Source organism: Canis lupus, chromosome 12 (assembly GCF_048164855.1).
Source record: "Canis lupus baileyi chromosome 12, mCanLup2.hap1, whole genome shotgun sequence".
NCBI lineage: Eukaryota > Metazoa > Chordata > Mammalia > Carnivora > Canidae > Canis > Canis lupus.
Window position 1 is genome coordinate 60,852,164 of NC_132849.1, and position 72,089 is coordinate 60,924,252.

At 40.8% G+C, this 72,089-nt stretch overlaps 1 long non-coding RNA gene across 1 annotated transcript; it reads left to right on the forward strand.

Annotated features, from left to right (window-relative positions):
- The first annotated feature begins 4,408 nt into the window (after nucleotides 1-4,408).
- On the forward strand, nucleotides 4,409-43,824 carry LOC140600766 (uncharacterized). Its single transcript, XR_012003936.1, has 3 exons — nucleotides 4,409-4,767; nucleotides 6,171-6,448; nucleotides 43,615-43,824. It is a non-coding gene; the product is annotated as an uncharacterized lncRNA (long non-coding RNA).
- The last annotated feature ends 28,265 nt before the right edge of the window (nucleotides 43,825-72,089 follow it).

The following is a 72,089-nucleotide window of genomic DNA, read 5'->3' on the forward strand; positions in this document are numbered from 1 at the left end:
ATGCAAATATTAACAGTGTCTCCTTCCATATTGTATGGATGAGATAAGATAATCCAAGGAAAGGAGTTAGTATAACACTGGACACTGTGAGCACCCAATCAATTATGGGTTGTTTGCACCCCTTCACTTCCCTCTATTCTGAGGTCATTCACGCCAAAGCCCATCAGACTTCCTAGGAGTTCCCCCTCCCTCTCCTCCATGTCTACTTGGTCATCAAGTGCATAACTTTTCACCTAAACTTCCTTGGCTTCTTCTTTGTTCCAATGGCAATGTCTCAATGACATCTTCATCATCATCAGTGGCGATTGGGACCATCCGAGCCCCATCCTTCCCCATCCAGGCTTTTTTCTGCCACCACACCTATGCTGACAATCGAAACATGAATGCTTCCTCGCCATACTCTGAGACATCAGGATAGATGAAATGTCACACTTTGTTATTCAGTAAACTTGTCCACAATCTGGTCACTGCCTACTTTTCTGGATAGAAAACCTGTTACTTTTGTCCACACACCCAGTAAATACATGACATCCTTTGACCCTGATGGTACCAGGTCTTATTTGACAACTCAGTGTGCAAAGCCTTCTGTGGACCCTCACAAGGCAGAGTTAGTGCCTTCCTCTCTATTATTTTAGGCCTCGTGAAACATTTTCTGAGTTATAAATAGAAAAGAGAGTCTCTGTATCTGTCACCATTTGGACTGTGAATTTCTTAGGAGTGGAGAAAAGGCTTATTTGCTCTTCTTCAGTGTCTACCATGTGCTTGGAACCCATTAGATGCTCCATGAACGCTGAATGGAAAAATGAGTAAATAAACTCTATCTCAAATATAATTAAAATTCATTCAGCACCAGCAGAGCAACACACTTAGCCAGCATGTAACTTTATGCTGAGACACACATTGACCACAGTCCTTGTTTCATGCTTCTCTTATAGAAATACCTTTACAGTCACCTGCCTTTCAGAAACTATGCCATGTATGTAAGCATTTCAAACCGATACTGATTTTATTCCTGTATTCTTGATCATTGAACAATAGACTACATGTGTCCACAGCACAGCTGGCAGGATCTCCAGCCTCTGTTGTAGGTGTCTTATTATGAAGGACTCATGGTCCTTGGCTCACCCTCTTCAAGGACTTCCACCTGCCTGAAACCAAACCACAGATTCATAATCTCTTCTATCTCTGACCTCTTTTAAGATTCTGGTCTTACCTCTTTGAAAAGCTGAAAAGAAAAATAGGTGGAATGAAGGATGAAATTCTAGAGATGACAAATAGCCTGCCCATGAAAATTTCATTGCCAGGAAAAATGTCCAAAGTGCTGCCCTCCGTCCTTCCCGGAGGACAGAGAAGGTAACCAGGTAGCATATGATAGGTACTGTTTTGACAAGTGATAGAAAAGATCAGGTTTTCTAACAACAATTCTGCAGAGCAGATTCTCATGTATCCTCTAAAAAGTGTTACAAGGGAATATTCTTTGGTGAAGCCTCAATAGCCTCAAGTTCACTTTCAGTGACGTGGTAGTGAAAATGCGGTCTAATTTTTAAAACTGCCCCAGGGATTCGGCACCTAAAGAACAATGGTGACTATATTCCAAGAGCTCTGTGGTGCAGGGGGCAGACCTTGGTGGTCACCATGATTAATGTGTCTAGCATGCTTCTGGGAACTCATTGGATCCTCTGTAATCCTTTTAATTTGATAAAGGCTTTTATTGAATCCCTTCCTAAAGTTGCAATGAGCTCCTCAGTTCACGGGTTGTCATCTTGTCATCTAAATGACGTCCACAGACACTCAGACTCTGGTGACTTTTCATTATAACTCACTAAAATCACCTGTTGGAGCCCAGCCATTTGTAGTGTGTTTCTAACACTGAGCCAATGCTCTCTCCAAGCACAGAGCTTCCTATTACTAAGAGCTTTTAGTTAAGGGATCAGGATGGCAGAAAGCTCCGGAGACCTTTTGGAGTCCACTGTTCACATTATCCATCATTCTCAGAAAGATGATTGTCACTGACAGGTGCATCAGAGGAATGAGAATTATACCTCGTCAATGTCACTTGTCTGGACCAGTCATCAGATGTAGCCGCTTGTTTTGAAGGATAATTACAATCGAGCATTTAGCTTGTATAGACAAGTAAATGGCGCTGCTGCAAAAACGATTATCCACTTTTGAGGACATTAGTAGTCAAAGACAAATACAGCAAATCCTCTTTCATCTGGCAGTCACTCATGTGGCTGTCTTAACTGTCTGGAACACTCAGGAGAACCTTGAGACAAGCTGAATTATCTTGTGAGGACATGAGCTATCTGAATCCACGTTAGTGCTTATAAACCTTACCCATAAAGGAATCTATCAGGCCAATGCTTTACCTATTTACCCTTACATTAAATGCTAGATTCTAACTAAGTTGTTCATTACGTTCTCAGTTTAGCTATCATAAGAAGAGATGGAGGGTAGAAGCAAGTGCGTTAGCAAAACTAGGATAGATAGTCTATAATGTGATTTTTAAGAGAGAAGATGCAAACTCTCCTAAGCATATGGCAAAAGGTTGCAAAGATGCGAGTCCATTTAAAGGGAAAGTGGTTGTGTACATCTTAGAGAGCTTTGGAACAATGCTGTGTTATTGTATAGTTCAACATACAGAATTACCTTCATCAATCGTGAGAAGGCTGAAACTGTGAGCAATGATAGTCTAATTTACAGAAGGAGCATATCCATGTTACAAAGTTTTCCGCAGACAATGTTTGAATTGTGAGAATAAATTTGGCCATTTAAAGAGACATCTGTTATTTGTAAATTTATATTTCAGAGTATTTCTGTATTTGAAAATACTGAATAAATGAGGCAGTCTACTAATAAGGTATATGAATTAATTCTCTTGACCCACGTATCTTGACCCGTCGATGATGTCATTTGTGAAATTCTAATCTTTTGTAGGAAGATATAGAAGTAACTGTAGCTAGGCCCAACCTTTGAAATATAATTAAGGATTGATTCTGCAGTATTTTTGGATACCTTGGATTTGTGAAAAAAAATCACATACAATATTTCTATATTGTTCTAGAACTGCAGAATCTCGCACCCAATTTCTCATGAAGTAGCAGATAAAAACGGAAGAATGAGTTTGTAGAGAAGGGGCATAAGTGCTGTTGAGCACGTTAGGTGGGGGCAGAGGGTAAGGGGTTGAGGGCGTGCACCTTGGGCTCAGACTACCTCCTGCAGAGCCCTGGCTTTCCCACTCACTAGGCGAGGCCTGAGCAGCTTGCCTATGTGCCCTTCACCTGAGTCTCCACATCTATAAACTCAGGTAGTGCTAATAGTACGTCCTTTCTTGGGCTAGTGTGAATATAAATGAACCAGTATGTGTATAGCACTCACCCTGGGGCTGACACATAGTGATAACACTCAATAACCCTTAGGTCTTGGGATGCCTGGGTGGCTCAGGGGGTTACATCTCTGACTTCAGCTCAGGTCATGATCTCAGGGTCGTGAGATGGAGCCCTGTGTCAGGCGCCATGCTCAGCAGGGGAGTCTGCTTGATGACTCTCTCCCTCTACCCATCCCCTCACTCATACTTATCTTTCTCATAAATAAATAAATAAATAAATAAATAAATAAATAAATAAATAATACATACATACATACATACATACATACAATCTTTTTAAAAAAATAAATAGCCATTAGTTCTTGAATTCTTAAAATAACCCACTTAGGTAGGTATGGTTCCCTAGTTGACAGATGAAGGCACGGACACTCAAAGAAATTCAAGAAATTCCCTAGGGTCACAATATTAGGGTTGGATCTTTATAAAGAGAGGTTAAAAGGAGTCTGCATTATACACATTTCTATATAACTATATTTCTATACAATTAATCTGGAGGACAGTTATCACATCTCTGCAAAAGCTTATTTTAAGGATTTGTCTTACCCCAAGAGAAAGAGAGGGCCTAAAATCAAAGAACATGTAGAGAAGGTATACATGGTATATTTTCATGAATGTTATCCAGAATCCATACAGAGGCTTGAACCATTTCTTATCCTCTGTCTACTAACCAGACTTTCATATCTTTGCAGTTACATATAGCGAGACTCACTGAGAAACCACCTGATATTTATTTTTGAAGTCACAGTGTATTGACTTAACTAAATGTGTTTTAAAAGCCCCCAAATGATGACATTGCTTGTCAATCCAAACTGTTAGCAGACAGCTGTTAGGTCTAATCTCTTCTTGGATCTGACTGCTTTCTGGACCCGGGGTTACAAATTCAACTGATTTCAGGGCAGAACTGGTAAGCTGGTAACCTAAATATGGTTCAGTAGCAAGGTGTAATAGGGATGGGTGGGGCCTGTTGCTAAGTACAGAGCCCTGCCCTGTGCAGGTCAAACCCCTACTGGTTTGGGCAGACTTGACCTTCAGGTGGTCACTTTTTAACCCAAGTCTAGGGAGCAACCTATAATCCCCCCTTGCCTATTATGGGATGCCTCTTCTGCTCCCAGCCCTGAAGAAGAAAAAAGAAAAGTGGGTGTTGCCTCGCCCTTCTTCCACTTAGCAAAGGATTCAGGCCCAGCAATCATTTATTTACATCTCCAAGGCACGAGGCCCTGAATTTGATCCAGAGAGGATTGCAAAGCTGAATTCAACAACAGCAACAGAAACAGGACAGCAAAACTGTCTCTATCCTGGAACAGGTTGGTTCTGCTTTCAGATGGGCCTCCAGGGCCCTGGGCAGCACGTGTTGAGTCTTGTCACACTGGCAAACAGAGGTGAGCAAATTCATGCAGGATGTACATGCGTTTTGAAGCAAGAGCACTTAGTATCTGGAGTGACCCTACTTTAGGCTCTGAGAGCTGGAGAGGGTTGCTGTAACTCAGGGATGTGGGATGCTTGAGAGGAGGTCGGAGCTGAGATTTCTGTTGCATGGAGAGTCACAACATGCTTCCTAAGTGTCTTCTCCTCCTGGCTCACTTCAGTGCCAAGTCCTCCTCATCATCGTAGGAGCCAGCTCAATCCTCACTCATAACATGGAGGTTGCTCACCCCAAGCACTGGATTTTAGACTTGTGTGGGGGATTGTGTTGTGATGTTCTGGGCCAACCCCTGCCCCTGCTGGGGCATGTCAGTACCTGCAGGGCCCATCCACACCCATAAGTAGTGCGGTGAAGGTCAGAGCTCCATTTCCAATCTCAGAGTTCTTTTCCTTTTGCAGTCTTCCTTATCTGAATTACTCATTGTGTTTCTGTACGTGCTGCATTTTGCTATGTAAATGTTTTAATTAAAAATTATTTTTCATAAGTAAACTGTAAGCTCACTGGGTAGTTAGGCTTCTGCTGTGCCTCTTCACCCAAGTACTTGCTTAATGGGTGCTCCCAAGTCAGTGTTGGAACTGGAGGTGATTTTGAATCCTCAGTGACCCGAGAGCAGTAATTCAAGGAAAAGTGACCTCCAAATCAATATGTGCACATGAAATATTAAGATTATTTCAATGTCCTTATCTGTAAATTAAAATGAAATAATGACCCAGAGGATATTAGGAGGCTTAAATATGGTGATATATGTAAATATACTCTGTAAATTATAGCTCATTGATGAGCGTAAGTAGGTATGATAAGGTGATGATATTTTAAAATGAATGACAGTTTTGAGCATCTCTTGGGTTCTTTATTATCTAACGTGGAGACGAGTATGCTAGGGCCACACAGCAGATAATATTATGAAAGTCTTTAAAAACAAAAGGAAGACCTCTTCTCTGAATTAATAATCTTCTAACAAAAATTTAGTAGGAGAAAACTATAAAGATCAATGTCTTATGGTGCTTCTGTGACATCCATTGCTCTATGCCACCTAAACTGTGCACTCTCACAGATGTACCTGCATTTGCATTGACACATCAAACATTCTGCTTTATGGGGCCAAATACATCATCTGACCTTGGATTTTATGACTCAAGACAATAAAATTCTATCATGGTAAATTTTTACTTTTAAAGTATCATAAATATTAGAAATCATAAGACTGGAAAAATTTGGTTGTAAATGAAATGCTTCTTTCTTTCTTGTCTCTCTAAATTAAAAAAAGTCATTAATGGCCTAATATTAGAGACATGGTAATATGTTATTAGCTTTATTCTTTTATCTGTAAAAAAATTGTGAAACAATTTTTCATCCCAGGTGAAGTGAAAGAGACTTCAAATTAGTGAAGATGGTGCTGATAATGAAGGCTCATCAGAGGCAACCTGTCATGCTTTCAACACCAGCAAAGCCTGGGTGCAAGAGGACTTTGAAGGAGCTGGCTCATACACACATAGGCGTTAGAGCCAGAAGTCCGTCCCCTGCCAGCATATGCACCCAACGTGATGCTTGACCACAAGTGTGGATACTAATGGGCAACACACTGAACCTCATTTTCAAATTTGTGGAAGGAAGTATTCACTGGCTCCCCAATTCAAGTGAGAACAAAGCCTTCTCTTCTTTAACATAAATAGTATAAGACAGAAATAGCTATTGGTTTCAAAACAGGGATGTTTGGGTGTAATGCAGTTATTGTAGCATGGGAACATGGAGTCGCCATGTTAAAGATTGTCTTGGTTGCTTTTATTGGCATCAAGATGGAGAAAAAAGGACTAAGCTTCCTAAAATCCCCTACCTGTAGGAATCCTCTGGTCATTTGCCACTCTGCAGATTCTGATTCGTAGACCTGGGTGGGTCTGGCTTTCTAACAAGCTCCCAGTTGATGCAGGAGCTGCTGGCCTGAGGTCCATTTTGGGAGAAGCAAGGACCGAAGCCTTGCTTTCCAGGATTTAGACTTGTCTTGTTTACATTTAGTGAGTGTGGCCCATGTCTCACACACCCCAGTCTTCCCTAGGACGGGTACTCTTCAGGATAACATATACCTGGTGTCATCCTTGTATTTAATGATTATGAAAGCGTGAATTATCCTTAAAGTAATTATGCTAATGCATTTAAATGGTATGCTTCTATGGTTAGGGAACTCTAATTTGGTATTTCCCATGCTTTGTTGATCATCAGAATCACCTGGGAGCCTTAAAAATCTGATGGGAATCCTCCCCAGCAAAGGAGGGTGGTAGGAGGGAAGGAGAAACTTTTTAATTAAGCCCTGCAGGTGGTTCCGATGTCTACACTCTAGAAGTTTATAAATATTTGCAGTAGGTAATTGATGAAACAAAATCATTTTTTTTTCACTTTCAGTATATGTGAAAGTATAACAAACTGCATCTTCAATGTAAGAACCTTGGGAATGTTGTTTTGTCATAAATTATAAGAGAGATCCAGTCAAAATACAGAAGGTATAAATATATCAGTGACGGCACCAAAATCCCAGTTTAAAAAAAATGCCCCGGGGATCCCTGGGTGGCTCAGTGGTTGAGCATCTGCCTTTGGCCCAGGGCGCGATCCTGGAGACCTGGGATCGAATCCCACGTCGGGCTCCCGGTGCATGGAGCCTGCTTCTCCCTCTGCCTGTGTCTCTGCCTCTCTCTCTCTCTCTGTGACTATCATAAATAAATAAAATTAAAAAAAAAAGCCCCATTAAAGTTGACTTATGGCCTGAAAAGGGGCAGGGGGAGTTGGAATGGCAGAGAAAATCATCCCACCCATGTTCCTCCATGTATGAGAGTCCATGCATCTCTGCCTCACTGAAGAGGCTCTTTTGGCCTCCAGACCTCAGGTCAAGGTGGCCGCCATCTTCCCAAGGGAGGAACTAAATCTCCACAGAGAATTATTATGATGTTTTTTCCCACAGAGAATTAACCAACAGCCAATCTACCAAATAGGCACAGTCTATAAACAGAAACTTTGTGCAATTCTCAATTATGATGAGGTTCAGGAAAATGAAATCAACTGGCAAATTTATTTCTGGCTCCTACATTAATATTCTTAATAAATGCTCATGATTCCTTATTTCTCTCTTTTTGCAGCCCAGGACAGGGAAACAACACTGTTTTAGATTCAGTCCTATTACTTCTGAAGCGTGTGGACTGGTTCAGCCAGACATTTAATTCATTTAAAGTCTCAGGGTCTTTACAGTTGGTTTTTCTGTGAAAATCAGGTTGCTGGAATTTGAAAACTGAGAAATGACAGATTATCATGAGTTCCAGTTTCCTGGGGCCGCTGGCCTTCGGACTCTTGTCTTCACACTTGCACTTCGTGCTTCAGCCGGTGGTTCCTTCTCTATACATGGCTCACCTTCTTTCACCTGCACACAGGGTGGAATTCACACTGATTTGGAGGATTTTTTTTTTTTTTTTTACACCTGACTCTTGCTATTCTGTTATTCCCAGCGACTCCTCCCCACCGCTCCCTCCTCTGCCCAAATGAATTTTTCTTGCTCCTGCTTCTGACACATACTGCCTATATTTTGGCCACTTCCTCATGCCTTATTTTTACATCTATTTTGCCTCATCCTCATAGTTATGAGCAACTTGACATCAGGAAGGAGATTTTAGTTACCCTCACAGTCCCTGGTACCGGTGGACACTCAGTGCAAGCCCATCAGTTTGAATCAATCTTCAAATCTGTCCAGAGAGCCTGTTAGTTAGGGTGGGAAGTGGGTGGGGGCGTGGGGGGGTGCTGCTTTCCATTCTCCCTGTTACACACACGGCATGAGTTTTCAGCCAGATGTTGAAAATCATCCTAATCTCATTTGTAAAAGATGTGTGTAAACCTCAAAATTAAAAAAAATAATAATAATAAATTAAGAAATGACAGTGCTACTTTTTGAAACGTCAGGTTTTATTTAGTTTAGAATTCGTGCTTCTCCATTGTAAATGGATCTCAGACATGAACGTAAGGTAAACTCTTTACGAAAAGGAATGATCGAATTCAATGATGCTTTGGGGGCTTAACACACTCTTACCTTTGCTGTTTTAAATTTTAGCCCTTTAAGAATAACTTTTCATGCCTAGGAGAAAGCATCTTGCAGTATTTGCGGTATTCTTTTGAGGCACAATGTGCTAATTCTCTGGGCTAATTTTTCAAAAAAAAAACTTCAAGCTTACAGAGGATGTGTTAATATGTTGAAAGAATCTCAGAAGGGAATTTTGAAGGTTTGTTTATACTTAAAATGCAGACTTCAGAAAAAACACTCATTTATTGGCCTATTTAATAAGCAGCATTGTCCTGGCATTATTTTTTTTTTCATTTATTTTTTGTTTTGTTAACAGTCCATTTGAGGTTTGGTATTGTTTTTGTGGAGTGTTTCTAATGTGAGTATAGCATGACGCATCTACGGAAGAAAGAAGTCTGTGAATTCACAGCCAGGAAGCTCAGATGGTTGTAGCCCAAACCATGTAGGATCCACACAATCCAGGCACCTGTCTCTCACTGCGGAATAGTGGGATTTGAAATTTAGGAACACAATAAAAAGATTAGATAAGAGAAGCTGAACTCACCTTACAGAATAACAAGCTCCAGGCACCTGTTGTATATTCCGATTCGGTGGTTTTGGGTACAAAAGAGGGTAACTTCTCTCAGCCTCGCATTAAATGACTCCATCTGGAATCTGCAAACATAGAGCCCACCTTTCTTCTGACTTCCCTCCTCCTTGGGAAAAGGAAAAGTTCTCATTCAATGCAGAAATTCAGGCATGGGTACTAATGCCCCAAAGAGAAAATTGAAAGCCAAGAAGACAGCTGAGAACCCTGCAATCTGATCCTCCTGCCAGAGGCTTGGCTTCAGTCTCACTCTCCACTTCAGGCAAGCTGAGCAGCAGGTGTCCCATCCTGTCCTGCAGGAAGGGCGACAGCAGCCCAGGGCCACACCACCTGGGACTCAGGTGGGCAGGAAGCTGTGCCTGGGGCAGGCTGGGAGATGGAGTCCAGTGCCCATCCTTCTGCTCTTGTTTTCTTGGGGAGGAGCATGTCCCTCCTACAGTCAGTCTCAACCCCCACTGGGCTGCTCTTGGATCTTACCCCCAGAAGCCCATTGTCTTCGGCTTTGCCGCCCTGGACAGCAGCGTGAAGAAGGGCTGGCTGTGGGCCTTGTCACTGGCCCTGTGCCGTGTTTGGAACCAGCTCCCCCACCCAATCTGGTGACCCCAGGGGCCCACGCAGGCTCAGCCTAGGGTGAGTTCACCCCCGGTGTCCTTCATTGTTTGCTGACTTTATTTGAGGAAGTTTATGTGAAATGCTCTAATAATTCCTGAATTTAGAGGAAAGGATTAGGATCTCTAGCTTCTTCATCTCAGGAAATTCTTTGCCCTTCTTGCAATTTTTAAACGTTATCCCCAGAAGCTCTCTGGCATTTGATTAAAGAGAGAGAGAGAACGAGAGAGAGAGAGAGAGAGAGAGAGAGAGAGAGAATACTGGAAGATAGGTGGAACTAGTAGCTTCCTATAGAGTCCAATCCTGGGACTTTTTAGCAGGAGAGAATGATCCACCTGCCTCAGGGGGGTGGGCGTGAAGATGGGTGTTCCGCTTTAAAAAATTCTGCTTCATGGATGTATTTTGTGTCTATTGGTATAGATGAAAACACACACATGCATAGTAGAAAGCAATTAGAAGGAAGTTTACTTAACCTTATAAAAAAAATGACAACAAACAAAATCCCCTTTGGGTTTAAGTTCACCAGGCACCTTTAGTTAGAATAATTACGCATGAATACGTTTCAGCATTACACGTATATCCAGCAACACCCTGTAGATTCTGTACATAGAAATTCCTGACAAAATGCCAGCCCACAAGATGCGTCTCTGCTTAGTCGTTATCCTCTGGTGAGCAACTTTCTCTCCCAGCTCAGCTTAACCACTTGTCTGCTTCCACAAATACCTGCTCTTCGTTTGGGACTCGGGGGTCTTCCTATGAGAAGGGGTAAATTTCGTGCCTTCCCATCGGGGCTTGAAAGGGACTTCCTAACTGAGGAGTGACTAAAAATTAGATTTCTAGGTTAGCAGGAAACCCCAAACTCTCTACTTAGTACTGCTGCCTGTTCTCCCTGAATATGCAATTCATGGCATTTCTGCTCCACTGTTTTGTGCGCAGTGACTTGGGCTCCACGAGGACCAAATATCACGTTATGCTAAACTGAAGCCGAAGCCAGACCGAAGTGTAAATATATAGTGACCTTTAGAAGGAGATAGTAAAAAAAGTAATAAAAAAAGAAATATCATGGTTTTAAAATAAACTACATATATGTGTACACATGTATTTTTATTTTTTTAAAGAGTATTTGTGAGGAAGCGACCTCACCCGGCCAGGAAATTTTGGACAGGCTATCTCTCAAGTTCCTTGTGGCATGGTGGTTCTTCAAAAAGAAAATCTCCAGATCTTGTTTTAGTCTCATAGTAGGTTTTTTCGGTTTTCATTGACCATAGGCATGTGCCTTTTGCTAATCATTAGTTTCATTTTTCTTGAGTAAATTTAAGCCTTTTTCACGTCCAGTTTTTTGTAGATATGAACTGACCTGACTTCGGTACAGCCTCCAGAGCGCCCAGGTGGATGGAAGGGAAGTCCTGGGTGACAGCTGCTGGTAGAGACCAGGGTGGCTTTCAGTCTGCCTTCCAGCTTATGACTCCCTCCCCTCAGTATCCCAACCCCCAACTTCAAAGACAATGGCTTAGAATAACTAGTCAACAGGACAAACTCCACATCCCATGGAAACAAACCAACCTTCACCGGGACTCAGCAGTTCTGGGCGCTCACAATCTGCTAACTGGGTTTTGCTGCAGGGGTCATGTGAATTATTTCTAGTGTTTTTAACTGACCAAGCTTTGTTTTATGGACTAGCATGTGGTCTATACTGGACGGGACTCCCCGTGCACTCAGGGGGAGTCTGTGTACTCTGCTGACATTCGGTGGAATCATTTACAGACGTCTGCTGGGTGGAACTAAATTAGAGGGTTGATGAAGCTTTTTATGACCTCGTGGATCTTCTCTCCTATTGTTCTATCCATTAGTGAAAGTGAGAAGCTGACGTCTCCAGCTGTTTTCTTTGAATTGTCTATTTATCCCTTCATTTCTGTCCATTTGTTCTCTATGCATTTTGGTGCTCTGATGTTAGATGGTATGATTATAACTGTCATATACCTCTGATGTATTGGCCCTTCTATCATTATACAATATTCACCTTTATTTCTAAAAACAATTTTTTGGTTTGTTTTAAAAATGCTGTCTGATAATAGTATAACTAGTCTAGCTTTTTCATGGTTTCTGTCTGCCTGATGTATCTTTCTTGATCCTTTTGCTTCCAACCTGTTGGTATCTTTGAACTGAACGTGTGTCTTTCATAGACAGTGTATGTATGGATCTTGCTTTCTTAAAAATTGTATCTGCAGATTTCTGCCTTGGCTTGGCCTGTCTAATCTGTTCATATTTAATGTTATTATTGACATAGCTGTATTTATGTCTGAAAGATTACGTTCGGTTTTCCACACATCATGACTTGTTTCTCTTTCTCCTCTACTTTTTTTTTTTTTTTTTTTGCATCAAGAGCATATTTTAAAATGCGGCAGTTTAATTTCTGTAATTTTTTTCACTGTATGTTTGAGTCTTTTCCCTAGGTTCTTCCCGCAGACAAATTAACTTTTCAGACACACCTTCAGATATATATGACACCAATTCCAAGAACTCTAGAAACATCACACCTGTATGCTTCTATTCTACTTCCCCTCTTGGAGTGACGTCCTTTGTTATAAATGTGTCCCATCTAAAGATATTACAAACTCAATACTACATTGCTCTAAGTTTTACTCTATGCAGTCTTTTTTTTTTTTTTAATAAACTGAGAAAGGAAAAGAGAGTGGGTGTACACTTGCGGCTTTTGTTATATTAACCTCATGATTTTTTTCCTGGATCCCTTCCTTTGTTCTGTGGATCCGACTTACCAACTGAGATCATTTCTTTAATCCAGTAGAATTCTATTCCCATCCATATCCTTTGTGTCATTATTGGAAAATATATTTCTGTGTTTTAGGCCAAACAGTACATTATATTCTATGTTTTATATAACTGCTTTTTATATCAGTAAGAGAAGAAGGCAGAAGCAATATGCATTTATGCTTTTTTAAAATAATCATATCATTACCTTTTTAAGTACTCTTTGTTCTATCAGGTGGGTTCAAATTAATGTCTGGGATCCTTTTTTTTTTTTTCTGCCTGAAGAACTGCTATTATTATTTCTTTTGGAAGAAGCTCTGTTAGGGACAAATTTCCTGTTTTTGGTGATCTCAGAGTGTCTTTATTGCACCTCCATTTTTATAAGGTAGTTTTACTGGATATGGAATTCTTGATTGATATGTTTATTGTTGAACACTTGGAAGGTGTTGCCCTACTGCATTCTAGCCTCCACTGCCTCTGATAAATCGGCTGTTATCTTATTTGGGTTCACTTGTAAGTGATAAGTCATTTTTTCTTTGGTCATTTGAACATTTCTCCTTGTTTTTGGCTTTCAGAATTTTTACTCTGATTTGCCTTGTGGGTCTCATTGCATTTATTCTACTTGGAGCGTGTGTAGCTTGCTGTGTGGTTAGTGAATGTTTTCAGTAAATTTGGAAAGTTTTCTGTCATTATTTCTTTGAATATTTTTCTGCTCCTTCACTCCTCCGCTTCTGGGAAATACATTGCATGTTTGGTGCATTTAATGTCCCACATTTTTCTGAGGATGCTTGTTTTTCTTCATTCCTTTTTCATTCTGTTATTTGGACTGCATGATATCAAATGATCCTTTCTTCAGTTTTTCTAATGCTTTCTCCTGCCAGCTCAAATCCTCTACTCTTAGAGGGCTCAACAGAGCCCTCTAAGATTTTATTTTTTTAATATAGTTTCTGTATTATTCAATTCCAGAATTCTCATTTGGTTCTTTCAAAAAATAATTTGATACTCTTTATGATGTGGTGTTGTCTTTCTACCTACCATTACATCTTTAGTTTAGTGTTATTGTAGTTTTTTGAACATATTTATGATGGCTACTTTAAAATCTTTCTTAAATCATATATTTGGCCATCCTCACAGGTGGTTTGTTTTTCTTAATTTTCAATTTTCTGGTGCATAGGAAATATTTTTCTTTTTCTCTTTCATATCTTATGAGTTGTGTTGGAAACTGGATGTTTGAGACAGTATCTTATACCAACTCTGGGTACTGGTCCTCTCTTCCAGAGCTTATTATTGTTATTTGTCTTTTTGTCTTGCTTATTCTTTTAATCATTAGCTGTATTATTTTAAGGAAATTTATTTCCCTCCTATAGTGTGAAGAATCTGATAGTGGTCCTCAGGAGTATGGGTTTGGGTATGCCCACAGTCACCCTAGGAGGACAGTGGTGTGGGCAGGGCTCTCTTTGACTATCTCATTTCCTGGCCATACCAAGCTACTAAGCTTCACTAATCTCTGGCTGAATGCTCTGTTGTTTTCAACAAAGTCCTGAGGCATATGCTCCACAAAACAACTCAGTTAGATGTGGACTCCTTTTAAGGGATAGTTACCAAAGTCCCAAGGAGTAATCCTCTGAGCTGTCTCTTATCCTGTTCTTTCCACAAGACTAGCCATCCTATGGGGTTTAGCTTCTATGTGATGTATCTATTGGTCTCCCCTTAATGGTCTTTCATTACCACCTCCATTGTTTTTGGGAGCACTCACACTAGAATTTTCCACACTCTCTCAGTTCTTTTGGGAAAAGATTTAGAGTTCTTTGTTCTATGGCTGTGTGCCCCATCTTCCTCAAGATGAGGTCTCTAAGCCTGGGCTCTGGAGCTGTGTGTGTGGAAGGCAGTGGCAAGATTCTCTTTCAGTGATCCACTCTGGAAGCTGAGCACTTGGTGTAGATAGATCTTCTTGGCTTGCTTCCATCATCATGTCATCACTCTGTGAGCCAGGGTAAGCCTGATCAGGCCTCCAGGGTTCTCAGTGGCACCACACCTGAGGAGGAGTGTAAGTCCAACATTGGGGGCTGGAAGGAAAAATAGAGTTGGTATCTCTTAGCTTCACTTGCTTGGAAGGTAGTCTCAGCAGTCAGTGGTGGAGGCAGGATGAGAAATGCTTGTGTCCTGCCCCTCTTGGGATAACAGCCCTGTGTTCTTGGTTGCAATGGTCTGAGGGAAGTTTTTAATCCCACTGAGCTGTGCAGGTGGAGGGATGGGGCAGGGTATTGATTCACAGACTCCTGCTGTTCTTCCTAAGTTTTAGTACATTTTTCTAACAAATATTTCTTCATTTGATATATGCCTTTAGAACCATTGCCAGAGACATTGTTATTATTGTTAATAAATAATTTTCACCAGTTTCCTTGGAGAGGGGACCAATGACCTCCTCCACTGTTGTTCTCAAAGTAGAGTGCTCTAAAAACTTTTACGATTATTTTTCTTGCTTAGGAGTTACCCAGTTTTTGGAATATGTTAAACTAACTGTACTTCAGTTTCCACATTTGTTATACAAATTAAAATAAGATCACACATGAGAAATCATAAACTATAAAATAAGATGCACATTAGTCCAATTTTACTCCTTATAGGCAATAGCAAACTAAGTATTATTTTCCAAGCTAATACAATCATTGGACTTGTTATTACCCTAGAAAAAAAATCTAGGATTGGAGACCTCTCAGCAGGGTCAGAGACAGTTGGTGGCATCTGCCTGGCAGTAGTATTTGGCTTCTCTGTCTTGGTGCTGCCTGACTCTGTTTGCAAGTTAGACTTTACTCAATTCTGTCCATATTTCATCTTGTTCAGTCAAAGGAAACGAAAAGAGGTAGGACACTTCTACCTGGGGTTTGCTATGATGCAATGAGAAATTACTCAAATCAGGGGGCTGAAAGCTATTAGCTGAAGGGATGAGGGAATGTGACAAAAGCAGGGAAGGAATGTATTTTGTTTTGCAGTATCAGCAGTTCCCACCAAAGAGACACCCAGCTAGATGTTTCACCTAATAGCCCCTCATTAAGTGTTTGGTCTGATAGCTCCTTATTTGAGCCAGTTTGAGTAGGTTTGGAGCCAAGGACCTGTGCAGAAGTACCCCCGAGTTGTCCAAAAGTTACCTTTAGCTCATTGCAGTGCTAAGATCTCCCACTATGGACAAGGTTTCCCTCTATTTTTTGAACCTGTGATGCATGCACTATCATGTTGACATGGTGGGAATGCAGGCCTAAGTCATAGAATATGTATGAGTTCCTTAATGTATATGTGAGCTCCCTGCCCTCTAATATATGAATAAAATCTTCCTGTACTAACTCCACAGGGAGATCATGCTTTGAGAGCAATCTCCCTTACTTGTTGCAAGTAATAAAAATTATTTGCTCAAACCAAAAGGACTTGGGCTGATCTATTGGCCAACTCACCACAAGTGGCAAGCCCTTTGCATTTGGTGACCCTGGGACCTACTCTGAATGGAAATTGGGGTGGAGAAATGGGAAAATGTGTGAGGTTGACAGAACATTAATTGTTTTGTTCCAGTTTCTTTCCTTAATCTGAAAACTGCTTTTATACTTCCTACTATTTGAACATCTATTATTTTCCAGGAGCTCTGCTAACTTTAGGAGGGAGTAACGATGTCTTTAAGATTTGATTCTTGCTTTCCTACCATTAGCAACTAGACGGGAAGGCAGACAGCACACAACAGAGTTTTGGACAGAGGAAAAGAAGAAGCACCAGAGTTTAGGAAATCACAGCTTAGCTGGGGCCTCCACAAACTGTGGTTGGAGACCAGTTGGCAATTGCAAGGTGGATTGAGGTAGGCTGTGTAGGACTTCAGTAATTACACTAAAGAGTCTGAATTTTTTCCCTGGAAAATAGGTTGTCATCACAGGTTTTTAAGCAATTGAGGAGCATCATGTCCTCCTTATATCCCAGATAAAATGTGTGGATGATGGAACAACAGGGGAATGTGAGGAGTTGAGGGATCACAAATAAGAATATTTTTCCCCAATTCTTTGTCATTAATTACTTGATGGCTCCTTGCACCTCTTTGGGGCATAATTTCCCAAACTTTAATAAGAAAGTATTAAAGCAGATAATTCTCAATGTCATTTCCATTAACAAAAAAATCTGTAATAGTTCTATTACTTTTTTTGGCCTCTCAGAATCTCTCATTGATGTGTTATAATAGCCCTCTGCATTGTAACATTGATGTTAAACATATTCATCCCAGCTGTTAGATTTTTAGAATACCGTGTTCACTGATACTGCCAAACACAGTTTCTTATGTCTAAGAGGTATTTGATATACTCAGGATGTTGGCATTATATGGTAAATATTTAAATGTAATCCTTTTTTTTTAAGTTGCTCTGTCATATGTTAGCCATTATCATAATTCATTAAGCCCCATGGAGGGGCTAGATATGCCAGTAGCAAGACAATAGTTGGGATTTACAATCTGTTGGAATTGCAGATTAGAGGCAGATCAGGGAATGGAAATGAGGATCTGGATCACACGAATGTGGCATCTGAGACCATGATTGAGAACTGAGCATAGAGGCTTATCAGAGGCTGGCAGCACTGTTGTCCTACAAATACTGACGTCTTTAAGGAAAGGGATCAGTAATCATGAAGAAACCAGAAATGGTTTTCCAAGCAAAGGTTTGTTACGAGATTGGCAGTTTGAGAAGAGCGAGGGATTTTAAAACAGACAAAATGAATAGCAACCTTAATCACAACAAGATGTATAGCTTGGGGAGGTCACTTAACATGCTGAGCTTGGTGCCCTCGAATGCAAATGGGCATGACATATTACCAAGTAATTATGAAAGTGAATGTTGTGAATAAAGAATGGTTACCAAAGATAAATTTATGATTATTTTAATACCTGTGGTGAATCTATGTTTCAGACTTTATAGGATAATCTTCATTTCCAATACTCTATAATCCTCCTAACCTAATTCATACTTGTCATGCAATAAATCTCAATTTTCTGTTTGAACAATATGGCATGTGTGATAGGTTAATAAAGTGTTGGACGTAGAGTGAATGAAATGGATGGAAGCACAAAGTCAGGATAAAGACCATGAATAATGGCCTTTAGAAAATCAAATAACATTAAAATCAGGATGCAAAATTGGGGCACATTGTTAAAAATACCCAATGATAAGGGAAAAGGTAAAGAGTATTGGACAAGTCTCTCTAATATGGTAAATTGTTTCATACACACACACATACACACACACTTTGCATTCATAAAAAGAAATAAATCAGATGAAATAAGAAATACAAAGTCAGAACATGCAAATCAAAATGTCTAGAACATTGCAAGAGTCCCATGAAGATGTGAGGCTTATCTTCTCTCTGCTCCAGGTCTTCTACAGCTAGGATAATTTCAGTGTCAGTTGAATGATCCATCCAACAGCATGGCCTCTTAGGGGACAGTATGAATCACATTTTCTTATCCCTTTTTATGCCTTATTTAAAAATTATTATTAAAAAGTGGACATCGTCAATGATATATTTGAGCAATGCTGGATACTGATTCCTGTTCTCCTGACTCCCTACCCTACCAGGCTGGATGTTGTTTGCTTGTGTATTTGTCTAGTGACCTCTGTAGACTATTTCAGTGAAGTCTATTTCCCATATAGTGTAAAGTGTCCAGTGTCACTCTACTTTGGGTTCTGCGTTGGGACGTGCATTTGATGACAGTGGTTTCTGCAGGACTTTCTTTAACCGTGTCTTTTCCAATTCTTTCTGTTAAGCTGTCTGCCACTTTGGGTATCACACCCAGTTCTTTGGTGCCACTAATTGCTGACTGGTTACTGTTTTTAACAATATCCTTGGGCCTAAATGTCTCTGCATTCTAATCTGATTAAAACTGAACTGAACATCTCTGAAGAGCTATTTTTGAGGCTGGTACTTGGAGTTTGTTCACAAGAGTGCTGTCTCCTTGTCTTCTTCTCCCTGGTAAACTAGCTGACCTATGGTTTAGCTTTTTTCTCTTGTGGGGTTATGAACATCTTATTGCTTACAACCAATATCTTCATTATTTTTGAGAAAGTCTTTAGGCTTGAATCTCTTCACACACTGAATAGAGGCAATTTCTTTGGAGAGAACTTTGAATCTTATTATGTTTGTCTGCTTTGCCTCTAAGCAAAATCTCTAAGTAACTACTGCAGAGTTGGGGACTGGAACAGTGGCCTGCTTCTCTCTTGGAATGACACCCGAACTTTATGAGCAGGTGTCTGGATGGAGGCAGTAGTCTCTGATCTTACTGACTTCCCTCTCAGATGTGGGACCTTTACAGGCCTGAAGCAATGGCATTTGAGATCACATCTTTTTGCACCTGGGGTAGAGCCCCTGTCCAAAGGGGTAAGGTGGAGAAAGGGAGTCCCCAACCTCCTTGTTCCATTCACGTGGAATTCAGTTGTAATAACATGGAGTTGAGTGGGGGTGGAGGGAATAGAAATGCTGATCATGAGTCCCTCCTAGGGACATACTGTATCCTTTGATTGGGAGCCATGGAAAAGAGGGCATCCCATACTCACCCACAGTGGAACTTCCATCATGTCACACTGCTGGCCTGGGGGAAGGCCATACTTTCTGCAAGCAGAATTATTTTGTTTTGCTTTTCAATCAATTATGTATATCTTTTCCTTTATTTGGAGTATATAATTCATTTATATTAATTGCAACTTCTGATATGGTTGAATTTAAATCTAACACCTTGCTATTTGCTTTCTATTTGTTTCATTTCTATTCTTTCTATGTTCCTCTTCTGTAATTTTATTTTGGATTCATCAGGTTTTAAATTATTATTAATCAATGTGTCTCTTCTATTAGCTTTATTATAATAACTTGTTAATATAATTATTTCAATGAGTGTTGTCTAAATTACAAAATGCATCCAGTTTACCTTACCTTGGTGTTATATTCCTATTACTCTCAAACACTTTTCTTTTGCATGTGCTATAAGTTCCATAAACCTCAGTTATCATTGTTGCTTAAAATAATGGATAATCTTTTATAGTTATCTTATATAGTTATAGTTATGTTTACTTATATAGTTCTTATATATATATATATAACCTATATATCTTATATAGTTATAGTTATGTTTAATCTCTCTAGACTTGTATATTGTTTTTTACATTACATGGTCCCATATGTAATCATTTTTATTAATCCTAAAAACTTCCTTCAAAATTTATTTTTGCTTAGGTTTGCTGGCATCAAATATTTCAGCTTTTGTTTGTCTGAAACTTTAAAGTTTTTATATTGAAATATTTGTAGATTCACATGCAGTTTTAAGACATAACATAGAGAGATCCATGAACATTTCATCAATTTCCCTAAATGGTGTGTCTAACAAAATGTAAGTGTAATATCACATCAGGATGTTGATGTTGATATGGTCAAGATATGAAAGATTTACAGCATCACAATGAGAAAGTGCTTATTTTGCCTTTAATTTTGAAATTAATCTGGCTTATTGTAGAATTCTGGGTTGACACCATCCCCACTCCTTCTCTCCTCACTTAAAATATCTCATTCCAATGTCTCCATACTTTCATAATTTCTTTTATAAAATTATCTCTAATTGTTTATGTCTTCTTTTTTTTAAAGATTTTATTTATTTATTCATGATAGACATAGAGAGAGAGAGAGAGGCATAGACACAGGCAGAGGGAGAAGCAGGCTCTATGCCGGGAGCCCGACGCCGGACTGGATGCCTGGACTCGAGGACCACACCCTGGGCCAAAGGCAGGTGCCAAACTGCTGAGCTACCCAGAGATCCCCTTTATGTCTTCTTTTTGTGGATGTTTTAAAGATTTTATTTTTGTGCAGATCTTTGGTCTTAGCACTTTGGCTGTGATGACATCTATCATCTATCTATCTATCTATCTATCTATCTATCTATCTATCTACCTATCTATCTAATCTATCTATCATCTATCTATCATCTATCATCACCTAGCTAATCTACTGATATGTAAATATATCTCCAGATGTATGTTGATGTCTTTCAAAGGAATTAGAAAATACTTGGTCATAAATTTTGCAAATACTGGTTGCTTTTGTCCCATTTTCTCTCTCTTTTCATTCTAGAACTCTATTTTTATATACATTAGTCACTTCAGCTCTGTCTCACATATTGTGATTTTTTTCTGTTTTCCTATTTCTTTTCCCTGTATACTTTAGTGTAAACATTCTCTATTGATCTGTCTTCAAGTTTACTAATGTCATATTCATCCCTATGCAATCCATTGTTAAATCTAACATGCTCTTAATTTCAGAAATCACATTTTGTAGATCTAGAATGTTAATTGAATTATTTTTCATAGTTTCATACTCTCTATTAAAATATTACATCCTTCAATATTTTTGTCCATATTTTCCTCTATTATGTTTAAGATTTTTTTCTAAAGTGCTTGTATGCTAATTCCAATTATGGGATCATACCTTTGTACATGTCTATTGATATAATCTTTTATCAGCCACTTTTCCTTTTTTCTTAATATGGCTGTTATTTTTCATTATATATTGGACATTAGCATGAGGTGTTGTAGAGTCTGAACTATGTTATTTTGTTCTAAAAGTATATAAAGTTTTTTAATGGCTGGCAATTAACTGTGGCAGAATACTTTGACCTAACTACTTTGGGGTGATCTTCATTTGGGTCTGTCTTAGAGTAGGTGTATCTGAATGAATCCCTTTATCTTAGAACACGTTCTTAATCTTGGCATGTGGTGATTATTGCCTGGATGTTGCCTTTTTTCTAGTGACAATTAAATATCTCTGTTGTTTGGAAAGGCTGAGGTTTGTCTGGGTCACACTCCCAATTCTCTCCAAAGCGAAGATTTTATGATCTTAAAATCCCTCTTCAGTACTCAATATCCCAAGAGCTGCTCCCATGTAGGCCTTCTGGAATCTTGGTCTGCATAAATGAGGTGTAGAAGATATCCAAAGACTAGAGGGGTATTTTATGTGGACCTTTTTTAGGATATTGCCTTGTGACTTTTTTCTCTCTTTTATTCTAACCCCTAAATCTCATACATTATTACTTACAAACTTGAATCTCTGTTTCCATTGTCAGATTGCTGCTCTCTGTTTGAACTCTCTTTTCCTACAGAATTGTTTTGGAAATTGCTCCATGGAGAAAAAAGATACAAAATGGGGCTTGTCTCACTTAATTCCCCTCTCTCAAGAACTATAGCCCAATATTAGTAACTATCCAATGCTTACAAACAGTTGTTTGATACAGCTTGTTTAAATATTTTTTACTGTTTATAGTGGGCACAAATCTGATACCAGCTACTTTGTCAAACCTCTATGGCTGGTGTTTAAAGCCATAGGATTGTAGCAAATTCCTAACAGAGTTAGGTGGAACAGAATAAAAGAATATTTAGGACCAAGCCTTGGGGTATTGCCATTTTAAAGGGTTCCAAAATAAGAGAAGGACTCATCAAAGATACTAAGAAGGAATGTCATGGGGATGCCAGGAAAACAAAGACAGTGAGATGTTCTGAGAAGCAAGTGAGGAAAACATATCAGGGGGAGGATGTGATCCACTATTTCAAATGTTGCTTTTAGGTCAATAAAATGTGAGAATTAAGAATGAACCATTTGATTAAGCAACTGAACTCACATCATTAAAAAATAGCCTTTGGTTTCCAGATTATAAGCAGTAGATTCCAATCCTTTTTTTCAATGAGACTATTTTTTATTTCTTGTCCAATTTCTAGTTCAAAGTGTAAGAAATAGCTATGTGTTTAAAGGTGTCCATAGATGATTAAATAAATGGCTTTGAGATGCAGGGTAATAAGAAGCAAATGGAGAATTCAGTTCCCTATTCTCTATTTTTGGAAATTACCAAGGACATTTTTTCTCTCCCCTTTTCTTAGCATTTATATGGAGCCTGAAAGTAGAGCTGCAGTGAGCATGTGTGATCTATTTTTAGGAGACAGGATCCATGAACACTGTTTTTGTTTTACCTTGTTGGGTTCACTGATTTTTCTTCAGCATCTAGAACAGTGGTTGGTCCATAAAAACATTCAATAATGTTAATCAAAATTTAGTATTATAGGGGCTCTTGAGTGGCTCAGTCAGTTAAGGGTCTGACTCTTGGTTTTGGCTCAGGTCATGATCTCATGGATTGTGGTACTGCACCCCATGTGAGGCTCTGTGCTCAGTGGGGAGAGTCTGCTTGAAGATTCTTTCCCTCTGCTCCTCCCCTCATAAAATAAATAAGTAAATCTTTGGAAAAAATCTGTTATTATGGTCTGGTTCTATTACTATTCAGCTGTTTTCCAGGTAAATCAGCTACACTGTTGGATCCACCAAATGATTCAGTAGTGATCTATCTTTATCGTTCTCTCAAGACCGCAAGTCATATAATTCTTGGGACTCAAATAGGAATTAGATCTTTACCACAAAGAGAGTAGGAAAGCATAAGTGGAAAAAGAAATGGGAATCATGTTTTCTGTCAATACTGTGAGCCATTTATCTTCTTCTCTTCCAAAAGTTGAATCATTCTAAATGAGACAATTGCTTATTGCTAACTCTGCTAAACTAGTGAACAAAAATATCCGCCATAATTATGTTCATAGTTCCATCTTTGGCATTCAAGTTAATCTGAAAAACACTCTTTTTCCTGAAAGATTATGTAACCAGGACTTAGATTCAACAATGGCTCTCTGTCAGGCTTTGTTCCATTTAATTTTTGGTTAAGAGTGTTACTTGACACCTGTGAACATCTTGTTTTGCCCTGTGTCTTCAAGAGGGAGGCTTTACAGAGTCTAACATTTGTCCGATGAAGTTGTTATCAGAGAAAATTATTTTTGAGTCCTGTTCATAACTCCATAGCTCAGTTCTCAAGTGTTATTGTTAATATTCTGCTTTCTATTTCCACAGACAAGAATTTAAGCAATCTGTCTTCAAACTGAGAAAATCACCTATGAATATAACCAATATGGCAAAAAATCAACAACAATTTCTTTGTTCATTTATTTAGCAATGATTTATTGAGTCTTTGCTGCACAAAAGTCCATGTGCTAGTAACTGGGGATCCAAGTGGTGAGCAAAATCTAGATTTGACCAGTATTCTAATGAGGCTTAGAGTCCAGTGAGAAAAAAATGGGCATTAATAAAAATATTACATCAGAAATAAATCTTTTGGGAAGTATAGAGAATCTTCTATTGAGTTTTCACAGAAGATTTTAAGTTCCATCTGTATCTCCTGTAATACTGTAGGATGATTTCAAATTACCACTTTTTTGTGGCTGGTTGCTATCTCTTGGTTGCTAAATTGCAGAATATATTAAATTGCATATGGTAATATATGTAATGTGTATACAAATGCCTGGCATTTAGTAGGTGAGCAGCAGACGTCAGTTTTATTCCTAGGCTTGTTTACTTTGCCGCAAGGGAAAAAGAAGTCTGATGTGCTGTCTGAGATACTGCATATCTCTGGCTGTCTCTAAAATTCTGGTTTATGTCCAGCTTTTAAACTTAGACTATGCTAGCTCTGTATGAAAAAGGCCACTGTGTAGTTTATGTTACTCCTAGAGTTGGAAGTGCCCAATTGCTCCATTTTAATGAACTGAGACAAAGATCTTCTTTTCTCATGATTAAAAAAGAGTCCTTGTAACAATGATTCTCAAACTAGAATTATTCCTGAAGGCCAGTACACATAGTGTGTATGGATTCAGGAAGTCTTTACAACAACTTACAATTCTATATTGATATTATATATCGAAATATATATATAGTTCCACTTATATAGCTTTTTGTTCTGGATCAACAAGGTAACCTGCATTTGTAACCATGATCATATTGATGCCAATGGACCATCTCAATTACACAGCTTTAACTTTTAATGCATTTTTCCACCCAGGATTTATTGCCTTGTGTCTTTCCCATCTCCCTCTTGAAACTCTTTTCCTCTTTTCCTGTGCTTTGCTAACTATATAAAGTTGGATATATTAACAGAAGAGTTAATTACTGCAAGAGATAGATTTTTTCTCTGAAATCTAGATTTATTTATTTTTTTGTGTGAGAATATTTACTGCTTTTTTTGAGATTATTGCAGGTATATGTGTATGCATGTATTCTTGAGCACACATTTAATGTGTGGGTGTTATTAAAAATGCTTGTTTATTGGAGGAGTGTGGCTGTCTTGCTTTTATTTTACACTGTGCTGGAAAAAAACATGACTTGGGGACAAAACTATGGAATCTATGTAAATACTGAACAGCCTAGTCTTTGAGCTATAAACTAGTGAGATTGTACAGCAAGCAGTATGTTGGTACATTTTCTCTTAAATATATTGGTTGATTTTCCCACTCTGGCTTATCAAGGGTGGATGTTAATCTTGAAGCTACTCTTGCACAGAGGATAGGATGAGGATAGGAGAGGAAATGCAGGATGAGAGGAAGAACTTCCTCTTTTGGGCTGCTGGATGGTTAGGTAGGACTCTACGCCATGGAGATGTGTGAAGATATTCCTAAGAATGGGGGATCATCTTTGTTCAGTTGTTTGGCTAGAACCTAGAAGCCAATGAAAAGGCGACATCATAGGCTTAGGCTATAGGAGGAGGCACAACTACTGCCATGATTAATATATCCCTTCACTCCAGAAAGTTATGTTATGCCTTCAGTGGCCAAACTCCTTTCTACCTTTACTCTGGCAATCATTGATCTGCTTTTGTTACTATATATTAATTTTGGTTTTCTTGGAATTTCACATATTTGAAGTCATACAAGATGAACTATTATGTATATATTTTTCTTTTGCTTAGTGTGATGTTTCTGATATTTAACCATGTTGTTGTGGACATATTAGTAATGTACACCTTTTTATTACTAAGTAGCATTTTATTATATGAATAGACAGCAGTTCATCTATCTGTTCAACCATTGGAGAATGAGTTATTTCTAATTTTTTGTAATATGAATAAAGCTGGTATGATTATTCATATATAAGTCCTGTGTGGATGTGTTTTTATTTTTCTTCGGGTTGTTAGATCATAAAGGAAGTATTTATGAAATTTTATATGAAATTGTCGAACTATTTTCCAAAGTGGTTCTACCGTTTTGCAATCCTATCAGCAGTGTAAAAAAATCCCAGTTGCTCTACACCCTTACAATTTCATGGCATTTTCAACTTCTACTTTCTTTTTATAAAGTTAATTTCAGTCATTCTAGTGGTTACATGGGGATATTTAAAATTTGCATTTCCCTGGAACATTTCCAACAGTTGGTCAGGTCATGATCATTTCAGGATGAAGAAAGGGTTACTGCCATGCTTTATAATCATAGGATGATGAAACACGTGATGTGTGGAATACATAACATAGTGATTTTTCTCTGAAAAGGTCATGTCAGAAACAATATGCTGTGGAACAGAGCCTTCACTGTTCATGCCTTTCCCAACTGTTTTCCTTACCCTCATATGCAGAGTTGAAAAGGAACTGGACCACTTCTGTCAAGGGACAGTGATTGTGTATATTGTAAGGCCACTCTCCCTAGCCATGAGATTTTGGCACCAGAATTAGAGACGTTGCTATTCCTTGTGGTTGTTCCTGTCACTCTAGAGTCGTACTGTGAGATTTTTTTGTGACTGTGGTTTCTAGGGGGCTGAAATGGTAGAGATGCAAGGTGTATAATAGTTGCACTCCTCATTAAGCAATGACTTAATAGCACAGAGAGTTGAATGCATTTCCAGCTTCTTCAAAAGAGTATATATATTTCTTGCCAGCATGTTGGGGAGAAGATTCTCAGGGAATTATTAAACATTGCACCCAGTGCTTGGATGTTTATTACTGTTATTTTGTAGGACATTAGTTTAAACAAAAAACAGATTTTGTCACCTCACTGTGGCTTTTTTTTTTAATTTTTATTTATTTATGATAGTCACACACAGAGAGAGAGAGAGAGGGGCAGAGACACAGGCAGAGGGAGAAGCAGGCTCCATGCCGGGAGCCCGACGTGGGATTCGATCCCGGGTCTCCAGGATCACGCCCTGGGCCAAAGGCAGGCGCCAAACTGCTGCGCCACTCAGGGATCCCTCACTGTGGCTTTAGTTGGAGTAAATATGTGTCCACTCTGGGCTCATCAAATCTTTTTTTTTTTCCCTTTCTTTTTTTTAAGTTCAAAGTTGTAGGAACTAAATTCTTAGAAATCTATGTTTGTTATAGCATTGCAAGTCTGATTTGGTTTAATGTACTCTAAAAAATATGTTGAAAATAAGAATCCTTAATAACGATTACTCCAATGGGATTTTACATGCAGTTTAGATAGGACTCAGATTTTGCTGTACCTGTTACTCTAATCTATATTCATGTGATCAGAAGCTTACCCCTCAATAGGTTTATATAATCACCAGCTGTGGGGTATTGAGAGATGGTTCCATGTGAGCGGCATCACTTGCAGGCAGACTCTTCCCTATCCTAATGAAATCTCGCTGTGGAGAAATGAGCTGGCTATCTCTGAAATAGGATCCCCATTCTGCTGCACTGTGCTCACATTTCTGCAGCTGGCTCGGTCAAGGCTAGCAACCTGGGGAACTAGGTAACAGTAGACAGAGATTAGAATGGGGAGGAGGTGGCGGGGTACTGAATGAATAGATAGAGGTATGAAAAGGCATCTGAGCTATCCACCTTGTTTGGAATAAATCCTTTGGCCTAAAGATACTTGGGGCAACAGGCAGGATGGTCCAGACCAGAATGGCAACAAGAACCAGGAAACCAGGCAGATTTACAGGATAGGGTCAAGAGATTCAAGGCTCTGTTCCCCTCCATTCCCACTTCACAAGGCCCAGGTCCTACACAGCCTTAGAGCCCTAGACCCTGCTCTGCAAAGGAAATGGGTAAGCTATGGTGCCAGAGACTTCAGATATCACACAGCCCATCACTTCTTAGCTTTGGGATTTAACTTCTTGAAGCTTGCCTTCTTTATTAAAAACAGATTATAATCACCAGTTGTCATGAGGATGAAAAAAGAATAAATGTAAAATTGCTTCTTTTTAAACTATGGAACAATAACCAGATATGAGTTATTGTAGAGATACAGGTTAAATGCATCTTCACAGATATCACATCCACCTACTTATCTTACAAAGAGAGGGGAATTCTAGAAATAAAATCTTTTGCCCAACATGCTTCTTCCATGAAGCAGTGCTCCCCACATGTCTTTTGACCTGTTCCTTGTGATTCTGGGTCCTCTTAGTAACTCAATTTTTGTAGCTAAGTGATTTACCCACTCCCACACACTTTTATGTATCACTGATTTACTGGTGATGCCAAACTCTTCCTCCCTCCCTGTCCTCCCTCTCTCTCTTCCTAGTTGTTAGCAGACATCTTGGCAGGCATGGGTGATGGAGGACTAGGGTCAGGAAGTCACACCCACCAAGGGTATGAACTGCCTGGGTCATCCTGTTTCTGCGGCCCCTCCTGGGGCCCACGAGGGTTATCCCTATAACTCTAGGGGCTCTGATTTTTAGAGTCTCTACCTGTGTTGCTCTTGTGGGCACTATGAGTTGGCACCCACACTTTTGAACAGGGATTCTCAAATTAAGGAGTTTTGACCTTCTGGAACCTGTAGATGCACACTTGAGAAACAACAGCTTTCATGGGAGTTAAAATGTATATCTTTTCATTTTAGTGATAACTCTAATGAAAGTTTTGCAAGTAAAAAAGATAAAAGTTCCTTCTTGTGATGGTAATTTCTCACGGGGAGACACTTGCCTGTAATAGGGCTTGGTTTCATACAACCATGAATTTAAAGGCAACATATGGACTCCTGGGGTTAAGGAATATATTTTCTGAGGTCTGAGGTAAATCCTCCCTTTTAAAAGAAATATTTCCTTTATTCAAAGAAATCACTGTGACACATCTGGGATAATCCACTTAAGAATTTAGGAATAACAAAAAATATCTTGACTTATTATTATAATAATAATATATATTTTTTTTATTTTACAGTGTGGTCCAAGTCTCTCTTCCTCAGAGCATCAATCACAAATTTTAACTCACCCTTGTGAAATCTCAGAACACCTTCTCTTCCTCTAAGGGCTTCAAATTCCTTTGTAAACTGTAAAGCGCCTCATAACTATTTGCCACAGGCATAGCAAACCAGCTATTGCAGTCATGAACCTACATTGAAAGTTGGAATTCTTATTTAATTGCAGTGGGGTAAATCTTGTTTTTTTTTTTAAGATTTTATTTATTTACTTGTGAGAGACATGGAGAGAGAGAGAGAGAGAGAGAGAGAGAGAGAGAGAGAGAGAGAAATGCAGGATGGGGCAGAGGAAGAAGCAGGCTCCATGCAGGGAGCCCGATGTGGGACTTGATCCCAGGTCTCCAGGATCAGGCCCTGGGCTGAAGGCGGTGCTAAACCACTGAGCCAACCGGGCTGCCCGTAAGTCTTAATTCATCAGATAGGCTATGGAAGAAATGCTCTGTGATGGTATTTTCTTTATATCTGGTTTAATCAGACTGATCGTCATGATGATAAGATGAGGCGGACAGGGAACAGACATCATTGGCTGATAATATAACTGAGCTTCCAACACTACAAAGATCTTGAGTCTATACAAAGCAAATCATTTTTGAAGGCCCCTCTAGACCACACTTACCAGGCATCACTAAGATATTTCTGTCCAAGAGGCCCTGATTCCTGAGGCTAGAAGCTCTCACAAGTCTATAGCAACTGAATCTTTGCTGTGACCTGGATCCCGTGGCCTGCTTTGACTTGTCTGACGGCACTGAGCACCATTTTCTTAGTTCTTAGGGTGAGGGAACTGCCCAAGAGCCCTCCTTACCACTGTGGAACTCATGGATGGGCAATGCTTCTGAGGCAACACTGTACCTCTTGCCTATTCCCCTACGCTTTTAGCCCCTAATGGAAGTCCTCTCCCACTTCTCTTTCTGAGAAACCATGTATAATCCCTTCAATAAGTGTAAGTATGGGGATCCCTGGGTGGCGCAGCGGTTTAGCGCCTGCCTTTGGCCCAGGGCGCGATCCTGGAGACCCGGGATCGAATCCCACGTCAGGCTTCCAGTGCATGGAGCCTGCTTCTCCCTCTGCCTGTGTCTCTGCCTCTCTCTCTCTCTCTCTCTCTCTCTGTGACTATCATAAATAAATAAAAAAAAAATAAGTGTAAGTATGGTGATGCCAAAGCTTTCAAATTTAAAGTGATCAATTAAAATATTTACTTTGAATAAATTTCATTCAAACTCTAAGCCTTAATACTGCTATATTGAATTTTAAAGATGATTTGGGTTCTTCCATTTTCTTTGCATTGCACAAGAGCATGGTATACATCAATTGTTGGAAGGCCCTCTAATCTGTGATCTGTTGTGGTCAATGTTGACATCTTGGCTATCCCATCTCCTTGCAACTGGGTAGTTTGACTCTGTGGCTCTGTAGCTCTGTCTTTTGCTGGTGGTCTGGGAAATGGCTATAGCTACCTTCTTAGTTGCACCATCCATCCCATCACTGGATAGAAGCCTCATCCCTTCTTTGAGTTCTGAAGGCAAAGCCAGCCATGAGGACCTCTAACTCACAGGATCCCATGTCTGTACCCTTTCTGGGATCTGGGAATTATTGTCTCTCTCTTTCGAGAGAGATCTCTGTCTCAAGAGATCTCTTCCTCTTTCCTTTGCCCCAGGATAATTTGAGGCAAAGGGATACAAAGGCTGGCTATCTGCTTGGAATGGAGTAGAAAAGAAAAGTAAAAAGAAATGGTAATTAGCATTCAGGGAGATTCTCCTGCTAGAAAATGCTAAGCAGAGTGCTAGGAAGGTCAAAGATTTGTCTTCCTGCTAAGAATGTGGGGGATGAAGGTTTTAAACAGATTACAGCAAATGCAGATGGAATAGTCCAGTAACCAATCTTGGACTCAGTCTTTCAATCATTTAACAAAACTGTATTGAACATCTATCTACTATGTACCAGAGACTTGGGTTAATGGGATATGAAACACGATGTAATGGGGAGACCAATAAGTAGACTATCATGTTGTCGTATGATAAATGGTCTACATAGCAGGAGGAGCATGAACTCTGGGTTAGGCTAGCCTGGGTGAAAACCTTGGCTGGGCCACTTTCTAGGTGTTTGACCTTGGGACACTGCTCCCCTGATCAGCATTATACACTCCTAGCTCATAGGAGCCTTCATATATGTGAGCTCTCACTCTCTCCATCCATTATTAAAGGGATTGAAATGTTTCTCTCATTTGGTGGCGTAGTTTCCCCTTCCTAGAAATGTATGGATACTCTTTATATTCAGAGTTTTATCACTGCTACCTCATTATCCTTGTTTAACAGATCTTAGGAATTTTATTTCCGAATGCTCTTTCTGTAAAGCTGGTTCCAGATGCCACTGAAGCTCATGTGTTCCTTCTTAGAGAGGAGAAAGAAGATCCGATTACTGCGTTGTATATTTTATATGTTGGCTAGGCACTGGAAAGGCAGTCCCAGGGCTCAGAGGCGTGTGAGGGCAGAGAGAAAAGTTCCGGTGAGTGTGCACTCTTCCTGTATTCCCTATCCCATCTGGCTTACTATTTTAAATTGGTCTTTTTAAAGTTATTAATGCCCCCCCCCCACTCAACTGTAAGCCAGTTAAATCAAGGATTTTGTGTTATGCCTTTCTGTGTCCTCACCATCTTATATGACACCTCTCGGCATCTTATAGATATTAAAAGATGTTTGCTGACATTAAAAATGGACCAAATATAATGAAATCTGTATTTCTAATAGTAATAATTTAGTGTTTATATATATTTAGAACAGATCTGTTATCACTTAGTCTTTCTCCTTTAGTCAAATCCATTAAAATCTGTTCTGTTCTCCTACTGATTTGGTTTGGGTGATTTTCTGCTTCATCTACTTCATATAATCCCTTTTGAGCAACTCCTGACAAAGCACTCACTGTGAAAATGTCTTAAAATATACTTGGGTTACAATTAGGAATTCCAGTTGCCTGCTGTAATGTTATTCCAATTCTTTGCCCAGTGGGGTGCTCTTGACCAACCATGTGTTTTGGCATCCAAGGAAGATAGTTCCAGCTGGGCCTAGGCCTGGGCCATTATTCTAGCTCTGATGGCTGAGCAGTGGGTCGACTCTTCTGGGGACCCCCAGCATCAGGTGCCATTGACCTTCCTAGCTTTCTGTCACACAGCTCCCCACATGCACCTTGCATTGTATCCATCTGGACCATGAGTATCTTACTGTCACTTTGTCTTCTTCATGCATCTAGAGTCTGGTCACTTCTCAAGGTCTTAGACTCTGGTTCACAAGCTGCCATCCTTATGGAAACTTCTCTAATTTCTAAGCTAGAATTTTTCTCTCTATCCTTTGAATATCCCACACCAGTTTCTACCTCCATTGATCTGTTTCTAAGTGAAATTACATGTCTCAGTTTCCCTAATGGGAATATAAACTGTATCTGAAAGATATAGTTTGTCCCGTGTCTTCTCCTTTTCCTTCTGTTCTCTGGTCTTGTGCATGAAAGATGCTTAGTAAGTGGTTTTGTAAGAATTAAGAATAATAAGTATCTTGGCTCCCTGTGGAGATACAGTAGAAAGAATCTGCACTGGGCCCAGACCTCCAGGAATTGAACATCAGACCTACCATTTATAAAGAATCTTGGGCACATACACTTCAACACTTCTTTTCTTCTTTTTAGTTGAATGACAGTAAAACATGCAGGAAACTAGCAAGGTTTTTCCATGACTCAGGCTCAGGGAAACACCTCCCACCCCCACCCCCCCCACCCCCACCCCGCTCTCCTTTCTTTGGAGGACTGGGTCCACTCTCTGCTTTTCTTTCCAGATCACAGTCATGGCATCATTGACTTTTACGACTTGTTAAATTGTCTCTATCCTAATAAGATACAGTGTCTTTTCTGCTTTTCTTGCATCCCTGGTACCTAGCAGGCATTCAGTATATATATTGAATTGGTCTACTGGATGAACAGAAACTCTAACATTCTGTTCATTTTTGCCAGTGATGCTTGCTGCTCACCAAAGCCTGCCAGAAAATGCTGGAAGCTCTTTTCCTATTTTATTTTTCTATCCCTGCAAAATGGAGTCCACAGATCTCCTCTTCTTTTTAGATATCAGATCTCTAAGTCAGTATTTTCCAAAGGTGTCCTCATTGAAGAACACAATAACACTAGCTTTATCATAGGAACTAGCAAAGTAAAAAATAAAAAAATAAAAAAAAGATAAGCAAAGATAACTTATTTGACTAAGAAACTTTCTTTTTCCCTAAGTAATATCTATTGATATAAAAGTCAGTTTGGAAAACATTTTTTCTACATATTGATCATTTCCTACTGCATGCTCAATTGAATAGCTTTCTTGAAGAACTCCCTAAAATACAATCATTTTTAATATGAAAATTCTGGAAATGGGGAAGATCCTTAGTAACTTTCTTCCTGGATGGCTGGAGAGTCCTCCTGTAATAACAAAACAACAGCAAAATCAGTAATTGGGTATTTCAATCCCTCAACTTCCATTGTAAGACTACTTTTTAGTACCTCTTTAGTTTTGCATAGGTTAAAGTACCCAGAGAGGTTTTGAAGCCTTGTAATGGACCTAATGGCTTTTTTCAAAGATATTCTTTAAGATATATTCAAATCCTGCAAGAAATAATAAATGAGGGAATAATGAGGAGCATTTATTTCTCAGTGTTTAACTGTAATGCTGCCTCTCTGCACTCACAATTTATGACGAGTAGGGATTTTTTTTTTTTTTTTGTGAGTGGAATGCATTATGTTAGGAAAAAAAAATTAATGGCCATCTGTAAATGTGGGGATGGCTGGCAAATCTGTTATGCATGTTGTAATAAAAATGGTTTATTGGGCTATCCTGGTCAGACACAGGAGCCAAACGCTGCAGACTCTCCCAGAGAACATGCTTGGACTTCATACTGTTTTCACTTACATTGGAGTCTCTCTGAAGCATTGCTCTTCTGGTTCATCCTGAAGGGTTTCTATAAAATGGGTTTGTTGGACAAGTAGTTTCTGCCTTGAGCCTCTGGTCCCTACTCTGGGAATGAAAAAGGTTGAATTAGATAAACTCTGAGATCCCAGGCACACACTGATTTCTAGAATTTGAAATCTCTTCTCATGGGTAAAGTTGAAACAAATCTAATTAGCCTGTATTCTTTTTTTTAATAAAATAATTTTTTATTGGTGTTCAATTTACCAACATACAGAATAACACCCAGTGCTCATCCTGTCAAGTGTCCCCCCTCAGTGCCCGTCACCCACTCACCCCCACCCCCCACCCTCCTCCCCTTCCACCACCCCTAGTTCATTTCCCAGAGTTAGGAGTCTTTATGTTCTGTCCCCCTTTCTGATATTTCCCACACATTTCTTCTCCCTTCCCTTATATTCACTTTCACTATTATTTAGCCTGTATTCAACTCTACTTCAACACTGTGTGAGATCAAATGAGGATGTGCCCACCATCTTTCAAAAATTATTGTGTTGGGAAGTGAGGCAAGGCTCAGAGAATAAGGACACATGTCCAAAGGCATAGGGACTAGCTCAAAGGGGATGCCACTGCCACATCTGGCACAATTTGAGTACCAAAAAGTCAACCAGCAATGACAGTGCCAGCTTACATACCCACTGAATAATGGGACAGTTGAGAAGTCCATGCTAGTAGAGATAAGTCAATCAGGAGCATGACATGATTACTGTCTCAGTCCTGGTGACTTCAATTGTGATCTCTTGGTTAGGATGACGTATTCCAGAATTCTCACTGCAAAGTTCCTATTATTTTTCTTATAAAATACTACCATATGGTGGTGAGGTACTACACTAGGTTAGCATCATGTATTACTATCTTACTAATATATGCTCTATTACTATTACTACATTACTAACATATGAAGTTATTCTATTACTATTACTCTATTAGTAATACATACTATATTGCTACATTAACATCATATATTACTATCTTACTAACGTACACTCTATTACTACATTACTAACATACTCTATTACTATTACATTGTTAACATATATGGCATTACTCTATTATTACCATTATATCACCAATACATACTATATTACTACATTGTGGTGAGATTGTTTCTCATCAAATCTTCTCTACTAAGCATCCACCAGTGATTCTTTCCAGAATCAGTTATTGCTATGGTGGTTGCCTCATGGTGCTTCTCTCATTTCATCATTTCTTCTACATTTGTGATAACAGAATCCGCAGGGTGCCCCTCACCTATTTAATATTAATTTGTTTATTTCTATCAGTATGGACTCATAATGGGTGGATAACTGATGTTTCCTCAGGACCAGCAACCTGAGAATACAAATCGGGCGCCATAGGGTGATGGAGTGGAAATTTCCTCCAGGGCCACCACCTGCACAAGTATAGAAAGCCATGTTTCCTTCAATGTGAAGGAGTTTCCAGAAGGCTTCGTAGGAGCCCAGCTCTCCACTGAGCAAGTAGAGGGGGAGGTTCCATCTCACTCCCAATCATCTCCCATTTGAAATGTGGAATGAGTCCAGGCTCTTGCTTTTTAAATGGCTTGTTTTTGGCTCCAGTACATGCCCTCCATCTCCTTAGGGTGGACGTCCTTGATCTTCCACATGAGCACAAGATAAGCCTTTCCACACTCTTGCTTTCCTACTGGGGTTTTATTATGTAGAGGTTCTACTTTTATGCCCTGGCATCGGATACAGGAGCAAGGGTGCAGTTAGAGGACACTGTGCATGGTCTACACCTCTCACTCAACTTTGGAGGCACAGCCTTTTGATCTGGCATGTTCACTGAAACTCTCATTTCCCAGGGTCTTCCACTTACATATTTCTGGAAAACATACCCCAGATGCACCCAATACTAGAGTTTGTCTGACTCTGCATTCTGGTTTTCTAAGAAGGTAACGTACAGCTTGTTCCTGTTGCCGTATTAATGTTACAGTGCTCCCTTTCACTCACAAAAATGTCTGTGTTTTGATGATCTATTTATTGTTTGGTCAACCTATCCAGAGAAGACAAAACTTCAGTTCAGTCTTACACTACTGAATATTTTGGTTCTCTCATAGCTCCAGACTAGCTGGATAGGAGGATTAAGATTGAAGAACATACAGAGGGTTGGTATGTGTGTGAAGGTAGAAAGGTGAAGGAGAAAACTTTAAGAAAGGTGTTCATAGTTAGATTTTTTTCCTAAACTTTTTAAAAAATTTTACTTTTTAAGTAATCTCTACACCCAATGTGGAGCTCAAACTTACAACTTGAGATCAAGAGTCACATGTACTACCGACTGAGCCAGCCAGACACTCCCATGGAAAGATTTTTCTATGATCGGACAAGCACTTGTGATTTTAGAAAAAATGGACATGGTGAGGGATTTGGGATAGAGAGATATATCCAGCATAAACATCGGTACTGCCCCTCCCATGACCAGGGTACTGGGCAGGCCACAAAACCTCCTCACATGTGGCCATGATTTGGGGAGAGCTTGGGGGGATGTGAAAGCACATTCAGAGAAATCTAATTTAATGCAGATGGAGATAGGTGCCGGGGTCTAGGAGCAAAGCCAGTCTTGTGGGAGCACAGAGGAAGGAGCCACTGAAAGAATCAGAGGGCTGACAGCTTACAGGCCCCGAGCACAGGAAGTTGCTGAGCTTGTTTCACGGTGGGGTGCAAGTGGGAGATGGTTTGGTATGGCTGCCTCCAACCAGAGCAAGCGAGGCCACAGAAGTCAGGCCAATGACTCTGTGGAATCAAGGCCAAAGTCAGGCTCTGCAGGGACATGTGTATAAAATGTCCAGCACCATTTGTCACTGCAAGATCGAGAAGTGCATTGTGCAAAAATAGACATGTTTTCTTGGGCTTCTCAATAAGCACCCCTTTTCTTATTCACCTTTGCTTATGAGCTGGGTTTTGATTATGAACAGGCATGCTATTACTGATGGCGGTTGGCCACCTGGGATGAATTAGCCAGAGGTGGTCGGCTCTGCCCACAGGATCCCTCCTGTGATGGGTGGAGGTTGGGACAGGGAAGAGTTTGACTTGGGTATTTCTCTCATCTCAGAATAACAGAAAGTCACAGTTCAAGTTTACCCCAGGCAAAGGAAAGCATAATCTCTTCCAGCTGTGGGGCCCCTTGACCTATTCCCAAGCCCATTCCCCCCTCCATTCTTCACTCTTAGGCAAGGAGCTCTGACACACAAATCAGCTTCAGACTCTGGTCTCAATTTGATGACTTACTCTATGACCTTAGAAGATTCATTTACAAGAAGGGAAACTAATAGTTTTGAGCACACACAATGGATCAGCCCATCAGCCAGGCTTTCAAATCCATGATGCTCCCACAGGTATGTATTAATCACCACTACATACCAAGTGCTGAGCTAGGTTTTGGGTGCACAGGGATCAGTAAAACAGAAGTGGGGTCCTGAATACTCATTAATGCCCTGGGAATGGTCATGTTTATCTCCTTCTGCCAATTAAGGAGACTGAAGCACAAATAGGTTAAGTATTTTGTCCTAAGTTATACACAGGAGTATGGTAGGCCAGGAATTTATAGACTGATTTCTCTGTTTTAAAGTCTCAATTTGTCCTCACTTGTAAAAATATGATGATTAGACTAGGTTGCCTCTAAGAGACTGTGTATCTCTAAAATTCTGCCACATTTTGTTAATTCTATGCAACAGTTTTAGGTAGAAGCTAAGCCAGTGATTATCTTTAAAAAAAAATTTTTATATTTTTAAGTAATCTCTATTCCCAACATGGGGTTCAAACCCATAACCCAGAGATCAAGAGCCACATGCTCCACTGGCTGAGCCAGCCAGGCACCCCTTACTATCCTTTTAATTCCCGGATTCTAAGAAGCTCTTGGGTTGTACACCTGCCCTGTTCTCTTTCAGTGATATGATGTATCATTAACAGACCAAACAATGGGAGTATAACAATACTAATGAAATTAATTTTATTTTAAAACATTTTATTTATTTGAGAGAGACAGCTTGAGCACAAATGGGGGAGAAGGGAGGACAAAGGGAGAGGGAGAAGCAGACTCCTCACTGAGCAGGGAGTTTGATATGGGGCTTGAGGATCCTGAGATCAAGGATCCTGAGATCAAGACCCAAACCAGGAGGCAGATGCCTCACCGACTGAGCCACCCAGGCCACCCCAGCATGTGATTAATCTTTATGTTGAGGGAAGATCTTACCCCTGTAACACAAAGAAATGGAAACCATTGTGCTTTTCTTAAAGGCTGGTCTTTAGGGATTTGGTAAAAGAATTGGAAGGATGAGAATCACAGACTCTCAATATGTAACTGAAATGGAAATCATTTTGTCATGGTAAAACTGAAATGCTCGTGAGAACAACTAGGGAAAATTCAGCTAACTGGGGGAAGTGTGTTTAGCACATTTTTGCAGATGCCAACATATCAACATATCAGCATGGGGATTTGGCAGGGTTTAATAACACAGGGATCTCTGATGGCTCTCCAGCAAAATCCATGAGGATCCAGATTGGACTTGTTTGACTGGAATAGAGTTGAAACTTCTGTCTTTAGAAGGGACATGCATTATTCTGTGCAGTGTAGTTTTTGTGCATCCCTCTGGGCATATGTCCTGCTGCCTTGCCCCTGCCCTGACCCTGGAGTTCATCCAGGAGTACCAGCCCCACCCCTAACCCATATAGCAGGAGACATCCTGAGGTTGTCATGGGAGAGAAGCATGGAGGCGAAAGAACCCTGGTGGCTGTAGCCCAGGGTCACTTGGGCTCTCATTGACTTGTGATATTGGTCATTCAGTCAACCTCTGAACTTTGGTGCCCATCTGAGAAACTGAGTGATACACTTACAGGGTATTCCTGAGCATTAGAAATGAGGAAGAATGGGAAAGATCCCAACCTATGACTAGTACATAGTAACCACTCCTTAAATGACAGCTGCCATTTTCCATTTGCATCTGTTTATTTCCACATTCCTTGAGTGCACAGCATGCATAGTTACCATGCCTGGTTCAGGGCGACAAGAGACGGAAGTGTTCTTTGATTTTCAGGAAGCAAGACTGTTGGCGGTTCATCTCCTCCCTCAACAGAACAGAAGGGGTTGGCTGCAGGATCCCTCGATCCTTTCTATGTATGCTCTCAGTTCTGTGCCCTCTGAGGGAAGGGCTGCTTCTCTCTATAATGAAGAGGCATCTTGCTTCACACCCTCTTCCTTGTCTGGACAGCATATGCATAATTAGCTCATTTTCTTCCGAGGCTCTTTGTTGGAGAGAGTTGGTAGATTTGCTAATTCAGTTGCTTATGTATAACTCGTCATACAGTCAATTACAGAAGTCTTTGAACGGCATTACTGAAAACGTGTTTAGCTTAATCATTTCTGACAGCAGCGGAGACGGGGCCAAGATCAGTATACCACACAAAGGGATGTCATTAACGGCTGGTCTCAGGGCATGGATCTGTCCCTCTGTGCATTATCAGGGTGACTGTAGTGATAAATATCACCTCTCTATAAACTTTTCTGATCACCTCTACCAGTAAGTTAAAAATAATTGTTTTGTTGAGATTTTTAGCAGCCCAGGGAACTTCCTCTAACCTGTAACCACAGTGACAACCACCACCACCACCAAAAAATACAATTGGAGAGTAGAGGACAACAAGAGTAAGGCTCGTGAAGTCATATCATTTGGTTCAAATACTAGTCTCACTACCTGCTAGCCCTGTGACTTGGGCAACTGCCTTATCCTTCTGTGCCTCAGTTTCCTCATCTGTAAAATATCATCAGTGAAAGAATAATAGAAAATATTACTGGTGTGGGGGAGAATCCAATGAGGGCTAGCACCTGGCACATGGCAAGCCTTGATAAAGGTGAGGGATGGTTTCCATTTCCCTGCCCAGGCTCAAAGATCACTGCTCTGTCCACATCAGTGGTAACATTAAAGCCCATGAGGGTTGAGAGCTCATTTCATTCCAGGATTTACTCTAAGTGCTTCATGCAGAGTAACTCATTTTGATCTTCAGGAAGTTTTGAGAAATAAAACAGAATTTCTATTTCATAGAAGAGGAATCTAAGTTCCAGAAGAAACTGGATGTGGACCTCTGTTCATCTGACTACAAAGTCTGTGCATGAGATTGTAGCTCTGAGAATAACTTAGCTCCTAAACTGCCAGCTGCTCATCCCGTTCTAGCCCAGTGACCTAATAACCCAGAAACCTAGCTGTTCTGAAAGTTTGGGTATCAGAGATGAGGACAAAAGAAAAAAAACTACTTTTAAATCTTTTACAACATTGAGACTAAGGCAGACTTTCATAATTCTGTGTGGTTTTCTTTTTTTAAGATTTTATTTTTAAAATTTTTTTTATTTTTAAAGATTTTAGTTATTCATTCATGAGAGACACACACAGAGAGAGACAGAGAGACAGAGACAGAGGCAGAGACAGAGAGGCAGAGGGAGAAGCAGGCTCCATGCACAGAGCCTGACGTGGGACTCGATCCTGGGTCTCCAGGATCATGCCCTGGGCTGAAGGTGGCACTAAACCGCTGAGCCACCAGGCTGCCCTGGTTTTCTGACACATATATAAAATGCTGGATGCATGTATGCTGCTAAATGAACACATGTGATCCCGGGTGTGTAGGTGTGACAGATGACTTATTGCCCCTTTTTCAGAGCCTGATTTCCTTCAGTCATTCTCTTTTTTCCTTTTTCCTCTTCTTTCTTTTTAAAGATTTTATTTATTTATTTGAGAGAGAGAGAGAGAGAGAGAGAACATGTGCAACCCTGGAGGAGGGGCAAAGAGAGAAGCAGACGCCTCGCTGAGTAGAGAGCCTACTTGGGGCTTGATCTCAGGACCCTAAGATCATGACCTGAGCTTAGGGCAAACGCTTTACTGATGGAGCCTTCCAGGCGCCCCTCTTCTTCCTCTTCTTTTAATTCAGTGTCGATGTTTATCCATCCCTCTCTCAGGTGTGCTCATATCATTCAGTCCTCAGGGCTTGATAAGGACGCAGAATGTTCTAGAACCTCACTTCTCAAAGTATCCTCCACAGGCTTGCAGTATAAGTATCTCCTCGTTGCTTATTAAACATATGTAATCTTGGACTGATTCAGTTTTACTGAGTCAGAATCTGCATCTTCACAAGATCCCCAGGAGGCATGTGCAAGTCAGCAAGGTGCTGAACTAGGAGCATGGGTGTTGGCTCTTGAAGGAACTGGACTGAAATCCGGTGTCCTCATTTACCATCTGTATTACCTTGGGAAAATTGCATAACCTTTCTAAACTTGTTTTCTAATCTATAAAATGAACTTAATGTCCTTCAGGATTGTTGTTAGAATTGGTCACAGTAAAGGGAAGTATCCTTCTTCCTCTATACCTGGTACAGTAGGAAACATTTGACATCTCTATTCTTTCTCACCTCATCTTCACAATAAAACTACTAAGCAGGAGCTGGGTATATCTCTGGATGCAAATGAAGAAACTCAATTTAAGAATGAGAAGAACCGGGGATCCCTGGGTGGCTCAGCGGTTTAGCGCCAGCCTTTGACCCAGGGTGTGGTCCTGGAGTCTGGGGGGATCGAGTCCCACATTGGGCTCCCTGCATGGAGCCTGCCTCTCCCTCTGCCTGTGTCTCTGCCTCTCTCTCTCTCTCTGTGTCTCTCATGAATAAATAAATAAATCTTAAAAAAAAAAAAGAATGAGAAGAACCATACTCAGGTCACAAGTCAATAGGTGGTAAAGCCAGCACTTGTCAGAGCTTTGGTTCCCCAGTGGGAGGATTATAATTACTTCAGCCGGAATGGAAAGCCACATGGATATTCACTCGTCATTTCTTTAATTCTTGTGTGTCTTGCCAGCACCATTCAAGTTACATCACATTCCTTAGTTCATTTAACTGGTGCTGTGCAATGTACTGAATGTCATGACTTCAATGCCTATAAAGCAATATTCTTTCTAATGAGCAAAGCATGCTTCCCCAAAGCCTGCTGGGCTGTGAGCAGCATGACGCTGCTAGGGATAAGAATGAGCTGAACACCTAAAGGTGGCCTTTGAGGATGTGGTTCTCCCCTGGATGTAATTATTCCTTTTCCCCAGCTCCCTGAGTCCTCTGAGATCTGAACCTTCCATATATAGGGCTTGGGGCTCTGCTCTCCCTCTTACAGGTGACTATCAGAGCCCTGGGTACAGCCTTCTCCCTGGCTGTGCTGTGTCTCACCCTATCAGGTCCACAGGACCCTGTTTGAGAAGTGTGTAGGTGAGGAAGCATCATGATCATCCTCCTGGCAACATCCAAGAGGGATCCCAGAAGATACAATGTTGGTTTTATTAACAATTTCATTAAAAATGAAATTGTGTGTTAATAGGGTTAGGGCACTTCAGGAAATATTACAACTCTTTAGGTCATCAGTCCTTGCTGATAAATCTCAATATAGAAATCTGATCCTATTTTACACATATACATACATGTATATGAGGAGCAATAAACAACATCATCACATACTCTCTTTTTTTGGCAACAAAGATGATCTGGACATATTTTCCAATAAGAATGTGCTGAGTGTGTTAAGAGTGTGAGAAAACCTTGAGTCCGCTTGAGACCATGGATGAGCAAGGGAGCTGATAGAAGAGGCTGTCGACAGATGAGACACTTGATGCGTCAAGCTCAGAACCCGACACTACCAGACTTTGGTGAAAGAACATAATAAAGTGATGTGTGGACCCACGCTTTAATCTCTCCAAGTGTTTCACCCAAGTGTTCTTGTCTCTGTGAGTTCTGCTCCATGATGTCTAAAAGCAGGTGGTGAGAAAGAACATCCCCTCCATGCTCTGTTGAGTGTACTTTTGAGAATGCAAGAGGCACAGGAGGAAGGGCCTGAGGATTGGGAGACAGATATAGTCATGAAATTGTGAGCTTGCTCTGCTCTCAGATCTCTTACTGAGTGCTAAGCGATGGCTGCTATGGAAAGTTGTGTGTCTGGCCTGAGGAGTTTCCCACGGACCCAGAGTACCTTGTTTTAATTCATGTGTGTTTGTCTGTGCTCCCCCAAAATGGTTCTGCACTTGAGATTTAATTCAATTTCAAACTTCAGAGGCAGAAAAGGAGGCCACCTAGAAAGAGCAAACAATACGTATGATATTCATGCATTTGGAGTTTTCAACAAAGATTTCCTTCATGGAGGCACTTGGGTAGGAGCTCTCAGTGAGACATCTGATACACAGGCATTTGAAGCGTTAGCTTAAGATCTAGCTTGTAATGAGCTCCTGTAAGGCCCTTGCATTGGGCTCATCAAGCTTTGGCTTTCTACTATAAGGGTTGTCCTTGAGGGACGCCTGGGTGGCTCAGCGGTTGAGCGTCTGCCTTTGGCTCAGGGCATTATCACGGAGTCCCGGGATTGAGTCTACATTAGGCTTCCTGAAGGGAGCCTGCTTCTCCCTCTGCCTGTGTCTCTGCCTGTCTCTCTGTGTCTCTCATGAATAAATGAGTAAAATCTTTACCAAAAAAAAAAAAAAGAAAGAAAGAAAGAAAGAAAGAAAGAAAGAAAGAAAGAAAGAGTTGTCCTTGAGCTCATCTTCCTGAGTAATCTAGGGAAGAGCAAAGCTAAATGTGTTGGGTGAGTTATGGCTCCTTCCTTCGGCAAGCATCTATGCAGCACTTTCCAGTGTGGTGGTCCTTTTCCTCCCCTATAATGATGGGAAGCACATAAAACTAAATAGCCTTTTACATAGCTTCTTTTTGTTTTTTGTTTTTTGTCTTTTGAGGCAGGGAGCAGGACCAGAGGGAGAAGGAGAGAGAGAATCTTAAGCAGGCTCTACACCCAGCTTGGAGCCTGGCTGGGGGCTTCATCTCACTACCCTGAGATCATGACCTGAGCCGAAATGAAGATTTGGACACTCAACCCACTGAGCCACCCAGGCACCCCTGCATAGCTATTTGAAATCAGACTTGCAGGATTTGGTTTGATGTCTCTAGCGATTTTAGCCTGTACTATTGCCAAAAGACTCTCTTGTTACATTTAATTCTTTCTTAAATGTGCTCTTAATCATATTTTCCCAAATTAGCACGGAAATTAATTCCTGATACTTTAACATTTTTAATTTGGTGGAACAACACAGTCCCAGATTAATATAGGGAGTTAGACAACTACTCTGGTCTTTCTGGGACTGAAAGGAAACCAGAGGCCTCTGGGAGGTGTTCTCGCTTGGTTGCGCGTGTCTGGTCCACGTGAAGCCCTAGAACCTTTTGCTCAATTGACTCATTTTTTCTTTGTTGTTATGAAACTTTCACAAAACTTTCTTACTGAATATTTAAAACTGGCCACTCATATATCTCACTGCCTAACGTGTTATGGACACTTGGGTAACTTTCATATGTTGCTGAGAAAATCGGTCCTATGCCTACATAGAACCACGTGACCAGACAATTGAAAGAAATCCAGAGGTGATTGCACACAGCTGCCTCTTTTAATGTCAAAATCTTCCTCAGGTGTCTGAGAAATGCCCCCAAACAAGATAGAACTCTGTAACCTTTGTGTGAGGAAAAGGGATTCTTGTCTTTTTTAAATAATAACTTCTAATTGTATTAAAAAGAATATATGTTAATTACGGAAAGTTCGGAAACCACAGGTGAGCATGAGAAGCGTAATAGGAATGGTAACACTTATAGCCATTATGATGGTTGAGGAGAAACTCTGCAGGTGAGGGATTACATGGCAATGCCCCTTCACACACCCGCCCCACCTGCTTCCACACATGGAGCCCACCACATATACTGCTTCCTTATCTACATTTTCCCTGAAAATGTAATTTCCCAAATGTGGTGATTCCTCTACAGCGGCGGTTGGCTGGCATTCTCCATCAGGGACACTCCATTCAGAGTTTGCAAAGCTGAATGACAGGAACAGCAGGAGTGGGCTGATTTGGCCTTTGGGCCGTTGCCCCCTCTCTGCCACAGCACCTTGAACCACGTGTGCTGTGGTGCATGGCCCGTTATTTACATACGCAATTTCTTAATGTTAGACGTGTGGCTTGTCTCCATTTTATTTTTTACTCTTTCTCATCATAGCCACAAATAAAATCTCTGTGGTACAGTTGCGGGATGGAAGGGTGTTTCCATTTCCAGTGGCTTTGCTGTGTATTTCCAGTTTGCCAAACAGGTGACTCCCACCAGCTTCCCTCCCGGGGGTTAAAGCGAGATGCTCAGGAGGGGAAGGTATGGCACGTGGAGAATAAGGAGTTAATAGGTGTCTGATGGTGGCCGCGAAGAGGCTGGTAAAGGGGCAGAGAAGCAACCTGCCAACACAAAGGAGGAAGTAAAGCTTAATGTCATCATTCTGTTCCTTTGGCAAAGAAAGCAAAATTTCTGGAGAGGGCATGGGTCCTTGGCCAGATCCTGGTTTCTGGCGCATGTTGCTCCCCGACGGAGTCACAAACAAAATACCCAAATAACTGATGGGATCCCGACTCATCAGCTTCCTCAGGGGTCCACATTCTCAAAGCATGCAGTGCCCCCTCCCCGATGTGCTCATGATCGTAACCCCTCCCCAAGGTGTGACCAGCCCTGGTCACTGTGTGAGCTAGAGTGTGGGCCCTCATGCCCTTTCCTGCTGGAGACTTCCATCAGGGCCCTCCTGCGCCATCAGAATGGTTCTAATGAGATTGAACTACAAAATGGAAGGGCTCAGAGTCTCAGCCTTCCACCTCCCAGAAGGCTCCTTCCCTCGAATGGAGTTGCAGCCTCTCCTCAGCAGACCAGCTGTGCAGACAAAGGGGGTTCTGTTAGGAGAAGCCCTTCCCAAGTGCCACATGGCCTCATAACACTCCACCGCAGGGCAAGGCCTGTCCGCTCCACGTTTGCCCAACAAAAAACAACTTTCAAGACACTCTTGTTGTAATTATGAAGATATTATGAAGAAAAAAAAAATAAAGGGACTTTTTCAGGCAACCAGCTACGTAAGCTAGTAAGCGTTCAATTCACATTTGCAGAGTGACTTGTCCATTGAATACATGTGTTAATACCCCATGCACTATGGCTGCATGCTGCCTATCCTCCCTGCTTTCCACATGTGAGCCGTGTCTCAGCCAGAACAAAGACAGGACCTGACCTACACAACACCTACTATGTTCCAGGTCCAGTGCTTGATGCTTCTACAAGCATCACCCCACGCCACCTTTAGAACCGCCCTACATTAGTTCACTGGGGTTGCAGTAACAAAATAGCACAGACTGGAGGGGTTAAATAGCAGAAATGTGCTGTCTCAGAAATGTGTTCTGGAGGCCGAAGAAGGAGATGAAGGTTCATCCTTCTGAGACTGTGAGGTAGAATCCATTATAGCCCCTCTCAGCTGCACGTGGTTTGCTAGCAGTCTCTGGGCTCCCTGGGGTCCTTGGCTTGTAGACATATCACCTTGACCTCGGCCTTCACATAACACTAACCCTAGCCCTGTGTGTGCTGAGTCCAAATTACTATGTTTTAAGGACACTGGTCATATTGAATTCAAGGTCCACCCTACTCTAGCATGACCATATCTTAACTAGTCACATCTACAGTAAGTCTGTTTCCAAATCAGGTCACCGTCTGAGGTTCTGGAGAACTTCAACATATGACTAGGATTTCTACATATAACTAGGATTTCAGATTTCAACATATGAATATTTGGCAGACATAATCCAACCTGTAACAAAGCCTATGTGGTACACTTTGCTATCTAAACCTTAAAAATGAAAATGATGAGACCTTGAGAAAATTGATAATTTTCCAAGGGCATCTGACTGGTAAATCTATCTCCAGATATAGACTCTGTCTCGTGAGTCTTGCTAGTTCTGAGAAGAGGGTGAGCAACTCCATGGTGTTGATTTTCTGAGTAAACTTTGAGGGTTCCTTGTGGACATGCAGCCACAGGAGCTTGAGGTGGGTGGGTTCTTATGGCCCCTCACCTGGCCTTCCCTCCTCATCTCTTATCTGTTTGGAAACACTTGATTCCTGCCTTTGTTACCAAAAAGAAGAGTTAAAGTCTGTATCACAAATGGCTGGTTTCAGGGGCTTTTGGTTTTCTGCAAAACTAAATCGTAGTGAAACCTCTTCTACATTTTCTTAGCAGGGAGGTAAGGGGCCCCCTTAGATGCTTTTTGTGGGCTGCATTTTTAAATGGATGCAGCTGGGTATTTTGATTAAATGCATATTGAAATCCACTTATAACTAGTGAACCAAGACAATGAAAGGGACTCAATGTGCCATTAAGACTGTTTTCTGAAATTGTTCAAGTTAAACAATTCAATAGGACATTGCTGTGCTCTGGTGTCTCCTAGAAACGAGGACTGGGCCCGTGAACAGTGATGGATGCCAGCCCATGGGAGACAGTGCTGTCCAATGTAGGAGGTCTGGCCAAAGGTGCTGTATCGTCTAGGATGAAAATATCTGCTGGATTTCAGTTCAATGCTTGACATGTACCAGGTGCCTAGCGAATTATAAATAGAATCACTGAAATGCTTTTGCACAAGCTGAAGCAGTTCTGTAGCTGGGCTTAAAGCTTCCCAATTTGCTCGGCAGCAGATATAAGGTTTTCTGTCCTCAAGTGTCTGCTTGTTTCTGTAGATTCTCAGAGCAACCCATGTGAATGTTGTCTTTCCTCTGGATCACGTCACTTGAATGCTGCAGCAGACATTCCTAGGTGGCACTAAAGGGTTCCCACATCCTCTAACGGATACTTTCTGTGAGCTGATATCAGGACCAGGCTGGAGGAGGGAAAGCAGCCAACATTCACTTAGTTGAAGAGCACATATTGGTATCTACTGTGAGCTGCGCGCCAGTTACAGGGATCAAAGGACATGCCGGTCTGATGGAGGCAGACAGACAGTAAGAACAATCCAGGATGATGGCTTCTCTGATGCCAACATCCAGGCACTGAACAAGCCCAGAGGAGGAGAGCATCAGGGAGGAGAACCTGGCAAAGGCAACCCCTGAATGGAGTTTGGAAGAAAAGTAAGAATTAAGCAGGAGAAGGATGGCCAGAGGGTATCACAAGCAGAAAGAGTGAGGAGTGAGTGAAGTGCTGTGTTTAGAGAACCTCAGGGAGCTCGTACAGAGTCCATTGCTTCAGACAGCAACCACAAGGCATATAAGCCTTTTACAGTCCTGAAGGAGAAAGCCAGGCAGAAGGTCTTCGAGCTCAGCAATTTCATCACTTAAAATAAAGCTCATTCTTCTTGGGATGACTTTGGACCAGCAGAGTTGGGCAACATTGCCTGCAGACAAATGGAGATTTGAGCCATCCCTGTCTTCCCCCCGAGAGCCCTCTGCTAGAACTCTGAGAGTGCAGTGTAGGTGCCCAGGAAGATTTGAAGAACAAGAAACTGTTCTCGAAGACTATTAAAAATTACACACACACACACATTTCTATAATTACCCAACACATTATTGACAAATGGTTGTTTTTGCCTTGCCTGAATGCAATCCAATCCAACGTGTTTACTATTTGTTATGTATAAAGCTGCTCCAGAGCTAACCATTTTACTATGAAGATCCTTGCCTTAATCTTTTTTTTTTTTTTTTTTGGAGGGGGGCTGGGTAGCTCAGTTGGTTAAACAATGGATTCTTGATTTTGGCTCGGGTCATGATCTCAGGGTCATGGGATGGAGCTCTGCATTAGGCTCCTCCCCTCAGCACTGAGTCTGTTTGAGATTCCTTCCTTCTCCCTCTGCCCCCCCCCACTTACCTGCTCTCTCTCTAAAATAAATAATAAACATCTAATTAATTAGTTAATTAAGTTTTAAAGATATTTTTCTTCTTCTCTTCCTCCTCCTCTTTCTTCTTCCTGTTCTTCTCCTCCTTCTCCTTCTCCCTCTTTTTCTTGTTCTTGTTCACGTTGTTGTTGTTCTTTTGACCTCTCCTGATATGACAAACGGAAGTGTTCAGCCTTCCACTTGACACTCCTTTTGATGTTTGTTTTCCCTTAATCTTGTCATCCTGCCATGATAGAAAGATCTTCAATCATGGAGCTAAACAAAAACAAAAACAAAAACAAAACCTAATTAAAATCATCATTACTTTAGCTAGTATATATCTTTGATATAGGAATTCATAAATTGACTAAACATCTCTGAATTTTCTGGTCCTTCCTCACGTGATTACAGGGCTTCCATATTAATCCAATCCTTTTGAATTGATCATATTCTCCATTGCTCATTAGTGTAAACTTTCTAAATTTTTCTCAGTACTTTTTCTTACATAACATGTCAGAATTTGAATGGGAGAAGATCTTCCGGAAAACAGAATATGCCTCATGAGGACAGTGACAAACACTCATGATATGTCAAGGTTTCTTCTTCAAACTATTAGAATCTTGAATGTTTAAAACTATGAAAGCTTTTATTTATAAAGTAAATTAATGTATCAGGCATTCTGCTAAGCACTTCACAGACTTTATTTTTATTTAATGTATAGGTTTTGTCCAGTCATTAGCTTAATGGTTAAGGGCATAAACTCTGGAGTCATATTGTCTAGGTTTGAACTAATATAAGGAATTATATTTTATGTGATTTACACTGTTCTTAGTAGAAACATCAAGGTCTTACAGAGTTCTTCTTTGACTGCAGTCAACTCCTAAGGACTCTTGCAGGAACTTAATAGCAATATGACAACCTTATAAATAAAAGATTCATAAATGACTGAGACTGTATTGGCATAGGACATAGCTCACAGTAATCATTTAGCAGAAATATTGGAGGTTGACTGTAGTAGTATCAAAATAGTCTGTTGAGATTGGCTACAAAAAAACCCACTGGGCTTACCATTTTTTCTAAGCACATCTGCACAGTACATGTCTCTTAATATTCTGGGTAGTGATTTACAACAAATTGTGTCCCATGGCTCCTAGGATTACAACCTTCTTCCAACCTGTAAGCAAATCTCAGTGAGATGCATTCCAATGAGTTCATGAAAATTTTATGGTTAGGATAATGTAGCAGTGAGAGAGCCCACTTTGCCTGAAGAGCCCAGAATGAATCCCCAGGCTTTTTTATGATTCCCTGACACACAAGGAATCTCCTCGTGATGCAATGGGCCTTAATGATAAAAATGTATCTAATTTTTGCTCAATATTTATTAGAATGCTTAGTAAAAGAAAAAAATCGATGGACCCATGAAAACAAGCCTTAAGTCTGGGCTTGGCTTATCGTATGTGCTATGATGTCCAATGAGCTTCATAGCTTTGCTTGGCCTCAGTTTCCTGGCCTGTAAAGTAAGGGTGCAGGTAATGCCTACCACAAAAGGTCATTGTGGTGGTTCAGATAGTATTTAAAAAAGAGCTTCCGTGATATCAAATTGCTATCAGAAGGTGTAGAGTTTTCCTTATCCCTCTGCTGATGTCTTCTTCTGCTTCACCTGTACTGTAGAACATGTTACGTGCTCACCCGCAGATTTACTTAGAAGGAAACCACATCCCCCTGTATGTGCTTTCTCTGCTCTGCATACTCAGTGGCAGGTCTCCCTTGGCTACTGCACAGGAAAGATCAGGATTCCTGCTTCCTTTAACCCCTTTGTGGGTTCATGCCCACTAGCTCACTCTGTGCTTCATTCTTGATGGCCAGCACCTCCTTCTCTTGGTTCTTGTCTCTGGGCTGTTGAAGCCAGTTTGCCTGTGCACATGGACTCTTGCAGTGAAGTGTCTGAAAATTTACCTCCTGTGGTGGCAATCCATGACTAATGACCAACACATGCTGAGAAGAAAAAAAAATCCTCATCTCTCTTGTTCTTCATTCAGGACAATTTTGAGATGGAACCTGCACCATTTCCAACATTTCTTTGTGGAATTGAATGAAGGTTCCCCCTGCAGTGTTTTCCTTGATAGTTTCTTCTTGGGTTCCCCTCACTTCCCTTTTCTCCTTCTCTAAGCCCTAAAGGAAGGAACACTTCCTAATATATTGCTTCCACATAAATCCTGCCATCAGGCTCTGTGTCTAGAGAAAACTTCCTACAACCTCCAGTCTTTTAACTAACATGAAGGGATGGCTAAATCTATTGTTTAATATAGATATGGAATGGTTGTAAATTCTTCGGGTAAGAGGAACAGAAACTCCATTGAAGACAACATTGCTAGAAACTCCTCATTTATGTTTCTGGTTTAATCTTATCAAAGATCCTGAATAAGTAGATAAAATAATCACCACTTTAGAAGTGTGAAAGCATGGGGAACCTGCGATGCTTGCCCCAAGGCATACATCTTGGAAGAATCTTGACTCAAACGTTCCTTTAGAACTTAATGAAGCCAAGTTGGGGTGGTGGACAGACCTCCTAGGTGGCCCCCGAGGTCCATACAAGTTTTACTAAACGTAAGTGGTACAAGGACACATCATGGTCTTTTTAGTTCATTACAGCCCAAAGGAAATGTGGTATATGTGCACAATAGAACATTACTGAGCAGTAAAAAAAAAAAAAAGAGAGAGAGAGAGAGAGAGATCTTGCTATTGCAGCAACCTAGATGGACCTTATGGGTATAATACCTGAACTGAAGTAGGTCAGTCAGAGAAAGACAAATGATTTCATTTATATGTAGAATCTAGAAAACAGAACAAATGAAAAAAAAAAACAAAATAAAACAGAAACAGACTCACAGGTACGGAAAACAAACTGTTGGTTACCAGAGAGGGGAGGGGTGGGTGGGCAAAACGGGTGGAGGGATTAAGAGGTACAAACTTCTAGTTATAAAATAAATGAGAAATGAGGATGTAATGTACAGCATAGGGAATGCAGTCGATGATATTGTATTAACTTTGTATGGTGGCAGATGGTAAATAGACTTATCATGGGGATGATTTTGTAACGTATGAAAATATTGAATCGCTATGATGTACACCTGGAACTGATAGGATATTGTATACTAATTGCACTTCAGTAAAAGAAAAAAAAAAAAGCACCTAAGACAGTGCCAGAACCATAGTGTGTGCTCAATAAATATTTACAGAATAAAATCTCAGGTGTCATTAGTTTAAGAGGCATGCAGGTACCTAGGAGACAGATGTAAAGAATAGATTTCTATTAAGATACAGTCTCCAGAAAGTCTCCCCTTGAATTTTTCCGTGGTCTCCAGGCCTAATGGATTTGTCTTTATGGCCGCATAACAAATTACTACAAATATCTGTTAAAGCAAGACACTTTTATATCTTATGGGTTCTGTTGGTCAGGTTGGGTAGGGGTACCTGGGTTCTCTAGTTCAGAGTCCAGCTAGGCTTCAATTCTAGAGTGCAGGTGCTGGGGTTCTAGGGTTTGCTTACAACTTCCTACCGTGCGGTCCACTTCATAGGCAGTTAGCAGCATGGCAGTTGACTTCTTCAAGGTCAGCAGGACTGACTCTGTTCCTCTACAAATACACTGCTTTTAGGATCTCTGCAAGAATCTCAGCTTCCATCACATGCTACCAGGCCTGCCCTCTGCTCTGCATTGCACCCTGGAAGCTTCCAGAAGCTACAATCTTTAGCAAATCCCATGCTGAGTATTCTCTACATGGTCTTACCATGAAACGCCATTAGTGCTGATTTGGATTATCGGGCCCCTCTCCTTGTGGAGGGGAGAGACGTACTGAAAAAAGCTCTTGGCTACTGGAGTTAGACAAATCTGCTTTGTAACTTGGTTCTATCTATGTCATGCTGATTATGTGAACTTGGGGAAATCATCTTACCTCTCTGAGCCTAGAAATAAATATGCAGTTAAGTGTTTTTTCCAAAAAAGAAATGGAACAAGATCTATGCACATGGAGGTATTAGGATACAGTGATGTTCTAGGATTCCAGGCAGAAGTTTTGTGAACAATAAAGCTATTGAGGGATGCCTGGGTGGCTCAGCAGTTCAGTTGAGCGTCTGCCTTTGGCTCAGGAAGTGATCCTGGAGTCCTGGGATCAAGTTCTGCATCAGGCTTCCTGCATGGAGCCTGCTTCTCCCTCTGCCTGGTCTCTCCCTCCCTCCCTCCCTCCCCCCCCTCTGTGTGTGTCTCATGAATAAATAGATAAGATAAAATATTAAAAAAAAAACAAAAAACAGCAAAACTATTGAAATTGGGAATAATAGAACACTATAAGAAATAAGAAATCAAGGTTAGAAGGCAGGGTCCAGATCTTTCCGAATTTTGAATACCAGGATAAAGCACTTGGACCTTTTTTTATAATTCAAAGTTTCCGGGATCCCTGGGTGGCGCAGCGGTTTAGCGCCTGCCTTTGGCCCGGGGCGCGATCCTGGAGACCCGGGATCGAATCCCACGTCAGGCTCCCGGTGCATGGAGCCTGCTTCTCCCTCTGCCTGTGTCTCTGCCTCTCCCTCTCTCTCACTGTGTGCCTATCATAAATAAATAAAAATTTTAAAAATGTTTATAATTCAAAGTTTCCTAAAGTGTGTTTCTTGCAACACTAGGTCAAAGAAATACTCCTGGAATAGTGTAAGGAGGCTTATAGGGTCAGTTGGAGAATACTAGATTAACTAAACATACCTGATGCTTGGTATCCTGCATGGTTTCTTACCTTCCTAAAGTTCTTAATAGGTATTGTGATCTCAAGCTTCCCAAACATATTTGCTTACTGCCCTTTTTTTTTTTTTTCCCAGAGAGTGTATTCCACAACTAGCAAGGTAGGATCAATTTTGTTTAACAGAAAGACTTCTAAGAACTTTGAGCTGGAACGTAACCTGTTAGGCAGAGATATGCTTTTCTGCAAAACCTGCCTTTCAGCTATCCCTCGGATTTTCCAGCTCAGAAAACCAGTTTGCTCTCTACCAGACGGACCATCCTTTGGATCCATGAAGATGTGTCTTGCTTCCTGCCTCAGCTTTTTCTGTCCATGCTAAATGTCTCCAGACCTACATGCTGCCTGTCATGTGTTTGCCTGTTTACATTCCTTTTTCCATCTGGTGGTCAGCAGTGAATTAGAATCCTCGGTGCCTTTTGGCACGGACAGAGAAAAATGGGCCAATTGTTTTCCCCTTATATATAAAGTCGGGTGGGTAGACAGGACTGATTTTCCTTTTCTTGAGTCTTAATTATATAACGTATTTATGGAAAACTTTTCATATAACGTATTTATGGAAAACTGTTTTCATCAATGTCAGCTGTGAAATCTGGACCTATTTTCAAATATATATATATATATGCACACACACATACACACATACATATATTTTTACACACACACACACACACACACACACTGATTTCTTTCCTTGGGAGATCAATGATCTGGAATATTTTATGCACAGGGACACTGTGGGGAGCCAGGGGGTTGGGGAGATGAAGGTAAGTGAATTTTGTGCTTTACACCAAAGCCAGACTTTTTCTGGTTTTTACTAATGGAAGGTGATTATAGAACATTTTAATGTCAGAAAGCTTTGAGAGCCATTATGCTTCTCGGCAGATCTTAAAGCTTTCCTGCCTAATGACTAGTGCCTTAGTAAAGTGGGTGTGCATTCTCTCTCTCTCTCTCTCTCTCTCACACACACACACACACACACACACACACACACACACATACGCACACACAAAGAGTCCAAATGCAATAGTAAAAAGTTAATTCTGCTGTTATTTATCATGCCTACTATAGCATCCATGTTGCTGTCAGGGGGTGCCGTGTATGTGGTGCACCCTTTAACAGCACTTAGACACACCGACATAAAGTACAAAGATGATCCAATTACACTTTCTGCAACTGCATTTCATTCTGCTAATGCTTACAAATTAAGGGTGTCTGTCATTGCCTCCATGCGCCCGTGCAGAGAGCATTTCCAGTCTCATGAATTTTAGAGTGTGCTCCACAGAAACGCAGAGACCACTCCAAAGGTAAGGAGTTGACACACAGCTCATAACCCCTGTCTAGTCAGTATGAAAATCTCTTCTGTGCAGGGAATGCAGAGTGTAGTCACCTGTGGAATCATGGGGGTATCAGGAGTGTCATTTTACCAGAATAGAGGTAGTGAGGTATTTAAAGTAGAATTGCTTTTCTGGGTTGAAAAAACGTGCATGTGCTCACCTCATTTTAATCAGCGGTGTTTGGTGGTTGTCCTTAGCTTTTAAAAACTTTCAAAACCTAATTACCTGCTTTAATTGCTTCCATGAGATCTGTTTTAACAGGCGGTCTTCGGAGAGCCATGAATTCTGATGTTGAAGGTAGGAGTGGAAAGGGACTGATAGGTTGTTGTTTCCCCTTCCCTGTGCGCTCGGGACTCCTGAGTCACTTGGCTCATATGCCCACCTCGGGGTCCTCCTCACCTTGTATCTATAACTTGGTGCTACGGAGCCTTCATCTGCCAGCCACCTGCATTTGAAAGCTGCATTTGAAAGCTGTCAAATACCCTTCCTGTATCTGAAAACATCTATTCAGTCCTGTGCATTGTGCTTTTCTTCTTTGGGCTGGATATCAACAGCTCCTCTGTTCATTCTTCAAACGCAGCTCGGTTCTCAGGACTTTCATCTGTACTTGTCAGCCAGTCAAAAGCTCTACTGTACCCAACGGTCAATGGGGAGCAATGAAGAGGACACAGGCTCCTTCCTTCCCTCAGAACACCCCAAATTCCTTACTAGGCCTCACTGGGGTGTCAACCTTCCGGCCCACAATTCCTTCCATGGCTCATATGGACTATATATACAAGTAGCTGTAACCTTCCCTCCTGGTTGTATTTAAAGACACTCCCTAGCCAACCTATTCCAGCTCTGTCCTTATACAGCTGCATTTCTTTTTTTTTTTAATAATAAATTTATTTTTTATTGGTGTTCAATTTGCCAACATACAGAATAACACCCAGTGCTCATCCCATCAAGTGCACTCCCCCGGGGTCCGTCATCCAATCACCCCCAACCCCCACCTTCCTCCCCTTCCACCACCCCTAGTTCATTTCCCAGAGTTAGGAGTCTTCATGTTCTGTCTCCCTTTCTGATATTTCCTACCTATTTCTTCTCCCTTCCCTTCTATTCCCTTTCACTATTATTTATATTCCCCAAATGAATGAGACCATATAACGTTTGCATTTCTAAATCCATGTGCATACCTTTACATGGGCCAATATTTGAATGGAGATGTAAAGCAGTGTTTCCATATCACTGTGGGCAGGTGGTTTACCTTTCTGGGTCCCGGGTTTCACTTTTGTATGATGAGAATATTGGACCAGATGACGACTGCCAATACCAGATACAGGCGCCACTTCTTCTCCTGTGCCAGGCGTTGCTCTCTGATCATAGATAACAGGCTGTCCTGGAGCGTTCAGCTTGGCCCTCAGAATCCTACTCAACACAAAGCTCAGAGAGAAGGGGCTGTCAAAGCCCATAACTCAGAGTTGATACTGACACGGGTTCTGGCATCCCTTTACTAGATGACTTCTAAGTTTTTTTTCCTAATTCTAACATTTCCTGTTCTGAAATATCTTTTGGCCTCGTGTAGATGCCAGAAGAGATCAATTATGCCTGTAGTTCTCTCTAACTCCTTTATTCTTAAGTATAACCGTCCCTAATCTGCTCTTCTTCCTGCAGTACCATGTCTTTATGCTTTATGCAAATTCCAGGATCAGTAAAAACCAAGGCTCAGTGTCCTTGCTAATGTCCTACTGAAGAAGGGCATGAAAGCCCACTCAGGACACCCCTATGGATAAAGCTTGAATTCTGTGGACTTCTTGGCTCAGGGTGAGGAAGAGAGAATAATGAGGAGGAAGAAAGAAAAACAAGAGGAGTGGGAGGAGCGAGACCGGGGCAGGAATCACCCACACCTGCAGTGCCTCCTTGCTCCCCAAGCAGCTTGATGTTGTTGTTATTTTTTGTTTTAATAAAAGCTCATGACAGTTTTTCTCTTTAGTGTTATATTCTTTTCATAACAGCTCAGCGAAAGCCACATAATGCTGGAGTCAGCTCTTCCTAAGAATTAGTCTTTTCAAACTGGCCATAGAGATTTGATAAAAGTCATGGGTTTTAATTGAATTTCTCCTAATGGTCTCCCAGGGATGGAAATGTGACTTTCGTGCACCCCGCTGGTGAGGCCGTATCGCTTCACACCAAACAGACCGTTCTTTATGTTCTAACTGGGTTTTGCACAACCCTGTTGTAGCGCTGCACAAACCCTGGCCTTGGCAAAGACGCCTTTGTTCCCCACACTGGACTGATTCTGTGCCCAGTCCCTGCGTCCAGGAAAGTCTTATCTAGCATCTTCCTCGATGAACAAGCCCTCCCCCCCCCCCACATCTTCCTACAAACCTCTTCTGCTGGTTATTTTATAGAAATACATGGATACATTTCTATTAAAGTGACAGACTGGCTGCAGGGACAGGTGGTAGAGCTGCCTCGGAGGTGCAGGTAGTCCTGTCGGCCGTTTGGCGACCTTCCTTCCCAATCTGGTAGCCTGCCCTTGACCACGGTCCCTACGTACAGGCTGAAGCCCTTCCTTCCCCCAGAGGCTAGCCATGGCCACCTCTGCTGGCCTGTGCTCCCCCCTAATCCCCTCTCCGCACCCATTCTCTTGTCGTAAGTAATCACTGGCTCGTCAAGCTCGGCTTCTGTCCCTCTGGGCAGAGCTGGGAGTTGGCATGTTTGTGCAGCAGCTTTGAGCAGAGGGTGGAGGGGTGGTGCATGATAATGGGGCTCCAGTTCCCACTCTGTCTGTAGTCCTCAGCTCACAGGGGAGCATGGTACACAAGTGTGGGCAGGACAAGCCTGAAATGGGGAAGTGGGGTACGCACAGCAGCTGCACAAGCTCCTCACACAAACCACTCTTGCTCTCTGGGTCCTGGGTTTTTCTCTTGTTAAACAAAAACAAAAACAAAACACACCAAGGCCAACTAGATGATCTTCTAGGGAGGCACGATTCTGTTCTAGGGGTGGCCCTCGGAGAAAGGATGACTTATCAGTGCTGATCCATGCACAGCCCTCTCCTCTTGGGGCCTCCATCCTCACATGTGGCCTGTGATTGTGGCTTTCACTGCACCTGATGGGCCTCGTGCCCTTCCTTTCCCTTCCCCTGTACACACATGCGAGTGCACGCATACACACACATACACACACCCACTTTCCTGAGGCTGGATGAAAGGGAAGGGGAGCAGAGCCGCATATCCTCATTCTCCCTCTGTGCCCCCGAGTTGGCTCTGTGTGCCTGGTGGTCATAGTTCTCGTTCTCCTCAGTGTCTTTCTTCCTTTCCTTCCCTCGCTAGGCAGTGTCCATGAGATGGTGAGGACACAATGTGGGTGACCATTGAGGGATAAGCCATGAACCACATGGACAGTGAGCCCAATGAGGCATCACCTAAATAAGAATCATGGCCAGTTTACCGACCAGTAAACTGAGACCAGGACGTTTCAGGGACTTGTTCAGGTACACACATGCTGACTTATGACTAGTCTCCAAAGGCTACAGAGTTTGTGCAATACACCACATGGCCTGTACTGCTGCATTTCAAAGCCTCCAGAAAGATAAGCAATGCCCTACCTCCCAGACCTGGATCAGGCGGTTATGGGAGTTCAAGGTGCCCAACATGTGATTGTTTCAGAAACTACCTGAGTGCCCAGCACTCTGCCGTCCCTGAGCTGATGCTTCCCAGCACAGATGCTCGGCGGTGTCAGAGCGACACGTTTATTTCCTCCTCGAGAGTGTGTACAGTCCCCACCTCCTGTGGGACGTTCTTACTCTGGCACACAGAGTGGGTTTATGGGGCTGGCAACAGCGCAATGTTGGTCACGTTCCCGGCATTGCCATTATGTGGGATGTGGGGCCAGCCAACAATTGGGTTTTATGATCAATTACTACCAGGATGAACTGCTAATAGACTTGTCATTAGAAACCAAAGGGAGATATCTCATGGTAGCCATTTCTCATCTTTCCCTTTTTCTTTTATTTGAACTCGACACAGGCCACCTGAGAGAGCTGGCTCAAGCCAGAGTGCAGGGGGGCATCTGCTGTGTGTCTTCCGCAGGTGAGAGGCACAGAGCTGCCCCCTGGGAGTCAGAGGCCAGCAAGGGCCCACCCAATGAAGCCGCACTGGAGGGCAACCTGTGTATATTGCGTCTCACCACCGCAGGCTGAACAGGGGTTTGGGGGCAGATGTGTTTGTTCAGCTTCTGTCTCTGATCCTTATGGAATCTGTGGTCCTGATGATGCTTCTACTTTCCCAAACTTTCAATTCTTACCTGTTTGTCATCACAACACTGTATATCTCCAAAGTTGTTGAAAAGATTAAACCAGAGGGTGTGTGTTGAAAGGTATGGCACAGAGCATAAGGCAGAGGCCAGAGAATTGAAAACCAAACTGTATTGATCCCTGTGAAGCACGATGGGAGGATGTATCTGCACATCAACTGCAGTCCCTGTCACCAGGCATAGCAGAGCCAGCTGCCAGCAGCTGAGCAGCCAGTAAAGAGGAGGGGGAACTTGTCAGAAGTTGTGTTCGAGAAGCCTGATGATAGGAGTTGGGGTCTCAGGAAAGGAGGGCAGGCAAGGAACAGGAGCCTGGGGTAGAGTAACACTGGACACAATTGCCTCTGGTCATGACAGGTCATGAGGGCTTCATCATGGGATAGGCAGGCAATGCCCACGCAGCACATATAGGGAAAACTCTGTGCCAAAGACTCTCGATGCCTAAGCGAATGGCCTACCCTGGGGATTGTGTGCATCCCAACCCCTTCTGCTGACTGTACAAATCGACAGTAATAACAAAGGCTGCCATCTTCAAGCTCTCAGTCCAGCCAGACTCTGTGCCAAGCACTCCACCTGAACTGAACAATCCAGGGAAACGTCTGTAGTGTTGCCTTATTTTATACATGAGAAAACTAAGGTTTGGAGAGGATAGACCATTCACTCAATCTTGCAGGAATTGAGATGCAGGGGGGCAGACACTCAGTCATGCTGGTGATCATCCCGCGGCACTGACCCCCACCCGTATCTCACAGCGCCCTTGGGAAGTGCCGTCAGGTTTAGTTCCTGAGGAAATATGTTGGGATGTCCTCACCTTCACTCAGAATCTGGAACTAGTGTTTTTATGTCCCTCACTCTGTAGCGGCATCCTTTCCAGGGTTGCTAACTGTAGGGGCTGGTCAGACATATCAATGCCATGGACCTACCATAATTTTATAGTTCTCTCTATATTCCTGGTGTACTATTGGATCAGATGAGAATTCAATATTTTAAAAAATATACTGTATACTTTAGAGAAAATAAGCTTCACAATGAAATTGAGCTGAGAGTACTGAGATTTCCCCATACACCCCCTACATTGATTATGATTGATGAACCTACACTGGCACCTCACAATCAGCCAAAGCCCACAGTTTACGTTAGACTTTGCTCTTGGTGTTGCATATTCTTCAAGTTTGGACAAATGAATGATGACATGTAGCCACTATTGTAGTAGCTTACAGAGCATTTTCACTGTCCTAAAGATCCTCTGGGCTCAACCTGTTCATCCTTCTGCTCCTTCACTCCCAAACCCTAACAACCATTGAATCTTTTATTGTCTCCATATTTTTTGCTTTTTTCAGGGTGTCGTATAATTGGAATAATATAACATGTATCCCTTTCACAGCTTGAGAGCTCCTTTCTTTTTTTAGCACAGAATAATATTCCATTCTGAATGTACCTATTTATTTATGCTTCCAAGTACTGAAGGACATCTTGGCTCTTTCAAGTTTTTTAATTCTGAGTACAGCTGCTATAAACTTCTGTATGCAGGTTTTTTGTGAATATTATTTTTCAACTGATTTGGATAAATACCAAGAATGATAGTTAGATAATAGGGTGGGAGTATGTCTAGTTTTGTAAGAAACACCACATTGTCTTCCAAAGTGGTTGTACCACCATCAAAGAGTGAGATTTCCATACCCTCAGATGCATTTGGCACTGTCATTGTTCTAGACTGTGGCCATTCTAAAAGGTATATAGTGGCATCTCAGCATTGTTGTATTTTGCCTTTCCCTGATGACATAGGATGTAGAACATTTTTTCCTATGCTTATTTGCCATCTGTTTGTCTTCTTTTTTTAAAGATTTTATTTATTTCTGAGAGAGAGAGAGAGAGAGAGAGAGAGGCAGAGACACAGGCAGAAGGAGAAGCAGGTTCCATGCAGGAAGCCTGATGTAGGACTCGATCCTGAGACTCCAGGATCATGCCCTGAGCTGAAGGCAGGCACTAAACTGCTGAGCAACCCAGGGATCCCCATCCATCTGTGTATCTTCTTTGATGAGGTGTCTATCCATTTCTTTTGCCCATTTCTTATGTGGGGTGTTGCTTTTTTACTCTTTAAAGAAAGCTTTGTGTACTCTGAATAACAGTTTTTTTTATATGTTATTTTTTTCCCCCAAAATTTTCTCCCAGTCTTGGATTTACAAGCCAGTCTGTGGCTTACCCTCTCAGTTTCTTGACATTGCCCTTAGCAAACCTGAGCAGAATGGAAGTTTTTAATTTTAATTAAGTCCAGCTCATCAATTATTTCTTTCATGGATTATGATTTTGGTGTTGGATCTAAGAAGGCATCACCACACTCAAAGACATTTAGGCTTACTCCCATGTTATCTTCTAGAAGTTTTATCATTATGTGTTTTACCTTTAAGTCCATTATCCATTTGAATCAAATTTCTTTGTGAAGGGTGTAAAGTCTATGTCTAGATTCTTTTTTCTTTTTTACAATGCGGATACTCAGTCATTACAACATCATTTGTTGAGTAGACTGTTTATTGTAATGCTTTTTGCCCCTTTGTCACAGATCAGTTGATCATATTTATATGGCTCTATTTCTGGGTTCTTTATTCTGTTCCATTAATCTACTTGTCTATTCCTTTACTTGAACACACTGTTCTGATTACTGTAGCTTTATAGCACGTCATGAATTTGGATAGCATCCATACTCTGTTCTCATACAATACTCTATTGGCTATTCTGGATCTTTTGCTTCTCCATGTAAACTTTAGAATCAGTTTATTGAGATCCATAAAGTAACTTGCTGGGATTATTAATGGATCCCACTGAATCTATAAATCAATTTGAGAAGAAGCAACATCTTATGAATATTGAATCTTCCTATCCATGAACATGGAATATCTTTCCATTTCTTTAGGTTTTTTTTTTTTTTTTTTTTACTTCTTTTATTAGTTTTGTAGTTTTCCTCATATAGATATCACATTTATTTACTTAGATAATATCTAAATATTTAGCTTTGGGGTTGCTAATATAAATGGTATTGCGTTTTAAATTTCAAATTCCACTTGTTCACTGCTGGTATTTAGGAAAATGATTAACTTTTGTATATTAACCTTGCATCCCATAACCTTATCACATTAGTTACAGGAATTTTTCCATTTATTCTCTGCATAGATAATCACATTACCTATGGATAAAGATATTTTAATTTCATCCTGCCCAATCTGTATGTCTTGTGTTTTCTTTTTTTTGTCTTAATGAATTCCAGTATGATATTGAAAAGGAACTGTGAGTGTGCACCCTTTCCCGGTTCCTGATCTTCCAGTTTTTCACCATTAAGTATGATGCTGGCTGCAGGATTTTTGTAGATGTTAGAATTCAGTTTTTACCTCTTCCATGCCTTCCTCTTATCAATCTTGTCTTTTCCCAGAAATACCTCTAAGTGTTTCTTCCTTCTCAGACTTTCCTCTAGAACCCACTTAGCTTGAGTTTTCTCTGGAGCTTTCACTACATCAATACAATAAAACTCCAGCATTCACCAAATCGAGCTGTCCATCAGTTAGGCCTGCTGGCAGAGCTGTCGCTGGGCTGATGAGCCTCAGGTCTGTTCTGGGCACACTGTGAAGGACAAGGTTGCATTTCTTTGAGTCCACACACAGTGTATTTACTCATGATGAATTTTTTTTTTTTTTTTTTTTTTTTTTTACAAATGGAAATCCATCGTGGATAAATGGAGCCTCACTGCTTACCAGAATATTTAATTAATCCAATCACCCCATTTCCAATTTCTGGGAGATGAATGGAGGGTTTCCTTGTAGTTGAACCAAGTGCTTTATTTATATAGCCATCTGTTCCAGTAAGAGAGTGCCCTGTGAAGCCTGCACAACTTTGGCACTGGTTCATTCAGCTCTGGTTATTTGCTTTCAAGTACCAGGAACAGAAGCCTGAGCTATAGGAAGAAAAAATGAGTAGTGAAATGTGTAGTTGGCTCCCTCTGTAATTGTTGGGGTGTGTAGTGTGTGTGTGTGTGTGTGTGTGTGTGTGTGTGTATTTATCACCAAAAAGGAGGAATGATGTTAGGTATTCATGGGTACCTAAGAATGAGAACATAAAGAGAATTTGAAAATAATTTTATCAACTGTCTTATAGTTGATGCTAAAATCAGCATGCATGTACTGACATTAATTCACCATCCCTTCCCACTTTACCTTTAAACATCTTGAGAGTCTGGAAAAGCCTGAAACCAGAGTTACATCACCCAGACTTCAGTTCCTGAACTATCTTTTCTGGTCTTTGATTTCTCAATAGTTTTCTTTAAAAAAATTCATAAAGTAAATGAGTCAGTTTCTCTGAATATATTTTTGTTATGTTTTGCTTCCATTGCACAAATGTTGAAGTTTTTAAGGATATTGCTTTGTTGTTGTCCAGATTTACATAATTATTGTTAATATGCCTCTCATTTCCAAATGGCAATATAACGATACCATGCTCATCTCCTCCTTCCCTTTCTCTGTGTCCCTTTCTCTCTGTCTCTGTCTCTCAGTCTCTCTCTCTCTCCCCAACACACACAGTCTCTCACACACACTTACTCACATACAGGTTTGTGGACCAGTACAGAAGTAGTCTCTTAATCAAATGGGTGCTTTTTCCAGATATGACTAATGAATAATCCATGTTTTATATTTCAGCCATTCCTAACCCCACTTAGCTCTTGGGGGCTCTGTGTCCCCAGAATTGGTTTGGTTAATAGCCCAGTAATTTTTCTTGAATAGCTCCATGAAAAAACCCCATAAAGGTCAAAAAAAAATTTTTTTCCCCTATTAACACTTCAAAAAACCCAATTAATTGACTCAAAGTGCCTCAGGGAGGAGAATCTTTTCCCAATTATAACAGCTTCTGTTTTGAATAGGAATTTAAATCCTTCATTCTATAGAAGCTTGAAGGTGAGGTAGCTCTTCCAGATCCTACATTTCTTTCATAAGACTGAAAATATAAACAAATCTGATGAGATTCACATGCACAGACTGGTGTATGATGGATCAGGGCTCCTGGAAACCCTAACCAGGACAGAGATTTGTGGGAGAGACAATGAGAAGGGAAGGCAAGAGAGAGGGAATAGAGAGAGGGAGGTGGGAGAGAAATCAGCCTGCCACATAGTCCTCCACCAGTAATTTTGTGTTGTACACCCAGCTTAACTGCAAACCAATAATTGTTACATAGGGATTGAAGACCCTTTGAACAGGGTCCAGTAAGCAGTACAGAAGGGTGCCTCCTGCATGTTATCCTGCATCTTCCCATCTGCAGCAGTGACCAGGAAACTCATCTGTGGCTTTATCTGCTTTTGTGCACCCAATAAACAGTATCCTACTTGAGACAACAAAAAACATTAATGAATCCCTACTTAATAAGGCCAGCTACTTCAGGGGGAAAAAGCCTAGTACTTAACATTTATTTTTGCAACGGGAGATTTTGCTTTCTTGTCTCATTTTGATGTTGAAAAGCAGGGAAAAGCCACACGCACATGCCACCCCCCAACTCCTTTAATTCTGGGCTTTGTGTCTAGGGGTTGATAGGGATAGACTTGCCAGTGAGATAATCGTAACTGGTGTGGTGGGAGAGCTGGGGCGCTGGCTGTTAACTCTGTAAATGCCAGAGAACAGCAGTTACATAGATTGGGAGACACAATACTCTTAGAATCCAGCTAAAGGTGGGAGGGGACTATGGAGGAATAGACACATTCTATCCAGAATGATTTTTAAAAGTGAAATTAATTTCATTTTTATTTCTAAAATCAAGATTTGATCACCATGTAAGACTCAAGACTCAAAAAAACAGAACAAAACAGAAAAACATAGGTGGAAATAAAACTTTATAAATCCAGTATCTATTGTTAATTGTTAACTATGTTTGTTAATATAAGTATTATTGATTATACTTAGTAAATCGATAATTTAGTGAGCACTGTGCTAGGTACTTGATAGACCTAACCTATACTTCCTACAATTGCCTTAAAACATAGGTATTATTTTCTTCTTTGGGCTGATGAGGAGACATTTTATATATTCCTTTCAAGTCTTCCTGTCCTATAGGTGTGGATATTTAGGTATACTGAGGTGATGTTTATGCAGTCTTATATTTTCCTTTTCCTACTGAATGATGTGAGAAGCTCCTTATTTATACAAACCACATTTTAAAATGACTCCACAACCATGCATGCATCATGATACAGTTTTCCATTTCTCTATTTTTAGATATTTATGTGTTTGCAAATGTTTTCTCTTTACAAATAAGATAGCATTCTGAGTATCTTTCATGAAGAAAGTTAATTATTCCCTCAGGCTAAATTGCCAGAAGTTTCTCAATCACTGAGCACTTTTGAAGGCCTTTAAAAATATTTATTTATTTATTTATTTATTTATTTATTTGAGAGAGAGAGAGCATGTGAGCATGATTAGGGGTGGGGCAGAAAGAGAGAATCTCAAATAGATTGCACTCTAACTGAGGACTCCCTTGTGGGGCTTGATCTGAGAACTCCGAGACCATAACGTGACCAAGAGTTGGACATCCAACCAACGGAGTTACCCAAGTGTCCCTTGAAGCTCTTGATACATGCGTCAAGTTGTTTTGAAGAAAGATTATATAGTAGCTTACCTCTGCTGGCTTTGGATGAAACCACAGGCCAGGAGCAACCTTACCACACTGAACAAAAGCCTTTGGCTCAGGTTATCCTTGAATGCCAAAGCTTCTTGCAAACATTATATCTTCTCTAACACAGTAAGGCTGCATGAAACATCTTTCACTAACTCTAAAAACAATGATGCTTAACTGGTTATTATTTCCTAGTAAGCGCTTTTCAAGCTGAGTATGTTGTTTACATAGTTTTACATGTTTTAACTATTGTAACTTTAAAATTTTTATGCACTGTAAGATGAGTGGTGAATGTGTTTTTCATCCCCCCCAAAAGGAAATGGAAGCATGAAGAATGCTTATTTGATTTACACACTGTCACACCCTAAAGGAAGGCATAAATGGTTAGGAGTTTACAATTTTCCCACAAGCCTCAGTGATCCACATTCCATTGTATGATCATTATTTTATTTTCTGAGGAAAAGAAATCTAACTAATGGTTCACCTATGACAAGAAGAATAACAGGTTTTCAAATCTGTCTTCATTGTTGAATGTTCCAAGTAGGAACATGGATATTTTGACAGATTGTGGCTATCTAGACACCAGTGGTGGAGTGAAGATATACTTGTGTATGTTTGTGAAGATTCTTGGGATGCCATGTGGAACTTGAAAAGGCATGATTGTTCTTAGGAAGCCGTGGTTGATCTTGGGAAGCCATAGTGGGTCTGGAGAAGCCATGATGGATCTTCAATTGTGAATCTGGGGAAGCTATTGTGAACTGTGGAAAGCCATGGCAGATCTTGGGAAGCCACAGTGGATCTGCAGAAGCCATGGTGGACTGGGGAAGCTGGACAGATTGGAGAGCCATGATGCATCTCCTTTTCCATAGAATATGGCTTCAAAATTGAGTAGATGATGTTTTTATAAACATGTTCTCAAGAAGCAAATATGAAGGAAGAGAAAGGGAAAATGAGCTTTCTCAACATCAGTTTGTTTGTTAGTAAAGTTATCTTATTACTAGTGCTTTGTTTTGTTTTGATTTCTTTTCCTCACAGAACAGCTGGATACTTTCTCTCTTTTCTGGGATCTGTTTTGGTTTTCCTGGAAGGTTCTTCAGCACCAATTCATAATAGTCTGTTTCCATTAGAATGAATTTTCCAGAATCAATTTTTAATATTCTGGGTTATTCTTCAGCCTCCATTCTGCCTATTTCATTTCTGTCGAGATAAGTTTAGTGGCAAAAACACTTGCTTGGCAATCTATGTTCCAAGTCTTGATTTCAGCAATTTACTTTTCTTTTTGGGCTCCAGTTTTTAATGTTTCCCAAATCTACACAGTCGTGTGAGTTGACCGTTCAAAATACAGTTGTAAGACCCTCTCCTAGGAAAATCTGATTTGTCATTCTGAGGAGGATGCTTAAGTACACTAGTCAATCAGATGATTATCAAATTTAGGAAATAGTAGCCCAAGTAGACTACTGGATAATGTGTGGTGCTGGCTTCCCCTGGGAGCTTATTAGAAATGCAGAGCTTCAGGCCACATCCAGACCTCCTGAGCCAGAATCTACACTTTAACAAAACTCCAGGTGATTCATAGGTATGACATTTTGAGAAGCATGAGGCTACACCATCTCTAAGGTCTCTTCCATCTCAAAAACATAATAATTCTGAATTTTGCTCCCATATTCCAATTCGATTTTCAGTGTATTCCCCATTCTTCTCTCCCTGATATGCTGAGGAAAAATTTCTCTGTGATATATAGAGTATGCTCTGATGAGTGAATTACCAATTTCTCCACAAGGGGCTTCATATGTCGAGAAGAATTGGGACTCAGGGGGTTAAATGCAAAACACATTACCATAGGACAGCTGCCAAGGCATCACATTCTGAAATCTGATAAATGAAAAATGGGCATGGTATCAAATTTAATCACATTTGTATTCAGATGTTGTTGAGAGCAGACACTGATTTATGAACTAGCAACAGACACCAGATTTCCTGCCTATGTTATATACATATGAATGGGTGGACGGATGGATAGATAAACAGACAGTGAAATTATGTTGCAAATTACATGGCACCAGACCTGTTTATAACCTAGATCTCATCAAACTGATATTAAAAAATACTACAAATATAATTTTTTTCTAGGCAGTTTTTTTTTTCTGGCTGTTGGTTTACTTTCACCCTGAAGAACAGATTTCTTTCAAAGCATATCCTTGCTTAATTTAGGCAATGTTGAAAATGCTCCTGTTTTGCTCCATGGTTTTATACTATTTGTTTATAGATAATATTCTTTATGGGATGGAAAGGGATAGAGGACTGTTCAAACCATTGCTGCATTCTTCTGCACTCGTTCCCTGGGCCTCCACGACTCCATTAAAATATTATCAGTGCAAAGGGTTGCTGTGTATGCGTGAGACTCCACACTAAGACTAAGGCTTTCGGATGAGCAAGGAGGTGGTGAGGTGGAAGAAGAAAGCATTCCACATGGATTAATAATGAAGAAGATAAGCAACTTTATTCAAAGGCAACCTAGTGAGGACTAGGTTTAATGTTTCTTAGACAGCTACAATTTTGGAAATAAGCCATTCAGATGATAAGAGTCTCTTTTAGGATTGGTCATTGCTTAATATCACCAAAGACATGTAGCTATCTTTAAAGGATGATTGTTTTACCATGCCCACTATCTATGCCTTTTCCTTGCTGAGACTCCTTCTCAAATTTGGCAACCTTGTCAAATTTTATTCATCTTTCAGTGGTCATGTATATATATTCATTCACTTTAAACAAACATTCATTGAGACCCTGTGTTGTGGAATGCACAGAAAATATAGGAAAAAATCACTCATGGTTTGCCATTAAAAAAAAAAAAAGCAGCAAACAAAACAAACAAAAAATGTGCTCAGTATCTAGGGCCAAGTCAGATGACTATAGGTAATTTGAACACAGCTAAGAATAATTTAATTTGTCAGAAAACTAGAGTAGCCCAGAGAAGGGGTATTTAAATCAGACTGGGAAGTTATCAGCCAAGGGTTCCTGGAAGAAATGATGCTGAAGGGAATCCCAAAGAATGAGATATCCTCATTTATTCTTGAAGAGACAGGAGGGTCAGCATTCCTGGTGGAGAAATAAAGCGGAATCAGGCATTCTCAATACTGGAAACTAGGGAGGTTGGGAAAAGCAATACAGTTAGGGGAGAGTAAGCAGCTGCACGAGACTGGAAAAAATGGTGTCTGTGCACTGGATGCTCGAAGGCAGGATGCAATGATCATCGAAGTGACAATCACTTTTCTGTGGCCTAAAGGTGTCTGGATTTACTCTTTGGTGACAAATAAAAATGGAGAGAGGTGATGTGAAGTTATAGAGTGGGAACCGTTCAGACACCAGGGGCCTCAGCTGATAAAGAGGGTTTTAGGATTTGTGTAGTTTCAAGTCTGGGTGTTGAAGATATTTAGGACAAATGGATGTGGCAGATGAAGGAAAGAAAGATTTTATGAAGGGCTCCTCTCTGGAATTCCTGGTAGGTGATGATGCTCTTTTCAGAAAGGACACCCATAAGAAGGAATTTGCCTTGTTTTCATTCTGATTTGACTTTCGTGGAAGTGGGGAGAAGACTGTACTACTGTGAAGTATGGTGGAAATGACATCAGTTTAAACCTCTCCTTCCCTAGGGGCTTTCCCTAACAGTCTGAGCTGGGTAGTAATCTCCTTCTGTGCTCCTTTAGGAAATAGAGCATATATTACCCATTGAGAATCCATTACGACTCTGAATTTTTAGTTCTGTTTTCATGTGCTGCCTTATCTTCTTAATTAAATTATCTCCTTGAGTGGGAGGGCCATGTCTTATTCTTGTTGGATCATCCACAGAGCCTGAAGCATTGTGCTGCATGTAGAAAGTGTTGGTTGATGTTTATTAATTGATTTGTTGGAATGTTTTTCCACTGAACACATTCCCAAGAAGGAGCCAAACCCAGAGCTAGGAAGCCATCTGGCAAAAATTGCTCAAGAGAAGGCATCTTGGCTCTCAGATCTTAAAGGTCTTCTTAAAATAGCTAATGTTTATTGAACATTTTACTGTGTGCCAGGCATTGTGCTGAGCCCATTTTATATATGTTATCTCATATAATCTTCAAAAAAATTTGTGACATAAATGTTATAAATATTCCAATTTTAAAACTAGGAAAAATGAGGTTCAGAGAGACTAAGCCATTTTTTGAGTTCAGCAAGTTGACAGTCACTCAAACTCAGACCTCTAGGTCTACCAACAGCAATGTCCATGAAGTTGGTCCTATATTCAGCACCCAACATATTCTCCTCCTTCACCCTGCATCTCCTTCTCTACTATCTAAAATTTGATGTACTAAGACTAGACAAGCAGGAGACTGACCCATACTTGTCTGCCCAGGGCTGGAGCCAGGATTAGTGCCCAGGCCCTGTGGTAGGCTACTTCCTACTCTGCTCTGCTGGTTTTGAGGCAAATCTATTAATCCAAACAAACTGTTGCTCACTTCAGGGCCTTTATTTATGTCCAGAGGCCTTACAAACTACTGGGGATATATGACAGAAGTCTGATAAAATTAAATACTAGAGTGTCCAGTCCTGGTGAGGCCCTTACAGACACCTTGCACAGTGGATAGTCATTCTTCAGAAAATATTATGGTGGTGTGGTTCTTTCTTCAAATGTGTACATAAAGACCAGCTGATAGAATTCTAACAGAGTATAATTTCAGCCACATATCACTTAGTAGTAAGTGCTTATTGCTAGACAGTTATTTCTGCAACTAAAGTTGTCAGAAATGGAGTAGGTGAGCATATGAGTTAGTAAAAGTTGCTATCCAAGCTGAGATTAGATGACAAGATGCTGAGACCCAAGGTGGAATTCCTATAGTGAGTGAGGGGATTTTGGGAAGGTTGGGCTGGGTGACCTCTCCAGCATTAAGTATTCTCCATTCTAGGGATCTGGTTTGTTGCTGCAAAGCACTTAAATATTGCTCCTTACGTTGAGTTGTAAGTGTTTTTTGAAATGATTTTTACACCCATGTGCCTACTTCCTTAGGTAGGTGGATCTAGAAAAGGTTTTCTCTCATTCAGTTGGCCCTGGATTGAACCTAACATGGATCTAAGGTTTTCAGTATCAAGGTCAGGACTGTATTTCCATTGATAAAGGGAAGCCAATGAATCCCTGTAGAACATGAAATTAACTGTTTGGGATTCCAAGAAGTTATCTCTTTTCATTAGAGAGAATTAGTTTAGATTAGAATGTGAAGTTCTTGCCACATTTCCTCAAAATTTAAATTATAGTGTGAACAACAATTCAGGTCTGTTTTGAATCTCGCTATTCTGAAAAACTGCCAGAAGCCAAATCTGTCTAAAAATTCTCCTACTTTTTATGGACAGTTCACAAAGGCATTACTGGTGACTCAATCCTGAGTCATGGAAAGTCATCCTTGAAAGAAGAAGCAAGTGTGAATGCCATTCTTGCCATTCTTAAAAACAACCAAAAGAAAAAAAAAATCACAACCAAAATGGCAGAAATAAGCAAGAGGTAAAAGGAAAGGCAAGAGCTTATTTTCTTTGTATTTTATTTTGTTTTTTAAATTAAAATTTTTTGAAAGGGGGAGGGGCAAAGGAAGAGAGAGAGAGAACCCCAAGTCAGCACCACACCCAGTGCAAAGCCAAGGTGGAGCCAAGTCTCCATCTCACCACCCTGAGAACATGATCTGAGCTGAAATCTAGAGTTGGAGGCATAACCAACTGAGCCACCCAGGAGCCCCTCAAGGTATATTTTAAAACCTCTGTGGGCCAAAGACAAGTTGGATTTCCATTGTATCCTGCTCTTGCATATGTGTGGCATGCTTGGTTTGGGATCATAAGGCAATGGTCAAGGGAACAACTGTTTTTACAAGATCCAACTCTGAAGTCAGATTATTGAATGTGAAGCTGACCTCTGCTTACTTGTTGTGTGATTTTGGGCAAGTCATTATACTTTTCCATGACTCATACTAGAATCAAAATATATGATACACTGAAATAATCCTAAAATAGCTCCTAACTTCTTTGTGAGGATTAAATGAGCCAATACGCCCAAAGCTTTTAAGACAGAGTTTAACGTGAAGTAAGCACTCAGTAAGTGTTAGCTTTTATCACTATAGCTATTATAATGATTATTTCTGGGAGTAGAAATGAGAAGAATTCATTCACTAGAATAGGGGGAAAGGAAGAAAAAGAAAGAAACATAAGGGAAGTCAGAGAAGGAAGAAGGACATATGGGAGAGATTGGTTTTGCCCTAGACTGGTATCTACACTGGATTGCAGAATCTTGAGACAGGGCTTTTCTTTCACGCTGGGCAGGATTCATTTGTTCTCAGCACATGTCAGAATGTAGAGTATGCAGGGCATTCAGCGGCCGGTTGACTGATAGGTAGAGCACCAGCTGAAAACAAGATCACTGTGTGCTGACCTCTGAAGCTTGTAAGATT